The sequence below is a fragment of the Pinus tabuliformis genome, chromosome X (assembly GCF_031772625.1).
Source record: "Pinus tabuliformis cultivar Carrire ecotype Pingquan chromosome X, CPIR1, whole genome shotgun sequence".
NCBI classification, from domain to species: domain Eukaryota; kingdom Viridiplantae; phylum Streptophyta; class Pinopsida; order Pinales; family Pinaceae; genus Pinus; species Pinus tabuliformis.
This window is the reverse complement of record NC_142308.1, coordinates 339,159,155-339,231,243: the sequence shown is the minus strand read 5'-3', so window position 1 is coordinate 339,231,243 and position 72,089 is coordinate 339,159,155. Positions and strand designations below refer to the sequence as shown.

Below are 72,089 nucleotides of genomic sequence, written 5' to 3'. Positions count from 1 at the left end.
GTCATAAATTGATCAATAGTTTTTGATTCAGTCATCTTGAGGGTTTCAAATTGAGTTCTAAGGGTTTGTAATTTCACAATTTTCACCTTTTCATTACCTTGATAAGTCGTTTTAAGAATATCCCAAATTTCTTTAGTAGTCTTTGCACTAGTTATTTTAGGAAAAATAAAATCATCTAAAGAATTTAAAATGCAAGATTTATCTTTCCCTTCTTTTTGTTTGAGTTCTTCTAATTGTCTTCTTTGAGAAACATTTATAGCAGCAATAACATTTGCATCTGGTTCTGTGAACCTTGATTCAACAATTTCACAACAACCTAAACCTTGCAAACAAGCTTGCATCTTTAAACTCCAAAAATCATAATTGGTTCCACTGAACATTGGTGTTGGAGCTTAAAACTCACTTGAAGATGACATTATTCAAATAAAAATGAAATAAGGAAGTAAGAAAAAATTATTAAATTTAGCTCACAAATAAACAAACTACTCACTACAATGAATCATTGGCAAGACACAAGCTACTCGCTGCAACAAAGACTTGCAACTTCAAAATAGATACTAAATTACCTCTCTGCTCCAAGCTTCATGCAGTCACTTACTCATTGGTCTACAATTTCACTGCAATGTCTCTAAACAACAATTCGACTGAAATATCAAATAAGTGTGTTATAGGCCATTTTTTCATATCAACCAAAAAGACCTTCAAATCAAATCAATCAACATCCATGAACACTTTGTGATAATCCCTGTGCAAATCCCTAAGCATCATTTCTCCAAAAAATTTGAGTTTTTGGGTCTGTCTACTCAAAAACCATGTTTTTAGGGCCATCACACTCTATCTTCATGTCTAGAAGTGTTGGGTGCAAGTTTCACACTTGAGCATTTGCATTGACTAGCGTAGGTTGTTCCATTCTCTAGGTGCAATGATTCTATAAATTCAGGAAAAGTAAAAAATATTTTCGAATCATCTCCTTCCATAAGCTTCTGAGGTGGTTTTAACTATTTTCCATGGATAGAGATATCAAATTTCTATGTAATCCTACTCTAGTGATCTTATCTCTTATCCCTTGGGATTATCCTCCCTCATAAGTGGATCTCAACCTACTTATAGTAGGGGAATCCAAACTGTAGAAGCACAATGTCGTTCTATAGCTATATGGTAGGTCACTTTACTAATGGATACTAGTGAAGGGAGGATACATAAGTGTAGGGCTACGGACATAGATTGGTAAATCCTAAACTACCATGTTTACCATATAAATTCACTACCTCCCATGGAGTGTGGGTTGGATTTTGGATATTCATAGTTCCCTCATGCTACTGCTTTGAGCTTAAAGAGTCATCTTTCATTTTCATTAGGGTTAAGTGTAAAGGTTTTCTTTTTGACAAGGAAGGACAAGTCAAGTGAGGAGAAATATCTACAAAGTCAACTTCTATATATGGTTGTAACTCTCTCCTTTATTTATTAATACAAAAGGAATTATGTTCTCCTATACTTGTGTTAGAATTATGCTCTTGTATTTCAATGCCATGTTGACTCATTGAATGGAGATATTGGATTATGCTATGTGGATATAGTAGTTTATTTTCTTGTTTTAGTCATTGTTGTGGGTTCTATTTATAACACTTGGAGCTAGGATTAGAACTTACAAGTGAAAAAGAGAGAAGGACTTGCTACAAATTCCAGGTAGGTTCATTTTCCATATTCCAATGTCTTTAAGGAAAACATTGATTCTTTTTTTCCTCTATTTCTCTATATCAAACCACTAGATCTAGGGAATTTATTTTTGTCCGCAGAAGTGAAAATTCCATATAACAAATTGACAACCATACTAGGGATCGATATTTCCCTTAGTGGTTTCCTTGGTCTTAGCATCTTTTCACCCTCTAAGAGTGACATTAATAGACTTATTTAGATAGTGATTGACCTTAGGAAAACATTTTTTTACCTTGGTAGGGTTTCTTGTGTCATGTTTTAACCAAAATATCCCCAGGGCATTCCTTGTTCTGAGACAGATCACCATAACTCATATGTTTATTCTTTATACCTGTGTTGCAGTGCACTGGTTCTTGTTATGAACTTGCGCTAATATTGTAGGATGAAAAAATTTGCATTCCTTTGCCTTTCTCTTTGTTTTTCTTTGGTCCAAAAAGTTTCCTTTTAGTCTTTGAGTGTGTCTCTATCTCTGAAAAGCCGTCATTATGTTTGCTTTTGATTTTATTAGCCTTTGATGATAATTTCTTTAGATTTATCTTTGTTCTTATCCATTATGTCTTTGGTGAACATTTTTCTTGATCATTGATTGGTTTGAAGAAATTTGTATTGCAATCATATTCTGTGTCATTTCTCTTATCATTGATCTAGCTGCATCTTAGTTTTCATTGCATTTATAGATTAAGAGGAAAGAAAATAAAATAAAATCATTGTTTGCATCATATAGGGTTTTGAATTTAGATTGGCATAGTTGCATTAAAAATCTACTTAGGAAGTTTTGTTTGCTACATTATTCTTTTTTTCTTCCCTCCCTTTAGCCATATGTTGGTTATGTTGATGGCGCTAGCCGTAGTACTCAGAATACTTCTTTCGTAGCATGGGCTATTTATGCTCTGAATTGTGATTTAGTGAGTTTACAAGGGATTTTTATTAGTTGCTCTACCAATAACATCATTGAGTATAGCATAGTGATTAAAATGTTGCCTAAAATTATTTCACATGGCATTCACCATTTGATAGTCAAAATTGATTCATAACTTGTAGTACTACATCTGAAGAATGTTTATTCAGTACGAAGCCCAACTATCCTTCACATGCTTTTGAAGGTTCTACTTCTAGAAAGACACTTTGATTACATTCAATATCAACACATTCCTAGAAGTCTAAACACATTAACTAATGCATTGTCGAATTATGTTTTAGACAGACATTTGCAGCATATGTAAAAATTTCAATTCAAATCACACATTAAACAAGAAATAGAGAAAATAAGAAACATCGATAGATAATTATATATATATAAAGTTTGATTTTAAGAAAATTGTGTTCAAGACACATATGGCCACATGACCTATACTATCAAAATACATGGAGAAAAACTATGGCTCTATGGCTTCCTAGTAGTCTAGTCCCGGTGATGATCACGATAACAAACAACTGCCTGGGCAACCTTGGACAATATTCGACTGATTCGCTCTAGTACTCCTATAGTGTACCGTTGTAAGTGCATGGGGATCTCATTGGCCCTCATATCTGGTACATTATGGGTCAAACCCTAGACACGGTGCTCGAACTCGACAAGAGTCTTGACCACGTTGAGATCCTACATCTCCTCCTCTACCCCTGCAACAACTACAACTCCTATTGGTGCAAGTTGTGGCTCTCCTCATCGTTGAAGATATGAAGAGCCTAATGGTCATACTGGTCCAATATCTGCATGTGAAATCAATAGTTAGTCTTTGATACATGAAAAAAATCAAAAAAATTGTAAAATCTCAAAAATAAAAAATATTCAAAATGACATTGTTTTACCTATATTACCCCATTGCTCACCTTCAAGTAAAACCAACTCTGAATCTCCTCGGAATTAAGCTTTGGCATAAGGATAGTCCTCAATCATAATGATTTGTACTCGCAACCATCATAAGAAAGTAGGTGTGAAGCTCATCAAAGATGCACCTGCGTGATGAGACATGAGATCTACCCATTGCCTCATCTGTGGAACTCTAGGATCTGGAATCCCAAGCTTAATATGTTGAGGTCGAAGTAGTGGAATCCTCTTTAGAGAAAATGATATCAGAATGGAGCCATATCCAAATTTCTTCAGTCACCCATCCTTTTCCCTATTGAGTTGTTCCTTCATATTTTCCAACACTCCCTCACTCCAGTTAAATACAATAGGTTCTATGCATTCCAATGCATACTGCATGTGGGACTTGCTGGCCAAATTCAAAGTGGCACTTCAATCCAACTAAACAATTATAAAAAGGATCATACTGAGAGGTAGTAGAGTTATATCCTTCATCTATATTCTTTCGTACTTTATTAGCTGGGAACGAGGTCTCTAATGAGCAACTATATAATCCTTGATGGTTTCACCGCCTCTTCTCATCCCAAACAATGAGATAGGAGCTCCTCTCTGAGATAAGTCTGTCAGAAAATAAATGTCCTCAACCTCTATCCTGAGAGTATGTGCTCCAATTTTGAAGCATTTTCCTTGAATATCCCATGCCCTAACCAGATATTCTAGTAATTCAAGTTGATCTCTCATTCCTGGAAGCTAGAAAAACTTAAGGAGTCCACAATTCCTTAAGGCTTGTATTGTTTTTGGGTTATTGGAAGCTTCTAAATATTGGGACTCCTATTATCTTTATCTCAAAATTAAAACAATTTTTTTCTGATAGATACCAAAAATATCATGAGAGAGACAATTAGAAAGAATCTAATGCAAAAATTTGAGATAAATTCAAGTGAAAATCACAAATCCATTTTTTGAACTACACCCAACACACTTGATTTTATGAGGACATGGTGCCCCAACACACCTCCCCTTACTAGGAGGGTGCATTGAATCACTATTCCCAATGTTAAATGAGAAAGCCCAACACACTTTTCGATACAACTAGGGTGCGCTAGACCTAAGGTACAATTCTAAGACCTTAAAGCACTAAAAAGTCCCAAAAAAATGCATAAAACCAAAAATGGAAACCATGAAAATAAAGAGAAAGGATAGAGCTTCTACTTCGAACTAAGGAGACTCGAAATGGTCCACCAGTTTGGCTGCAATCGTTTGCTAAAGATCGAGGGTAAAAGCCACCCAGACCTCACTCACAAGAGGTAAAAATGAATTTACTTTTTGCCTATTTATGGTCAATTTCATTATTATTTTATTATATTTTATTATTTTGACCTAATTTTACCATATTACATGTATTTTTAATATTTTGATGATGTTTTGAGCAGATTTAAAGCTATTTGAAGGATATTTTTTACAATTTTAAATTCAATATAGGTCATTTTGATGAAAGAGCATACTTTTATCTCTTTTTCAGGCTTTGTAAACTCAAGAAAAAGGAACCCCGTGAATTCCTCTTTCAGCTCTTTCCAGACTCCCTAAACATGAAAAGATTGCCAAACACTTGCCTTTTCGAACTTGTTAAAGTAAATGAAAATACATCTACTCAATATAAGTTTAACCCTTTTCCACTGCGATAGACTATTTATGGAAAAGGAATGATTTAGTCAAACTTAACAAAAAGATTCTCCTGAGTAACATTTTCTGCCTTTTCAGACTCATGAGACTAAATTTACGAAAAGGAACCTTTGGACTTTTCCTTTTCGTCTCTTTGTCAAACTCTTTAAACATGAAAAAGAATTCGAGTTACGCCTTCACTAGACTCGTAAAAGCATAAAAAATTGTTGGACTCGTTGAACATGATGGGACCAAATCACTCCTTCTCAGGGTTCATTAAAAATACTCAGAAGGATTCTTCTGAAGGATGAACTTATAGATCAAGCATATGTTATCCTCCTCAAGCTTGTAAAAAATAAATAGGTATTGACTAGGAGTGGTTGGGGAAATATGGAAAACAGGGTACTTAATCTATTAATGGCAATGATTCTCTCTTGAACATGACACTCTTTCACTTCATCTCTGTGATTGTTGGGTTTGGAAATTTATCACACCATATTAAAATCCTCCATAATTGGTTTTGGGTCAATGTTGACAACTCCATAAAGTGTTGTCGATGTGTTCAAGATAAGTCCTTCAGTTGATATTTTCTACAATACTCTTAAGCCTTCTTTCATGTCTTCCACTCTTGAACCAACTCTACATTAGCATCATTTTGTCTCAAATATTGATACTCATTTCGTGCCATTGATGGGGGATACATCAAGGACCTCCTACAATGGGACGCTTCTTGTCGACATCAGCTCATTATCCAGGAAGTTTAATTAGAAACTTCCTTTGGTACCTTGTAGTTGCATACATCAATGGAAAGCTTCCTTGCTTTCAATGACAGGTCTTCATAATTGGCCTTTGACCAAAAGATTCTGTGTGATGTTCAAGTTCAGCTCATCCATTCACATCAAATAGACTGTACTAAAGTACATTGAGAGACATTAACATCATCAATGGTTTCTCTTGCATCTATTAACGACTTACATCATTGTTCAGTAATCATATGTTGTATACCATGTTCTACTTTAGCTCACTTATTCACTTAGTTAGACTCGTACATCAAGCGATCGAGTGAATGAGGTAGAAGAACCCAGAACTATTTCCATCCATCCTGGCTGCAATTTCAGGATTCATACAATATTACAAAGTATAATAGCTATGATCGTTCAGATAGTCATCCAAGCGTGGGTCTACTCTCTGCCATGAGTAAGCAGACTTCTTGATCATTGAACATGAAATATTGGCTTATATGTTGAGCATGGGTATGTATCCCTTAGAAAATATAACATGATGATATTGACCTATTTGTTCTTGACATAGACTTTTCACAAGGTAAAGCACTTTAGTCCTTAGCCATTGCTTCTGACTTTGTACTTTAGGGGGCAATCTGTTATAGGTCATTTTTTCACATCAACCCAAAATGTCTGCAAATCAAATCAATCAACATCCATGAACACTTTGTCATAATCCCTTTGCAAATCCCTAAGCATCATTTCTCCAAAAGTCTGCGTTTTTGGGTTTATCTGCTCAAAAACCATCTTTTAGGGCCACTGCACTATGTCTTCTTGTCTACTAGCGTTTGGTCAAGTTGCACACTTGAGCATTAGCACTGAACAACACAAGTTGCTTCATTTTGTAGGTGCATTGATTCTAGAAATTGGGAAAATTAAAAAATATTTTCTAATCTTCTCCTTCTATAATATTCTAAGGTGGTTTTAACTATTTACCATGGATAGAGATATCGAATTCCTATCTAATCCTACTCTAGTGATCTTATCTCTTATTCCCTGAGCTTATTCTCCCTAATAAGTGGATCTCAAGATTAGATTGGTAAATTCTAAATTACCATGTTTACCCTGTAAATTTACTGCCTCCCATCGAGTCTGGGTTGCCTTTCAGAGATTGCTAGTGCCCTCATATTGTTGCCTTGAGCTTAAGGAATCATCATTCATTTGCATTAGGGTTGAGTGTGAAGGTTTGGTTTGTGACAGGGAGGAAAAGTCAAGTGGGGAGACACATCTACAAATTCAACTTTTATATATGATTATAACTCTCTCCTTTATTTTTTAATACAAAAGGCATCATGATTTCATATACTTGTGTTATACTTATGCTCTTGTATTTCGATGCCTTGTTGACTCATTGAATGGAGATATTGGATTATGCTATGTTGATATAGTAGTTTCTTTGCTTGTTTTAGTCATTGTTGCAGGTTCTATTTATATCGCCTGGAGCTAGGATTAGAACTTACAAGCGAAGAAGAGAGAAGGACATGCTACGAATTCCACGTAGGTTCCTTTTCCATATTCCAATCTCTTTAAGCAAAGCATTAATTCTTTTTGTCCTCCGTTGTTCTAGATCATACCACTAAATCTAGGGAATTCATTTTTGTCCACATAATTGAAAATTCTAATAACAAGGAGGTATAGGAGGCATATTTTAGATTATTAAGGTGGTAGATGATAAAGGAATCAAAGGTTTCAACTTCAGATGATGTATCATCTAGTGGAATGGTCACATCAAGTGAACCTGTGTTTACTTTGGAATATTTAACATCAACTCATCAACAATCATCATCATTTACATGCACTAGTCAAGACATGTTCACACAATTTATGGATATAAAGAAAAAGAATCCAAGGTGAATCCATGAAAATGGTTTACACTTTTGGGCCAAATGTGGCGATGAAATTTAAAAATGTTACTCTTTTATTGAATTGAAGCCCTCAAAATTCGTATAAGCTATGTGAATTTTGATTTGGAGTAAAAATACAATTTGTGGAGAATTATGTTGTTGTCCTAATGATTGTTTTTTCAAAAGTGTTAGTGTCATATAATTTGTCAAATTCCCATTAAATTAAATGTTTTTTCTTGCAATTTTCCACACATCTTAATAGGTATGGGTGTGTTCAAGTGAAATAACATAGTCATATATATATATATATATAACGTGATCTACACAAAGATCACTAAATTATGCATATTGAAACTTTATTTTTTATGCAAAATTATATTTTTATTTTTATTTTTTAAAATTGATGAACTGATTATATTTGAATTAAAACTTCATTTTTACGCCAAATTTTATTTTTATTGTTTTTTGAAGTTGATGAACTAATATTTGAATTTCATTTTTCAAACAGATGTTCGTACATTATTTTTTTCTATGATCCAGGTGGATATTGGTGGCCACCTGCCAAGTCCACTTGGACCCCCACCATTACTTCTCTCAGCTTTTTCAGTTTCCTTAATTGTAGCACAACTCACTATTTTTAGTAGTTTTTCAGGGCATGAACTTGTGGAGCTGTTTTGAGGCCCTAAACGATGTTTTTTGGGAAAACTGGGAGCAACATCGGTCCATGAGATTGTTGGGTGTGGAGCCTAATTATCTTCTATATTAAAAGGTATCGCCGCATTGGACCCCAGTTCGAAATGGGGTGGCAACGTCGCCCGTAAAATATTCGCTATAGGGGGGGTCCAGGGGGGGCGGCAGCGACTTCTTAGGAGCCCCCCCCTGGCAGGGGATTGGGGGCAGCGCCCCCGAAACTTAGAATAGACGTAAAATTGCCTTGTAAAAGTATAGTAATTTCTAGTCAATCTAGGTCGTTCATTAGGAGGATGATCTGACGGTAGAAGTTATGTTTAATTTAGGTTTTTTTGCCCTAGAAGGCAACCCCTCGCTATATATGAGGGAATTGTATTGCATCTATGTATATCTGAATATTTGTATTCTGAGTGAGGAAGAGAGAGGAGATTGAGAGCGAAGAGGGAGTTACAGCGGATGTGTTGTAGGTTGTATCTCTTCAGTTTGTTGGATAATATAAAAACAAGGACTGGTTGTTTCTTTGTGGACGTAGCCCAAACTGGGTGAACCACGCATATCTGTGTCTCTCTTGTTTTATGCATTTTCTGTGTTTATATTTCTGCAATATTTCATGTGTTCCATTACTCTGTAATATATAATTTTCTAACATAGATATTGTTTCTCAACAATAAATAGGCCTTCCGGCCTCATTATAACACAGTTCAGAGGCATGTAGCCACCACATCTCTTCTCAGAGATAAGCTACCATCGCCCTAGCTGGTTTATTTCCATTTCTGTTTGTAAGCATATTTCAATATTTTACATTAATGAAATGAAGTATTATTTCTGCTACATCTTTGTGTTTATGGTTATCTCTGTGTTTATGGTTATTTCTTGGATAGATCTTTCTAATGAGATACTGTGTGCGTCAAACGGAGATCATATGCCAAAGTTACAACCCGGGGAAGTTGATGTACCAATTTACCCAAACGGGGCTCGCAGTTTGGCGTTTCATCTTCTAGGGTTAGGTTTTTGGATGTTTAGGGTTTTCCATTATTTCTCAACAATAAATAGGCCTTCGAGCCTCATTGTAACACAGTTCAGAGGCATGTAGCCGCCACATCTCTTCTCAGAGATAAGCTACCATCGCCCCAGATGGTTTATTACCATTTCTGTTTGTAAGCATATTTCAGTATTTTACATTAATGAAATGAAGTATTATTTCTGCTACATCTCTGTGTTTATGGTTATCTCTATAATTTGTTGCGTTCCTGTTTAAATCTGGATCAGTGGTATCAGAGATGTCTACTTTTTTTTCTCTGCTTTTCTTTGCATGTCCCCAACGAGGTCAGGATATAAGGAATTAGGGCTTTAATTGGTCGAACCTTTGCAAGACCAGCCTCGCAAACCCCGACAACCTCCCATGGCGGATGAAAATAAAGACGAGGGGGCAGGAGATCCTATCAAAATCTTGCTCGAAGAAGCCCTCGAGCGACAAAGGAACGCGATGATGGACAACTTTGCCCAGATCCTTCAGCGGCTACCCAGAGGCGATGCATCGGCTTCCAATAGCTCCTCTGGAAACGCCACGCCCTTTAAGGTACAAGTTAATTTGGAAATCCCCATCTTCGAGGGTCAAATAGACACAGATGCCATAGATAAATGGTTAAATCTGCTAGAGGGTTATTTTTCTGTTCATGATTTTTCCAGTCGGGAAAAGATTATTTTCGCTCTTCTCAAAGCAGCCCCCCACGTCAAGGACTGGTGGGAAACCTACTGCGAGCTGAAGGATGAAAGTACAGGCTCACTATTTTCAGTCGCACCCACTTGGGATTCATTCTGGGATGCCATCAAGGAGCAGTACTACCCTGTCGGAAGCTATGAGGATCAATACATAAAGTGGACCGTGCTACGGCAAGGGACCAAGACGTGCTAGAGTTTACCAATATTTTCCATACCCTTCACACAATGTTGGGTATCAAAGATTCAGAGCAGCATTTGGTACTCAAATACCGCGGTTGCCTGCACAAGTACATCTAGGAAGAAATAGAATTCCTGAACATCCCCTCACTCGGCACAACATACCGATATGCCATCAAGATCGAGAAAAAGTTTAAACAGAAGAAGCGAGACTTTGGATTTGTGAATTCGAAGCAAGGGAAAGGTGCCCCCAAACCACAAAACAAAGGACAAAGCCAAGGCGGGACGACCCAAGACAACCCGCCAAAGCTGCAAGCAAAGAACAGTGCCGTGAAGCCGAAAAAGGACACGGGAAAGTGGTGTGAGTTCCATAAGAGCTCCACTCACAACACAAGTGAGTGTCAGGCCAAGCAGTCACTGGTGGCCGAGCTAAAAGTTTTAGAATCAGATGCATGTTCTGACTCTGAGTTAGAACCCAACAAGGGAATGACAAAGGGAAGCAGATTATCGATGCGGAGCCCAACGCCACCATTGCCACCATGAAGGTACAGAAGGAGGAACCCGAAGATGCAGAGGAGGAGGAATGTCTCTTCCACTCCCAGATGTGAGTAAAGGGCTCCCCGCTACAGTTCATTTTCGACAGCAGAAGCCAAAAGAACCTCATTTCGACAGAGGTTGTGAAGCGATGTGAGCCTTAAGTTTCAATGCTTCCTTAGGTTAATTCAATAAATTTTAACGGTTGATCTTTAATTAGGTCTCAATTTCAAGGCCCTACCGATGTCATCTAAAAATTCCTATATGCAGCTACATGAGAAAAGAGATCTTTGTCTTCGATGAAGGTTGTCACTAATTGAGAGATATCGAACACAAAATTAATGCAACAATCAAAGAATGAAATCTTTCACTAATAAATCTCTTAAATGCACTTAATCTTCCTATAACAACATAAGAAGTTTCATTTCATTTTCAATGCTTATGATGATGCAATTCTAGCTTCTCAATAATGCTACTAATGCAATACTTTTACTTAAGTAAACTAGAATGATGTTCTTCTTTTCATAAAATGAAAAATGTATCTTTCACATAAAGCACTTTAATGAAAACTTTCACAATTCCAAACAAACAAGCGTCAATCAAATCGAAAGCATGATAAATGAAACTAAAAGCAACTTCTTCCCTGAATCAAACAAACCAAACACATAATGCTTCTTTCAAGAAACTGAGCAATGTAATCTATGTTTGTAAAGAGAAAAGAGACACTCGAAATAAGAGAACAAACGAGACTCTTTTACTCATTCAATTGAAAATAAAGCATCCTAGTCACTTCTAGGAGTAAGAAGGGAGTTTGAGGCTCAACACACACTGGCATTAGAATGGGAGAAATTTTGATTTTTTCTTACCCCTGAGATCGGAGAAACTTTTGGGCCAAAAGTAGCGTCGATCGGCATGACTGACCAATACTACAACTAGTGCTAATGGCTGATCATCGCAACTTTTTAGCCAAATATAGCTGATCGAGGGATTCAAAGAAAAAATAAAAAATAACTTCACACAGGGCCAGACTTAACACATCGGAGGGTGGGCTAAACCAAGCAAATCACACAAAGCGAGCTAAATGAAGCTTTCTAGTCAGGGAGAAAATGGTCTAAAAGGCTTATAGGGTCAAAATCACAAGAGTAAAACACACTAGCCAAGATTGGTGTCAAACCCTAATCCTCACTTACAGGCATTGGCACGACTCCCTAACAAGTGCCAGATGCTGCTCGGCATGACTGTTTCTTAGCAACTTGCGCTGGTCAGCGTGAATGTTAGCGGATTAAGAGCACTGATTGAGGTAGCCAAGGAAAAAAAAAAAAATTTGAAAACAGGGACCAGATATGCTACTATGAATTTTAGACTTAGACTAGTAAATAGGAGAAAAGAAATAGAACTAAAGGGAAAATGTGAAACTAGAAAAGTTCTCACAAAATCATGAAATCCAAGAAAAACAAAAGGATTAGATCCCTAGTGGAGTCACCAATTTGTGGTGAAGTAAAATTATAAGTGCGGACACGAATGAATTCCTCTAGCCTGATAATGGGTCTAGCCACAAAAGATACATTCTATGGAACATTTCCTTAGGTTAGAATCAATCAATAGGTCCTACCTCTCGGTCACTTATCCTGCTTGATGATGTCCTCGCTTGCTCGCTCCAGCAATCTCTCACTTCCTTCTTCAAGTTCCTGAAACAAGTGAACTACAACAACACACAAACATAATAATAGACAAATTGCAATTCAAACTAACTAAAGAGTCAAGAAGCATTAAGACATGGATATGTAATATTACAAAACATGTAGGAAATCAATTGATAGTTGCATATATTAATATCAATGAGAGATTACAACCATTTGTCTTGGCGTTGCAGTCCTCCTCTGACAAGACTAGGTTCCCACACACTTCCGCTAGCATTCGATGATGGCCTCAATCAACAATAGTTTTAAATCTCTTCCCTTTAGGCTTCACTCCAAACCAAATCACACTTCTCCCTCATACAACTAGATAGTTGCAACTAGTAACATCTTGCTTGTCTACTCCAAACCAAAATAACATCAACACTCAACCAAAAACTATGACTAGCTTGTGCTTGGGAAGAAGGGAGGTTTATATAGGAAATATGGATGGGAGACGGATCCTCTTCTCATGGGAGAAGGACTTATCCCTTTAGGTAGTTCCATCATTATAGGGGAAAGGAGCCCAAACTGTCATCCTCGACCCCATCCAGCCAAACCATTTACTAGATTCTTGTTACGAAGCTTCTAGAGCTGGAAGCTTCAGCTCTAATTTAAAAAACTTTCCATAATAGGACCGACATGACTGGAACACATCTCAGTTGCTCTGGTAGGCACGAGGAGTAGTGCTAATCTTGACACATCGGCACAGGGGAGACAAAGGTTATTAGTGTCGGTCTTGTAAACTAGGAAAAACAGAAGATTCAAGGGAATTGATCTGCTCATGAAGAGGGACACAATGGGAGTTTCTTCATGCAGGAAAAGCATGTGGAGTTCACTGTAGAGGTCCTCCAAGATCAAGGAATAGAGAGTACAGGGACAGTGACAAAATGCTATATAACACTTATCCCATTTTAGAACTAAGTCACCAACACCGAAATTCGCTTTCCCTGCAGACTTCTTATCAAACCATCTCTTGATACAGTTCTGGTGGAGTGTGATTTTTTCTTTTTATTTCATCCTTTCTTCCTGAATCTTATTGAGAGAATCCATCCTAAGCTGAAGTAGTTGGCAATGCTTGCCTTGGGATTCTTGGGAAAGCTTAAGTGCAGGCAAGTAGATATTGGTTGGAAGGATGGATTCTTTATCGTAAACCAGGAAATATGGTGAGGTATTCAGAGAGGGCTTGGGTGTTACACAGTCAGCCCATAATGCATTTGTCAAGGCGGTATGCCAGTTGCGCTGCTCAGAGAAAACGATATTATTGATTATGCGGATGAAGTTTTTATTCGTGGATTCTGCAAAACTGTTTCCTTGTGGGTAATATTTAGATGAATGTTTTAGAAAAATACAATTTTGTAATGAAAAATCATAGAGTTTCAAAGAGAAAAAGCACGTTGCATTATAAAAAATAAGTGATACCAGAATGCCAAAGTGTGAGACAATGTTCTGCTGGAGGAAGTTGATGACCTCTTGGTAATTCACTTGTTTGAGTGGAACTGCTTCTATCCCCCACGTGAAGTAATCATTCGTTGTTAGAATGTAGCAGTGTTGATTTGGTGAATGAGGGAAGATTTCCCCAATAATGTCCAGGCCCCATTGTTCTAATGGTTTCGTCACTGCAACAGGGTGTAGTGGGGCTGCTGGCAGACTAGGCACTTGTGGGCATAAGCATGTGCATCCTTGAATAATGTGGGCTAGTAAAAACCGGCTCGCATAACTTTGTGCATAGTGGTGTTTCCCGCAAAGTGACCCCCAACGGGTCCGTCATATAGATCTCGAAATACCTTCTCTAATTCATGTGCCTCCAAGCACCTGAGCAAGACTTTGTTACTGTGGTTTTTGTAAATCGCTTCATGCACTGACTGATATGCTAAGGCTTTGTGGTGCAATTCCCTCTTCTGTCTGATGGAAAAGTGAGAGGGTATGGTGTCATGCTCAAGGTACTAGCACATATCTGCATACCAATAGGTTTCGTCTTCAGTGTGTGTTGCTCACCTTATATCATACATTTCAATTTCCTACTCCCAACCGACGAGCTCTTCTTCACTCTCCGGTGCGTGTACTGCTTTGGCAGCAAGTCTGCAAAGCCCATGTCCTTTGATCGTGTGAACTAGCTTGATTGCAAGTCTATCATCCAGTTCTCACGTCGTTCATCCAGTTCTTGTTTTACAAGCAGTGTGTGGACTGCTAGGTGAGGGACGAAGACTATACAATAGTTCTTCAACAAGTAGGTCCTGAAGTGTTTCACCACCTTGTAAAATGCATAAGATTTCTTTTCAATGATGGGGTAGTTGAGTTCTGGTCCCTGCATGCTTATGCTCATGAAGGAGATGGGATGTTCATCATTCGTTTCATCCTTCTGAGTAAGTATTGCAGCTAGTGAATTATCGAAGGCGAAGGTGTATAGCAGGAACTCTTTCTTGAAGTCTGGGTTGTAGAGTGCAGGCACTTCTACAATGGCCTACTTTATTCGGGCGACTGCATACTTTTCCCTCTTGCCCCAGTTGTAGACTGTATCTTTCTTGATCATGTCCTGCATGGTCTTGACTATCTTTCCCGAGAAGGACTTCATGGATTTCTTTTTGGCTAGGTGAGGGATTTGTGTAATATTCTGGACCCGGTCCGGATCCACCTTGATCCTACTTTTGGCAACAATGTGTCTGAGAAGGTTCCCCTCAGACACTACAAATACGCTCCTTTTAGTATTCAAGGAAATCTTGTATCTCCGACATCGCTCAAATATTTTCTTTAAATGGTGTATGTGGTCCTCTTGTCTTCTTGAGAACACAATCACATCATCGAGGTATACCACTATGCTCTATCTGATCATTCTGTGAGAAGTGATGTCCATGGCACGATAAAAGGTTGCAACTGCATTTACAAGCCCAAATGGAATTCATCTATAAGCGAACGTACCCCACTGGTACGAAAGTAGTCTTAAGTCTATCAGGTTTTGCTACAAGAGCCTCATTGTATCCTGAGAAACCGTCGAGAAGAGAAAACATTTGTACCCTAGATACTATTTGCAGAATGTGGTCCATAGACAACACCGACAAGTTGTCTTTGTCTGAGGTGAGGTTTACGTTTCAGAAATCGACACACAAGAGGATTTTCCCAGACTTCATACATACAAGAACAAGATTTGAAACCCATGTGGAATGAAGAATTTTGTATATGATCCATGCATCCAACAGCTTGGTGAGCTCTTTCTGTATGAGGGGTTCAAGTGATGGATGTACTTTTCTTAGCTTCTGCTGATATGGATTGACCCCTTCCTTGATCGGGATGATGTGTTGGATGATCCATGTGTCATAATTTTTCAAATCATCATATGTCCACGTGAACACATCTCGATACTATTTGAACAAGAAGACAGAGGCTTGCCACTCTTGCTGCGTGCAGCATGTACCAAGATTAACAAACTTCAGATCTTGTTCTATTCTCATGTTTATCAATTCATGCATCATGGTGGAACAATGGGTCTTTCTGTTCCTTGACCCCTAAAAACGTTCTTGCAACTCATAAAGCTTTTCCAATGTGGCCACACATTTTGTGATAAGGTGGCCTTTCCTGTTACCAAATTCTACTTGCAGAGAGCACTTGTGCTTGCCATCATCTATTGCTACATCTTTGAAGACATCAACGTTGGCCATGAAATGCAGTATCTATTGATCATCATTAAACATGCGTAAATTAGTTATGTTATCTGGGATAGATGATTTGTACAAATTTTCAATAGTAAATCTATCCCTAATCGGTGACATCCTCAAAGCTGCATTTGCTATAGCATTGGCAGCTGCATTACGCGTACATGGTACATCAATGATGTTAAATGCTTGGAAGTTATAGATTAGTAGCCATATCTCTTGCTGGTAACTTTTGAGATGCGTGACAAACAGTGAATGGTATTACTTACCTGCTGTAACACTATCTCTGAATCACCTAGCACTTTGAGCGTGACGATGTTGAGGTTGATGGCTTTCTACAAACCTAACAAAAGTGCTTCATACTCAGCAACATTGTTTGTGCACTCAAACTCCAAGTGACTTGAAACCAGATGCTTCCTGTCGTAAGGGTCGATCAAGACACACCCGGCTCTTGAGCCATCCTTTGTCTTTGATCCGTCAAAGTAAATGGTCCACAACTTATATGTACACAAACCATTGGACGTGCTAGTACTGCTGCTACTACTGTTGCTACTGCTACAAATACTACTGGTACAATGTACTATACATGTTTCATTACCATTAGTTGGGCAAGGAAGGATTCCCAACTGCGTGTCTGGTGGGGTTGGAGTTGGCCGTGCCGGATAACACCCCAATGTTGTTTCAAGGAGGTAGTTGCCAAACATGAGTTCTGTGAAGGCCAATGGTTCATTCTCATTGTTAAGGGGAGTGACATTGTGCTTCATATACCTCTCAGATAACACCCAGATTCAATTGCATTTTCCCTTCTATGGAAGCAACATGAGAGACCTATCTGTAGCAAAGTATCTATCTAGCTTGATGGACTAGTCTCTGTTGAGTAGTAGACCATATGCTTCTAGTATATCCACAACAACTATGTTGATGCATTGGTGGACTTGACCATCATGAGATAGTCAAATGATCACGTCTCGCAGTTCGCCAATGGCTGGTACCGATGTTCGATCAAGCTAGATGATTCACACGAATGTCTCGCTCCATTGTGCATTGATATTTGTCGTAATGGAGAGTGGCATGACGTTGGCTGCCATGTCAGAATCAACCAAGTAGTTGTGAACATTGCAGTTAAAAAATTCTAATGATAGCAGGAATGGAGGGCAACCTTAGTTTACTTCTTCCATCCATAGTGCGTTGAGCATGGTAGAAAGTGATCCAGGAGGTGTTCTTTCTCCCTTGTTGGTAGAGGTTGAGTTGTCCATTCTTGTCTATCCCAATGCATGCAGCAGGACATCTCGTTGAGTTTGGATCTTAGCTAACTCGAATAAACTAATGTTTGCTAGAGTTTTCTTCATGCCATCTACAATGTTGTAGTCCAGAGGTGGTAGACTCACTGAGGTGTCCGGGGTAGAATGGATGTTCGTGTTGTCTGACAGAGCATTCTGCAACTTGCTGCTTATGGATATACTCTTGTCCGTCGTTGTCTTCCCAGACTTGTTTTGTGTTTTCTGCTTCGGGGAGGCTGGTGGATCAACCTTCCTCATCCGCAGTCTCATATTTTCTTATGCTTCCCCAAGTGTAAGGGGAGCCCCTTTACTCTTGAGATTGTAACAGTCATTTTGCTTTTGGGGCTACTTCTCGGTGTTCATCTCAACATTTCTTGCGAGAACTGACACGCATTCAACACATGCCCTGTCACGCCCCCAAGCCGGCGGTAGTCTTTCAACTGCTCTAGGTGAGGTGCGGCACCACCGAACACTTTCTTTTCACCAATACTTATGTTCGTGGACTATGCCTAACCACTTATTCCTACTTAGTTTGTGTTTCGAAACCAAGCGTTATTATGTTATCCTTTATACCAATGAACACCCATACACATTCATTAACATCAACAATTATACATGAAGAACACAACTGCACAGTATAAAGGGAGGGGCAACTCCCTTAACAATGAGTCTACCCGATAATATATTACACAATATTTTACAAGTTACAAGCTTTACAAGTATACTTGGAAACTCCAAGTTTCATACTTAGCCAAATTTACAATCTTCAGCAAACTCAGTTGCCCAGCTCGTCGGCACCTCTGCACGGTCGCTGCACGACTCACCAACCCTTCGTTCACCTTGTCACACGATTGTGTTGTTTGCCCAACTTGGGCGCGCCTCCAAGTCGCCACACACGGGCGCCTCCACTCGAGACACACCTTTGTCCAGAATCTAAACACTTCACCAAGTCATCGTGCACACTTGCATGACGGGCGGGCGCTCACCTGAGTCACCCAAGAACCCGTGCCAAGTCGTCGCACAAACCAGGCGCCACACACCCCTGCACACCTCACTCCAACCGGCGGGTGACCCTGCCCGTGCCCTTCACCCAAAACAAGATAGCGCGTTCCTTCGTGTAGCCTCGCCCAAGGTTGGGCGCATCACCGTTATGCGACCTCCTTTTACTTGCTGCGGCTACTCTTCATTCTGCGCACTTCTTCTACACGTTTGAGCGATGAGCGAGTGATTGATTGATGCCAAATGAATCCACCAAGCGTATAGTTTATACACTTCACAAGCGGTCGTGTTATCCTCCTTGGCCGACCTGTTCAATTCCTCAACCAACGCGTTTTGTCTATGCTTGTGGCTGGTCAGCCCGTCGACCAACACCCTCAAGCATTACTTCAACCGTCGGCTTCACTTCATGGGCACCCACGCTTAACCATCGTATAAACGTGGTCGCTCATCCCATCTACGCACTTCAACCTTATGTTTCCTCGCGCGTGCTGGTCGTAACTCGTCGCTCGGTGGTAGTAAGAACCGCAGGTCCTTACATCCTCCTCCACCTGAAGTCGTTGTCGTCCTCGACAACATACCATCCTGGTAGCCATCCACCAAGATCAAGATTTCCATATCCGAACAGCCTTATCCATGATATCAACTCCTCCACATACTGCAAACATCCCTGCAACATATGTAGAACTCCCATCTCCATCATGTGTCGTCCTCATCCTGTAGCCTTCCATCGGAACACACCTCTGCATGCTCTTCGTCAAGTGTAGAACCAACGCTGACACATCTCTGCCATGCATTGACCCATCTCAACTAATGCCAACATACCTCTGCACACTGGTACCCCTCATGACTCAAACTAGTTGGGTAGCTAATCCAACCATACACCCAAACCATAAGAATTCACATCCTTATGCCACCATAAGTCTTTCCCTGACTTCTGCTACATCTCAGACTCATCAAGTCTGCTCTCAATCCAATGCTCAGGTCCATGGAAACTCCATCCCATTTGCAACATGTTCGAACCATGGCCTTGTTGCACAAGAGTGTACAACCTCTCCACCAGCTCATACAAAACACCTTCATGTCACAACAGCATCTGCACAACATCCTTTGCTTTGGCACTCCCCATAGAATGTCCATGATTGACACCTCTACACATGCTCCTGCATAATGTCCCTACAGAACTGTCATGCTCCATATCTCCAACCTGATGTCCATGAATCTAGTTGCTCATGAGGTCCAACCCATGTAGACTTCATCCCAACATCTAGCCATATGCATCCAAGTCTGCAATCTGTCATAAATAAGCCTCCTCCCAAGGCCCCTTGCTAAGTTGGTGTAGCCCCTCCCAAACAAGGTCCCTACACCAACCCATCTCCAATGTTGTCTATAGAGAAAGGAGGGCCAGGAAGTTTCCTCCCTGACTCTCATCCACCCATGTATCAGATTGATGTTGTGTCCTCAAGTATCTGTGCACAGCCTCAATCTCTTCACATGTACACCCAAGCTCACCTAGCTTGTCCTTTGTCAACTGAAAGTCATATATGCCCATAGCATACCTGCAAAAGTCCACTATACCAGCCGGATCTCTACCTTCATAATCCTCATCAATCACTGCCTCTGAAGTAGTACTCAGACTCCCTTCATTCGCAACTCCATTGTGAAGATCATCAGTAGAAGATGTCTCTGTCAAGTGCTTCAAGGTTCGTGAGATTTCCCTCTCACTTACTTCATTCTTCCTCACTCTTGCAACGAAGTCAATCAGCTTCCCTTCCTTCGTTGTTTGAGTCATACTCCCAAGTCCTCTTTGCTCCACATCCTCATGCTTCACATTCGGATCTTTGGGATACAAGGTCATAGAATTCATCCTTGGTCTATACCCCAAGCAACTCCTTCTATTCATCGGAACCATCATGGTTCTTCCCTCAGCTGTGATCAAGAGAATGTGCTGGTCTACCATCGATATGGCTTGTGCAAGTCTCATGAAATCTTGCCCCAGCACCATAGAATGATTATCCATGTCCATGATCCTCAAGTCCAACTTTCCAAACCACGATCCCACTCGCACTTGAGTGTTCTCCATTACACCAATAACAGCTTTCATGGTAGAGTTGACTACTTTGAAAGCACTCCATTCCCTCTCCATTTCAGCTTTCTTCCCAAAAGACTTTGTTGCTTTCCTGCTTAAGAAGCTATGAGTAGCTCCCATATCCACCAAAGCTGCAAATCTCTTGCCATTCATGGTCACATGCACAAAACTCAACTTCAAGGCATCACCTCCTTCTATCGGCTTTGTCTTGTGTCTCACATCAGCAACCTTCTTCAAGAATTCGGCCTGAGAAGTGTCAATTGGCTTGTGCTCCAACTTGAAATTCCTCCTAAGGTACTTCACTTCCTTGCTTGGCTCTTCTAAGCAACTCGATCCTGGTCTAGCCTGTCTTCCATCAAGCTTGTCCTCCATCGACTTTTGCTCAAGTGCACCAACCAAGTGTCCATTGACTAATTCCATAGAACTAAGCTTCCGAACATCCTCTGGATTGTCTCGGTAGTGAGTCCCCAGCCTGTCAATGTAGTCAAGCTCTTCCTGCTCAATTACAACGATCTTCTTACCAAGAAGCTTCTTCTTTATCTCTTCCTCAACTTGCTTGATTTCGGCTTCCACCATGGCATTTTTCTTCCTCAACCGGGCTCTTTCATCAAAGAGCTCTTGAAGACCAAGACCACTTTGTCGGATCTCCTCATCAAGCTCCTTGAGTTCAACATCTGTCATACTTTCGCATTGGCTCTTGAGTTCTTCAAGTTCCCTTCTTAGTTCCGAACAGCGTTCCCAAATCTTCATGTTCTCATCCTTCATCGAAACCCAGTTAGAACTCCATCGACCCATCTGTTCCAAAACTTTGTACCAGAAGACTTCACCTGCATCATGGCTAGATTCACCTGCCATAGGTTCATCCACCATCTTTTCCTTTCAGTCTTCTCCAAGTTCCCTACAAGACATGAACCAGCTCTTGTCCCACTTGTATGTGAAATCAGCTTCCTTCACCTGCAAGTACCTGTCACGAGCAACCCTGCTCAAACACCACTGTCAAGTGTTTACACACCTGCTTCACCCAACTTCCTGCAAGACTCCTCCAAGTCTTCAGACTAGCTCTGATACCAACTGTCACGCCCCCAAGCTGGCGGTAGTCTTTCAACCGCTCTAGGCGAGGTGCGGCACCACCGAACACTTTCTTTTCACCAATACTTATGTTCGTGGACTACGCCTAACCACTTATTCCTACTTAGTTTGTGTTTCACAACCAAGTATTATTATGTTATCCTTTATACCAATGAACACCCATACACATTCATTAACGTCAGCAATTATACATGAAGAACACAATTGCACAGTATAAAGGGAGGGGCAACTCCCTGAACAATGAGTCTGCGCAATAATATATTATACAATCTTTTACAAGTTACAAGCTTTACAAGTATACTTGGAAACTCCAAGTTTCATACTTAGCCAAATTTACAATCTTCGGCAAACTCAGTTGCCTAGCTCGTCGACACCTCTGCATGGTCGTCGCACGACTCACCAACCCTTCGTTCACCTTATCGCACAATCGTGTTGTTTGCCCAACTTGGGTCCACCTCCAAGTCGCCACACACGGGCGCCTCCACTCGAGACACACCTTTATCCATAATCTCAACAATTCACCAAGTCACCGTGCACACTTGCATGATGGGCGGGCGCTCACTCGAGTCACCCAAGAACCCATGCCAAGTCATCACACAAACTGGGCGCCACACACCCGTGCACACCTCACTCCAACCGGCGGGCGACCCTGCCCGCGCCCTTCACCCAAAACCAAGATAGCGTGTTCCTTCGTGTAGCCTTGCCCAAGGTTGGGCGCATCACTGTTATGCGACCTCCTTTTACTTGTTGTGGCTACTCTTCATTCTACGCACTTCTTCTACACGTTTGAGCGATGAGCGAGTGATTGATTGATGCCAAATGAATCCACCAAGCGTATAGTTTATACACTTCACAAGCGGTCGTGTTATCCTCCTTGGCCAACCTATTCAATTCCTCAACCAACGCATTTTGTCTATGCTTGTGGCTGGTCGGCCCGTCGACCAACGCCCTCAAGCATTACTTCAACCGTCGACTTCACTTCATGGGCGCCCACGCTTAACCATCGTATAAACGTGGTCGCTCATCCCATCTACGCACTTCAACCTTATGTTTCCTCGTGCGTGCTGGTCGTAACTCGTTGCTCGTTGGTAGTAAGAACCGCAGGTCCTTACATGCCTAGCACTTGATGCTTCATCAGGTGCACCCTCTTCATCATTATCAGTGTCTTTCGACTGTTCCTGCATATTTTTTTTTGCATTGAAAGTATGACTACATACTGAATTTGTGACTCACTTCTAGTCCGAACAAGAGTTCTCGGGGTGATGTTCTTCGTGGAATGAAAAAAACTTAGGATCTGCGCACTATTTGACTTGGAACACAGACTTCTACACAGTTTTTGGAGTGAACCGATTGCTTCCTGATGAGCTGCTTCCCTGTCTCTGCCTGGGCAGATGGATGCTTGTAGATGTGTCTGTTTTCCATTGTTTGAGCTTGGACACTTCCGTAGCCAAGTTCTTAACAAGGCGAGTGATGGTTTCAATATCATTTGCTTCCTTTTCCCTACCCTTGCTCTCTATTGCTTGGGACTTCTTGCTTGCATCTTTGGAGTCCTTTGCTGATTCATCATCCTTGATGACTGTAATTGCGCGTAGGTCTTTCTCAACAACAATAACCTCTTTGTAGTTTTCCAAGAGTGTTGGTTTCGTAGCTCATTTGATGAACTGCGCAATGTTGGTCGGTAGTGCTAACATGTAGTAATCAACAGTGATGGAGTCATGAGGTTTGGTTTCTACTGCAAATTTGTTCAATATGTATGTAAACCTCTGATTGAAGTCTTTTACTTTTTCTTTTCCCTCCATATTTAGGGTTCCCAATTCTTTGAGTAGCATCACTGGGGTCTTGTCATTAGAATTTTTTTTAAAGAACATGTGTTTGAATGCACCGTAGTTTTGTATGGAGTTCGGTGGAAGGTTGTGATACCATGTAGTTGCGTGACCCTCCAAGGTACATGGAAACAATCTACATTCTATGTTGTCATATCATACCTCAAGGGTCTGCAGTTGTAGGTAGAAGTTGTCGAAATAGTCTTCTGCCTTCATTGTGTTGTAAGGGTTGAAATTGATATTCATTCTCTCTGCTCACTTCGGCATCTTATGAAAGACACCCGGGAGAGCCAATGGTCCCTGAGTCATCCATTCCAAACTTGGGTCAGCCATCTCTTCCTCCTCCTCTCCTTCAGAACTTGATGGTTTCGACTCTGAATCTATTGGTTCATCTCCGCATCCACCTCCTCCGCTACCTTCCCCTCCACCTCATATACTGGAGTTTGACCCCCAAATCATAAGGGTATCTCATTCGCCTTGCCAGAATACTGGAGGCTCCTCTCTGTCTTCAATAGTTTCTGGAAGACCTTGAAGTGTCGCAAGAATTGTTTCTTCCATGGATGATACAACAACCCCTATGGGAGTGGCTTTTGGATTCCTTGATGCATATGGAAGATGTTGTATGCTTGGGATCAGTCTGAATCCTTTCACGAACTAGCAAGTGATTGGATGGACAGAGCGAGGGTGATGATACAAAATCTTGTGTTTAGTCCTGGGAAGTGAGAAGTAACCAACTGCAGAGTCGCGCGTAGCTGAGAGGGAGTGCGAGTTACTGCCTTAACTAGATGGTTGATGAATGAGTGTGAAAGGACGTTCAACCATATACAACTGGCTTCCCTCCTTCTAGCACCAAAAATGTTGACGATGCTTGACCCCCCAACATTCATGGGATCACCCCGTTATGAAGTCCCAACTAGACCTCACACTGTTTGGTGTGGGAGTCCCATCCAGTATCATGGCCCAATTGCCATTATCTTAATGATTTCCCTCAACTCTTGCTTTTCAACACAGGAGAGTGGTCTACTTTTTCTTCGAGAAGTGAGGTTCGTGTGCCTAGTGATTGCTAGTGTTACTTGTGTTAATGGTTCTTTCACTGTAGAGGGAGCAGGTGGGAGTGAGTCCCAAGTTGGTTGGGAGGAAGCCCCAACTCTGTTAGGAACACACAACACAACAGGACGTGCATAACTTCTAGAAGAATAGTCCACACGGATGCAGAAGTCAAAACACACAAGGAAGGATAACACATACAACATTCAGTGGATGAGTCTGCACGAGTGCAACAGTTGTTATAGCAAGTTTTATGTGAAAGGTATATCTGATGTCTGGGGAGGTAGCCACCACAAGAGGACAATGTTAACAACATATACAACACATTTTCATTAGTAGATATGTATTACAACAAGTGAATGAGTTCAAGTGTTAAACACGGGTTAAAAAACATGCATTACAAGTGTTCAAGATTAGACTTACAACAGTTACAATACATGTGTGAAAACATGATGGCCTGTTAGCACACTTCTAAATTAAGTGAAATTTCTAAGACACATCCTTACACCATACATCACTAACCCCATGGGTGGGTCGTTGGAGCCACTACTTACTCCTCAAAGAAAGGATTACAGACTCTCGAGGCTATGTGGGAGGAGTTGAGGTGAAAAATTCTTCCATGTACAAATGAGGGGGTATTTATAGCCAAGGGTGAAACTGACCCTTGTGGTTGTTCGACTACCCTCATGATTGTTTGACTTCCATGACTTTTCGACTTTACATGACTCTTCATACAACAAGTCGGTCTCTTGGACTTCCACGCTACTCTATAGTGATTGATAGTGTGGCCCAAAATAGATATGTGGACGACATGACTCGACATGACAGTGTTGGTACATTCGTGCTGCTGCTGGTGTGCATGTCGAGCTGCAGTGCTACTGGGTGATGGATGTCCTCATGCTGTGTCACAGCTTCACCTCCGCATGGCAAAGTGCGCGGAGTCTTCGATGATCATTGGTTCGCTTGATGTTTCTTTTGCACATTGATCCTTGCTTGCATGTTGGAAGGCTTGACAGGTTCATTTGTTCACGAAAGGTGCATGTATGTCCGTCCATGAGCACATCTTACATGTTTTCTCATCCGTACATCTGCAGACACATCTTTGCATGATCATCTGTTCACGAGCATATCTCTTCACATGCATCGTTTGTTCGTCCATTGTTGAACCTATCCTTATGCATGTGCTCCCTTCGTTCATCCCATTCGTCATCACAACATGTTTATTTGTGTACTTGTACCTGTAGTCACTCATGACGAGATGACATCAAATCCAAAACCTCCTAGTCTACAATGATTCATGATCATTTCGGATGTAGGTGACTGGGAGAGGTAACAAGGTTGTGAGGTGGGATGGAAGCTCCGCGAACTATGGAAGAGTCACTGGGTGATGAAGATCGACAATCTGAATCGAGAGTGTCTATCCAAGGGGTCTGTCTCAGCTGAAGGACAAAATGGTACAGTTTTTGAGAGGAACAGTCTAGGCTGCAGGAAGGCTAGGCAGGCCAAATCTGTGAAATTTCCGAAGCAAGTGAGCAGTGGGAGCTTGGCAGCCAAAACTGCACAATTCCTGGAGGGAACTGGCAGCTGGCTATCGAGACACTGGCAACAAAAACTGCGCAATTCCTAGAGGTAACTAGTAGTCAGCTACTGGGTCACTGGTAGCAAAATCTGCGCAATTCTTGAGGGGAACTAGTAGTCAGTTACTGGAGCTTGGTAGCAAAAATTGCACAATTCCTGGAGGGAACAAACAATCAGCTGCCGAGAAAAAACTGCGCTGGTGCTGGGAGGCTTGCCTACTGATCACCTCTACACAGTTTCTGAGCTGAGTGGACTACTGGGTAGTAGAGGCCTTGCTCATGAAAACTGTGCAATTTTCTTGTTGAGCAGTTGGTCGACTATCGGGAAGTCTGGCTGGAAAAACTGGGCAATTTTCTGAGGGAGACAAGGATGGGCACTGGGTGTCTGTCTGACTTGTCTACGCAATTTTCCTAGTCAGCAGAGCAGGCAAGGTCTGCATCCTCTGCGCAATTTTTAAGGGGAGTTAGTCCCGTGGGTGGCTTCTAGGTCAAACTCTCTGGTTGACCAGCATGAAGGTTGATTGATTTGCTTGCGGGCAATGAAGCTTGAAATGGCTTGCTTGGTGCTTTTGCATTGTTCTGGGGACAGTCAATTGAGTCGATAGTGGGGTGATGCTTTGGCTATCAGAGGGAAGTCTGGTCGTCAAAACTTTAGAAAAATGACTAAGTGTGTGAATGAGTGAAAGTTGCATGTGTGATCTTGAAAACACACACTTACATGTCTTGGCGACGAGACGACTCAAACCATCCAAACACACATGATCAGCATGACTGACCGACGGTGTAAGCGACAAGCGTGACACTTGTGATTGATCGTTGGTTGACAGTGATGACGCTTATGTGACTCCGTGTGTGAGTGCGACAAATGTTTACATAGCGAACACAACATGTACACTCGAAGAGAAGACTTTGAGCATGACCAGAACATGGTTGCAAGCATGACATTGACCTCAACATGGAAAAACTTGGGTGAAATTATCAAGCAAGGTGGGATTGAAAACTCACACGAGGTCACGAAGTGAACCCGAGTGTGTGCACTCATCAAGTGAAACTCTCAAGGGAGGCTCCAAAGTCGGGTGCAGGCCAAAATTTTGGAGGGTGGTTGTAGCCCCTACAACAAGAGTATATGGAAAAGAGACATAATATTTATCTCTATTCCAAAAGGAATTTGGTGCTTATGAAGTGCATTCTTTCATGGTTTTCTCATAAATTACAGCTAGCATTTCTTTGTCATGAATTTCATCATAACAAATAGTACCCTCCATCTTATTCAAATCATTAGAGGTTATTTAAGAACTAGTCCCATGGGACTTCTATTGTTTTTTTATACTCTTAATTTTCCTTTACATAAATAATGGGGCCTATATTTTCATTGTACCAGTGTGGAATTCAAAAAAATTTCCTTCTTTATTATTTTTACTAGATCAACTAGTTCTAGGAATTCCAACCCTAATATAAAATCATCATTTTTTTTTTCTGAATATGATTAATTCTATTATCGTACAAATCAAAAATACAAAATAGAGTACATTGGGCAAGGCTGAGAAAATTTGCCTGTCAGCCCTTGCCTTGCCCTGTTATCAGATCCAAAATTGAAAGGATTCAAAATTGGAATTGTAGCCGACACAGTTACATAACATAAAATGACTGGAACAACACCAAGACACCAGGACCATGAACTGGCCCGGACAAAGACAAACAGACATCTGGACAAAGACCAATGACACCTGAACCATTACAGTTGACACCTGAACATTACATTCGACACATTGACAGAGATAATGCCGCCACATAGCCGAGATACACATCGAGATCCCAACAAAAATAACAGAGATTACCGGGGCGAGTTCAATCCTCATCAGTAGTCTGGGGCGCCTCTGCAATTCGACACCCAAAACGGAGCGCGTCCTCTGAATCTGAAAGCTGGATGACCGCATCTGGGCTTCCCTCTCGGGCTGGCCTGCTCGGACCAGCATAATCAGCATGCGTAGAAGGGCCAGCATCCGGGTCATAGTTGGTGGCAGGGCGCTCAAGATCCAGCCCGCGTTCACAACCAGGCGCAAACCAACTCGGCCCAGGTTCACGTCCATGTGCCGACCAGCCCGTTCCAGCTCCAACCGGAAGGCACGCAATAGGGGAATTCTCCCTGCTGGAGCGCTGCCCTTCCGGCAGAGGCTCGACCTCTACATTCTGAGTGACTCCAGGCTCGACCGCGATCGAAATAACCAAAGTGGAATTGACTTGAGGGCAGGGGAGCCGATACCTGAGCATGGGGGGCTCCCGCTGCCCTTCTTCAGAATTCGGGCCTATGCCATGATGCCCCCCCTCCTCCTCATTGCTGCCCTGAAATCTCTGAGGCAGCGAAGTGACCTCGAGGGAGGAAGAGGGCGAATAGTAATCGTTCTGCGGGAGGGCCCTGCCCTGAATTCCCCCTCTTCGGCTGCCCATACGCGGTCTTGCTCTCGGCATTTCTGCGCCCCTTCCTACACAGGCACTCTGAACTTCAACAGCGACCAGAATTAATACCAGCACCAAGAACCAACACCAGCGCCAAGAACCGACCCCAGCGCCCAGAACCAACACCAGCGGCAAGAACCAACACCAGCGCCAAGAATCAACACCAGGCTTGCAAACCGGCGGCACACCTCTCAGATCCTCATTCCCATTTCCGTCTGAGCGGAGCAGGGTCTCATTACTATGCTCACTCATACTCTCCTGCCGAGCCAGCTTGCTCAGTTTAAACCTCATCACAGCGTCGAAGTCCAGCGTTCTCCCTCGAGCCGAGTAGACAGGCATTAATGCCTTCCTTCCCCTGCATTCAAGCGGGTTAATGCCCCGCTGCGCGTGGTACCGACGGACGCCATGGGCATGCCACCTGCCCACGTGATGGCGCGTGCCATTCCCATAGCCTTTATGCACCCGCATCCGGGAAATATAAAATCATCATTGATATGGTTCACACAATGGAATTAAATATTAAAGTTATGATCTCATACCTTTATTGGGAAATTTTGTGTCAGCCCTTGGATTGGTACATTTCCCCAATCTACATATTTTCCCATTACTGTAGGGTTTTCCCAACAAAATTTTGGGATCACCTTTCTTCTTAGTACATTAAGTTGGCATCTAGAATCAATAAGAAAATCTATCTCATATCACTTTACTTTTGGTGGAACAATAACTTAATATATATTTTTCTCCTCCAAAAGTTAATAGTGATGGTTGTATTTCTTTTGGGGAGTGTGAATATTCAAAATCATAGCTTTCTAATCTACGAGATTCTTATATCTTTTCTCCATTTGGGCACTTCCTTCTATATGATTTATGAGTCTATAATAATTCTTCGTAGATTCATGTCAACTCATATTCTAATGAATTATTATTTTCTACTCTTACTCCTTTGATCTTCTTGAGTAATTGTTGTTCTTTGATCTATATCTTTAAAATCCTTTCTCTATCATTTATGAAAATTTTCCTATCTTGATGGATAGACCTATAATCAATATACAATTTAGTTCGATCATACTTATCGGATGACGCCTTCCAAGGAGTTCCTTTTGCAAACTGCTTCTTTTGTGAAGAAGAAATTTGTCTTCATAATTGATATTTTTCGCTTCTCAGATTTTCTCTTTCTACATATTTCCATGTAGGAGTATTTTTCAATTCTTGTTCAATTTCTTCTTTTCTTTGCTTTGGATTTCTTAAATATTGGGTTCTAAACATGCAAAATTCAAACTTTGGTTGGAACAAACAATCTTTTTTAGCCCCCCAATTTAATCCATCGTGGTCACTAAATTGTTCCTTGGCCCTCATAATAGGGATGGGGGGGAATAATATGCATATCATAATATTAATATGATTTTCATATTATCTCCTCCGAAACCCACTCTCATATTGAGGTTGTGGGAGATAACATGTAAATAATAATATTAATGTGATATGCATATTATCTCCCCCCACTCTCATGCCCATTATAAGGGCGGGGATGAGGAAGTTAACATGCATATCATATTAATATTATGATTTACATATTATCTCTTGTCACCACCACCCTCGTTAAAGAGAGTGGTGGTCATGGTGGGGGGAAATAATATGGAAATCATAATATTAATATTATTTTATGATTTACACATTATCTCCGTCCACCGCCACCCCCATTAATGAGGACAGGGTGAGGGTGAGGGTGGGGGTGAGGAGAAGATAATATGCATATCATATTAATATTACAATTTACATATTATCTCCACCTAACCCCACCCCCATTAATGAGGGTGGGGGTTAGGGGAAGATAGTATGTAAATCATAATATTAATATGATTTGCATATTGTCTTCCTCCATCCCAACCCTTATTAATGATGATAATGGAGGTAGTGGTGGGGGAATATTAATATGCATATCATATTAATATTATGATTTACATATTATCTCCACCTAACCCCACCCCCATTAATGAAGGTGGGGGTTAGGGAAGATAGTATGTAAATCATAATATTAATATGATTTGCATATTGTCTTCCTCCATCCCCACCCTTATTAATGATGATAATGGAGGTAGTGGTGGGGGAATATTAATATGCATATCATATTAATATTATGATTTGCATACTATCTCCTTTCATCCCCACCCTAATTAAGGAGGGCCATGCTGGGGGTTGAGGAAGATAATCATATTAATATTATGATTCACATATTTTTTCCCCTCATCCTAACCCCATTCTTACCCCCATTAATGTGGGTGATGATGGGGGTGAGGGGACGTAATATACAAATCATAATATTAATATGATCTGTATATTAGATAATATGGGGAAAGACAATATGCAACTCATAAGATAATATTATGATTTACATATTATCTCCCCTCAACCCCATCCCGACAAAATGATTTGCATATTATCCCCCCTCAACCTCGTCCTATTAAAATGATTTTCATGTTATCTCCCTCTACCCTCACACTCATAATAAGGGTGGGGGTGCAGGGAGATAATATGAAAATCGTATATTAGCTTACATGCATATATAAAAATAAAGTTATATATTTCTACAAACATATTTAGGAATAACATTATTGTATCACCATAGGCAAGTACCATTTTTCTTGAGGGTGGAGGTGGGTGGAAGACAATATGCAAATCATATTGATCATATTAATAATATGATTTTCATATATTTCCCACCACCCCACCTTATAATTAATGAGTGTGGGGGTAGGGGGAGATAATATGCAAATCATAATATTAGGGTGGGGTACTGGAGATAATATGCATACCATATTAATATTATGATTTACAAAATATCTCCCTCCACCCCACCCTAATCATTAGTGAGGGTGGGGTTCAGGGAAGATAATTTGTAAATCATAATATTAATGTGATATGCATATTGTCTCCCATCACTCACACCTTAATAATTAATGAGGGTGAGGGTGGGGTGTGGGGTGTAGGTGAGATAAAATGCAAATCATAATATTAATATGATATGTATATTATCTCCCCCTACCCACACCATAATAGGTCAGGAGAGGCAATATGCATATAAATGTCATATCAATATGTATCATACTAGGCATGTGGGTCTACGATATTGTAACAAAATTTATTTATAAGTTAAGAATTTCCATGATAAAATGTGGATCAATCTTTATGGTTAATAATATTATTACATGTTTTTTAAAATATATATATATATATGTTTTAACCCATATATATTTTTTTATAATAATAATAATAATAATAATAATTTAAATTAAAGTTATACTTTAATTATTTTTCATTAGGGGAACTTTGAAGTCAAAATGAACTTCAAAACAAAAAATTAATAACAAAATTAAATTTAAAAGAACCAATTAGATTCAGGATGATAATGTCTATATTTTGGAGGGAAATAAAGAAAACTATTTTTTTTAATTGTATTTTCGGCTTATCTTATTGTAGGTTTACTCAAATGTCATGTGTAAACCTACAAGGAGATAAGCCAAAAGTACAATAAGTTTCATTTTTTTAGTTAAAAATTCATCTCTTATTTTGTTATTTCCCTTAGGAGCCAAATTCCCTTAATGTGTGATTTTTTAAAATATAGACAATGCTAGATGCATCATAGAGTAGGTGTTTTGATGTTTAACATGGATTGCTAGTAATTTAATTTATATGATTACACTAGTATTATAATTTTATATTATCTCTTGAGTCCCATAAAAATGATGGTGGAAGTGAAAAGACATAATATGCACATCATATAGTAATATAGATATGCATATTAGATATAATATATCTAATCTGCATATCATAATAATATTGTGATTTGTATATTATATGCCTACTCTCATCCACCCTCATTTTTATTAATAAAAATGATATATAAACACATAATATGCGAATCATAATAAAATTATGCTATGCATATAATGTCATTGTGCCTACCCAATCATTCATTTTTTCAATTTTTGTTTCCACCCTCATTCTCATTAATGAAAATGAAGTATGGACACACAATATGCCAATCAAATTATACTATGTATATAATGTGGTTGTGCCCCACCCAACCATTCAATTTTTGTTTCTATGTATACCATGTTAGTTAACGACCTTAATTTTTCCATATATTTTATCTTAAAAGATTTTTTAATCTCAAGCATAGGGCAACAATAATTATCTATTTGGTTTTGAAATTCTATTTAAACTTTTCATGCGATGTAAAATTGTTATAAGTAATTTTTTTTCTTATAAATTAATATAAAAATTGAATAAATTTATATAAAATATAAGCATATAATTTATACAAAATATTTTCTTGAAAAATCACAACAATTTTAATGTAAACAAGTTTCAAATCACAACAATTTTAATGTAAACAAGTTTCAAATCATTTATCGTGATTTATTATCAAGATGTAGAATTTAATATTTTATTTATTTATTTTTATAATAAACTTTTAAATAAATATTATATTATTAAATTTATTAAATATTTTATTTTTATTTTATTAAAAAACTTAATTTTCCTTTTTATTATGATACCATTTCCGAAAAAACATTTACTCGTTCAGAATCTGGATGTATATACGCATATTTGAATTCTTGATTATCTTAACAACTTCTTTAAGTTCTCGTACGAGATTCTGCCACGTTGATGTGGTCATTAATCCCGATTGAAATGGACTGTCATCGAGGTTAAATCAGAGTATGGTTAATTGTAGATTATAAACACTATTAGGATTAAATCAAAGTAGGGTTAGATTTAAATTAGAGTATGTAAACTATGAAATTGGAGTAGGGTTAGGGTTAAATCAGAGTATGGTTAATTGTAGATTATTTGGAGTAGGGTTAGGGTTAAATCAGAGTATGGTTAATTGTAGATTATAAACACTATTAGGATTAAATCAAAGTAGGGTTAGATTTAAATTAGAGTATGTAAACTAAAAATTATATTTATTGTGTGATTGATTAATTTAGATATATTTATTGTGAGATTAATTAATCTAGATGTATTTTTTAATATATTAAAATAAATTTAAATTAATAAATTTTATTTTATTATTTTTATATTTAATTTTTATTATTTTTATATTAAATTTTGAATTAAATATATTGTATAAAAGAAAAGTGTGATACTTATTAATATTGTGTTTTTAATAGTGTATATGTAATCATGATGGTCTAATAATAATTTTTTTTCCCGTGGAAAAAATCGTAACTTTTTATTAAAAAAAAAAGTTACACTAGCAGATGCATTGAAGCATTTCCATAATCTGCCCATTGGGCTCGAGTGCTTCCGCACCCCACGCAACGTTAAGGAACTAACGTGCAGATAGAAGAAAAAAAGAGAGGGCAAGAAAAACTGAGTTTCGGTTTTACACATCAGGTTTTTCTTCCCTTTTTCTTTTCGACCTTACGCCACTCTCCTTGGGTGGGCTCGATCGAAGCTATGACTAACTGTGTTTCTGCTTTCTGAGAACCTGCTTCCTTATCTGAATCTGAAGTATCTGACTGGTGATGTCATTTGATTCCTCCCATGCTATGATCCTCGTTTCCCTTTTCTACCTGATTTGGGTGAAGCTGTGAGACCTTGTTGTCTAATGTGGTCTGGGTCTCCATTTCTTGGGATGATTCAATATTCTCTGCAGGAGTATCTTCTTCTTCTGCTTCTGATTCTTCATCTTCTGCATTAGGGGGAGAAAATTGCCATCCTTTCCTCTGCTTCCCTTTCTGCTTTCTTTTGCCATTTGCTTTCTTGGCTTCTGGACATGTGCTTTGCAGATGTCCTATTTGCCTGCAGAGCCTACATCTGAAAGTTGTGTTTTCATAATCTAGTGCTTGCAACCAATTTTGTTGTTTGTAGATCAGCCTTATATTGTCTGGAAGCCCTTTGCTTAAATCTACTTCCACACAAATGCGTGCGAAAGTGTAGACCATTTCCTACATCTGAAAGTTGTGTTTTCATAATCTAGTGCTTGCAACCAATTTTGTTGTTTGTAGATCAGCCTTATATTGTCTGGAAGCCCTTTGCTTAAATCTACTTCCACACAAATGCGTGCGAAAGTGTAGACCCTTTCATCAATCCTCTCCAGATCTGTTTTGATATATTTCCCTATGCTGTTCCCAATTCCTTTCAAAACTTGTTCACTCCAGAAGTGTGGTCTAATAATAATTTATTTATAAGAATGTAATCATTTATTTATAATAATTAGTAATACTTTTATTTTATAAAAAGTTTAATATTAATCCTATTCACATTATTTTAATTTTCTAACTTCCTAATGGTGCGATCTCGGCCTGTGAGGGTCCATCTCATCGACTTCTCCATTTCTGGGTACGATTATATAAGGTCACCTTTCCTCCTATACCGAGGAGGAAAAATAAAAGTATTAATTTTATTATAAATAAAACTAGAGCAAAGGTGACATTTATAGTGTTGTCGTCATTAATTTTTTAGTTGAGATGAGTGATATTAATGGACTGTCATAAAGGTATTCGTCTACATTCTAAAAGGATGTGGTCATTAATTTTTTAGTTGAGGTATTGTCGTCATTAATTTTTTTAGTTGAGATGAGTGATATGAAAGATAGTTGTCTATAACGTGATTTTTTGAAAGTTTTTTCGGCGGGTTTTTCTGGTCGAAATCTGGCAGGAATTTATTGGAATCGCAAGTTTGATAGCTAGTTTCTGCACAATGAAAGTGTCCCAGGGGTTTTCAGGGTGCTGAATCCAAATATGCAGTTAAAAACCATTTTAACTGCAACAAATCAAGATTTAACCTCAATTTCTTCCGCCGGATTCCATCACCGGAATCTCCAAATCACATTATAGACAACTCCATATGAAAGCGTCTAAATAGACTGTCATAAAGATATTCGTTTACATTCTATTAAGCTTGTGGTCATTAATTTTTTAGTTGACATTCTATAAGGATGTGGTCATTAAATTTTTAGTTGAGGTGAGTAATATGAAAAGGTTTATGGGTACTTAAATATGGAGATGTTGTATTTATCAGATGCAAATTAATTGGTTTTTATGTGATATTTACGGAAAGATTTTTTAATTTATTTTTTATCAAATAAAAAATATTATTTAAAAAATATAAATTAATTTTTTATTTTCAAAATTCAGTTATTATTTATGGTGATCATATTTATTTTAAAAACTATAGCAGAAGTAAAATAAATAAAAAAAATAATAATAATCATTAATTTACTACACTGTTTATTATTTATCTTAAATACCACCAGTAATTATGACATGGGCCTGTCCAATCTGTTTTGCAATTTCTGACACAGGACATTTTATATCGTCGTTAGCTTTGCACGGATGCAGCGCTGTCAGCTCAAGCTTTTCTTGGATAGATGTCTCCGCACCATTTCGAAACACTTGGCAGCATCTTCAATACAGCCTAGAGATGCTGTGAGTCTTTGGGTGTTGTTTACCCGGGCCATAATTTTTCTCATAAAGGTTTTTTTGTTTTTTTTGAAATTGGTTTTTTAATTCACAATCATTAAAAATTTTCGGTATTCAAAATCCTCAATTCTAAAAATTTCTGTTACCGAAATTTTGACACAATTTTTTTTTAGGATTTATTTCAAAACTAATTAAGTCATTTTTACCATTTTAATTGATTAAAAAATATTATATGAACATTTGTTGTGTAAATGAATTATGATTTTTGAGTATGTGGTATTTGAGAAGTAATAATATTCTCACAAAGTCTATTTTAAATTAACAATCTCTATGGTAAAGTTGAAATGAATTTCCATAATTAAGAAACTTGTTATATATATTTTTAAATGTATATATGTTTAACTCTTATATTAATTATTTTTATAAGGAGCATAGAGTGATCAGATCTTTTTTCACTCTATGCTTAGTAGATCTACAATAAAGCTGGATCTTTGGATCTATGATGGTTTAATTCTAGGTTAATACCATGGGTCAATACCATTGGTTCTCAAAACCATGTGCCAACTTTATTTTTGTAATAATGCTTTTTGCATTGTACTAATAATAAATTGGCCCATAGGCTTCACCTAAATAAAAAATCATTTTTGAGTGTTTGTAAATATAAAGTGAATTATGGACTAAATATAAAAAAATGTTTTATATTGTGTTTATACACTACTACATCAAGGGTACTTTTAAGACATTTTTTTAACACAAAAGAAATCTTTTGTCTTAAAAAGTCATTTTTTATTTTAGTTATTTTACATTAAAATTTAATATCACAAAAACAGTTTGAGACAAAAGTATTTTAAGACAAAACTTTATATTTAAGACAAAAACACTTTAAGACAAAACTTTAAATTTAAGCCAAAAAACGAGTTTGAGACAAATATATTTTAAGACAAAAATATTTTAAGGCAACTTTATATTTAAGACAAAAATAATTTGAGATAAAAATATTTTAAGACAAAACTTTATATTTAAGACAAAAACAATTTGAGACAAATATATTTTAAGACAACTTTATATTTAAGACAATGACCACTTAAAGGAAACTCTTTTAAGACAATTATCAATTAAGACAAAAACATATCAATTTAAGACAATATTAACTAACAATTACAAAATTGACTCTCGCAGTGCACCCTAAGTCACTAGCTTCAAGGCTACTACTGTCTCGCACCTATACCAAGGTTGTTTTTTCACTTACCATTCACGTTATCTTATATAAAGACAACCATTTGTTGGGCTCTTCGTTTTGTGGGGGTAACCGACTCCAAAGAACACGACAACTTTTCCTTGCAAGATTTCGTGGACATCAATTCCACTTTTGTCCCTTCGATCTTTGTTGAAATGATTAGAGGCAATTTATTTGTCATTGCATTCGGCTAGTAAGTCACTTTGGTGCTTACTATTGCAAAGTAGTTGATAAACTATATAAATTGTAGACTCCTTCTCATGGTTATGTTATTAAGCCCCGAGTTTAAATTTTCCTTAATATGCATCCCCTTAGACTTTGGATCTATCTCAGGATAATCAGCTGCAAGAAAGATTGCAATGTGGTCAGCTTACAATTAGGTGGGGAGTTGAAGTCCTTCATTTTTCAGTCATCATTAAACACACAAATCGATAAGTGTACATTGCTTATGTGTATTGCCTTATGGAGTGTGATGAATCTTGTTACATTGTGAATGGTGCAATATCTTGCGTGTTTGTAAATGTAAATGAATGTTTGAGTTTTGATGCTCACTGTGTGTTTGTGATTAGAACAGTGTCATGTATGCATATGAATTTTAAGGTGTGCCTAGAATATGCTATTCATTATTATGTGCATGGTGAATGCGCAATTATGTGTACTTCATATTCAATCAATTGATTTCAAAATTTATGGGTATACTTAGTTTAGCCAATCCCCACGCTAGTTCCTCTGTCAAAACTAAGAATTTAGGTATCAGGAATTGGGCCATGAGTCTCCTTGAAACTACAGGAGGGTGGGCGCACAACAGTTGTAGTTCTTCTTTATGGACCTAGCCTAGGTTTATTTTTAGTTCATATATGCTATGTTTTCGAGGTCGAGAGGAAGTAGGAGAACATAACTTTGTTGGCGTGTTAGCAAGTCCAACACCTAGTGGGCACTGGTGAAACCACACTCTAGTGGAACCATGTTGTTTGTATAGATATCAACCATAATCCATTGACTCCAGTGATCAAATCTGAGGTAAGGGTAGGGTCTATACACTTGGCCAAATGTTTTTATTTCTTTATTTTAGGTGAGAATCCTAAAGGCCAAGAGTGTGGTCCTAGCAAAACTAGGAGTGTTGGGAACATTTTTAGCTGCCCATCGCTTAGATATTTGTAGCCTACAACACCCTAAGAGTGTAAAAATTAATATGAATTTTCTACTACTGATATATTCGAACTAAAAACAAGAGATTAGATTTTTCCTCTATTATTTTGTGAAATGAAAATCACAATTTAGAAACACATGCAACCATAAAAAAACACAAGAACACAATTATTTATAGGGAAACCCAATAGGGAAAAACCCTTCCACTGCTTTTCATTAATCATATGAGAATGAGAAACTATTACAATGTCTTGCTTCAATCCTGAAGCACACCCTGCACTATAAACCTGTTCTCCTATTGATTGTCCTGCTCTAGCCAACCCTTAGTCAATTCAAGGCCCCATCTTTCTCTTATTTCCTTGCACAATCCCGAGGAAATTAGCTCCTAAATAATATGGGAATTCGCTATTCCCTTATGCAAATCCCAAGTAATTGATTGCCTGCCTCAATGCCCAGCATTTACACTCAACTAGTATACATCTAATAATGATAATGTGTCGTTCCATCCACTTTAGTTTGGCAATTCAAATTCCATGCATGTTTGGGTTATTTTTAGTTGATTGACTAGTTTAACCGAGAAATCATTGAGTTAACAACAATTCTACTACTCAACTGACCTTCAACTGACTCAACTAGTTGCTTGAGCTCAGTTAACTGAGTCAAACTGAAAATAATTGAATTAGATTGCTAAATTTTAGCAACACTACATGCACAACTCTACTTCTAGCCTATAACTAGAATTTACTGAGTAAACAAGTAGACAAGGCCATGTCACACAAGTTAACTTCCATTCAAGTCATATTGTTGATTTAGAAAATCGAATTACTAAATTTGACTAAGGAACAAGTCAAATTTAGCCTTTCTTGCTACATTTTCTAACACTCTCTCTTAGCAAGAAACGGATTTTTTACCACCCATATCATGCACCTATGGAATTTGAATTTTCCTCTTGACAATTCCTTTTTCAATATATCTTCATCCTACTTCTCACTTGGAATGTACTGTAACATCATAATTCTCCTCTGCACACAATTCTGCAAGTGATGATACCTGATATCAATGTGCTTGGACCTGTCATGAAATATTGGATTCTCAAAGAGTTTGATACAACTCTGATTATCACAATAAATCATTGTCAAATCCATATGTTGACTAAAAATACCCACAAGTATTTTCCTCATCCATATGGCCTCACATGCTTCTTGACTTGTAGCCATGTGTTCAGCCTTTGTTGAGTTGAATGCCACATACCTTTATTTCCTACTATACCAGGAAATAGTTGCAGACCCAACACTAAAGATAGCACCCAAAGTACTTTTCTTGTCTGATGGACTCCCTGCCTAATCTGCATCAGTGAAGCATTGGAACTTCACTCCCTTTTTCCTCCTCTACCATACCCCATTCTTAATTATACCTCTCAAGTACCTCAACACATGATTTTTCACCTTCCAATAAAGCTTGGTGGGCTTAACAATGGCTTGACTCAAGTAAATAGCTGCATAACATATGTTAGGCCTTGTGTTCACCAGATACATCAAGGATCCCACAAGTTGTTTGTAGATGGTAGCATCTACTACCTCTCCTAAAGAAGAACTCTCCTTCCTCCAGTTTGTAGCTAGAGGCGTGTCCATAGGCTTGCAGTTATCCATGTAAAATCTCTAAAGTATTTGGAGGCGCACTTACCTCGACTCACAAGCATCTCACCATCACCCTGACATACTTCCACCCCAAGGAAGTAATGTATAAATCCCATATCCTTCATCTCTGAATCACTACTTATCTCCTCTAAGTATCAAGTCATCAACATACAATACCAAGATAAGCAATTTGACATATACCACAATGTGATAGAGGTTGGCATCTACTTCACTTTTGGTGAATCCCAATCAACTGATATATGTATAAATTCGAGCGTACCATGCTCTTGGTGCTTGTTTGACACCATACAGGTATCTTTTTAGTCTGCACACGTCTCCAGTCATATGTCTCAAATCCCTCTGCCTGCTCTATGTAAATTTCTTCCTCAACAACACCATCGAGAAAGGTGGTATTCACATCCATCTGGTGGATATTCCACCCCATTTGTGTAGCTAATGCTAGAATGGTTATGATCGAGGAATGTCTTTCCACTGATGCAAATGTTTCCTCATAGTCCACTCCCTCTACCTCAGAGGAACCTTTGGCCACAAATCTAGCCTTGTACTTCTCGATGCTCCCATGAGCTACATGCTTCACTTTGTAGATCCATATGGAACCAACTACTGACTTGTTCTCTGGCCTCGGCACCGCCTCCCATACATTGTTCTTCATGAGGGATTCATTGTTCTTCATGAGGGATGCATTGTTCTTCATGACGTATTCATAAGAATTAATACATAATAAATAATTAAACAAATTTAATTATTTAATCAAAGTCTAAGAGTCATGAGAGGACCAAAATTAATTTATAATCTTATACTTAAAAGCATAATCAAACTTAATCAAACTTAACTCTAATCACAAGATTAATCATTTAGCATAATATACCATAGAATACTATCGTATCGATGTGAGTTATAGGTATTTAGATAGCATACACATACCTTGTATATATACTAATAACACCAACAAGAAATTATCAAGCAATCAACCTTTTAGTAGTTAGGATAATAACTAATCATAACATAAAATATTTGGGGAGTGGGTGTTACAAATGGGGCCACTAATTTTATCATATATATCTTATATTATTAATATTTGGATATTACTTAGTAAATGAACTATTGTTCATTTCATTTTTCAAAAAACGTTTTCCCTCACTCATCAATGTATTAAAAGTGTTAAGGGAGGCCGGTGATACATTGTCAATCCCCATAGATTTACCCCCTTTCTTGGTCTTCAAATGGAGCACAATAGTAACTGGAAACTAAAATACCAACTAGTAACCTTAAGGGAATTAATAAGATTTTGTATCGGGAGCTCTATGAATACTTTTGTAAGGGAATTACCAATTTAAATAATCCTTATTTCTACTAGCTCTTAACTAAACCTTTGAAACTTTATTATTAAAAACATTGAAATAAAAAACATGTAAAATTAATGGTCGATATATTCCAATTTATCAAATAACATAATAATCACAATACCAATTAGTTAATAAGGGAAAAAAATTTCAATGGCATGAGGACAAATATTATTGAAGTAGCTTAGTTCTATGGTGTGCATGGAAAAGTCCAAGAGGTTCCTTTCTTGAGAAACATATCAAGCACTAACATTTATTAATGACCTCTAAATATATAAATCTCCATAGTGGAATGATAATGATATTTGTTCATATTGGAATTGTAGTCCACTAGTTCTACCTATTAGGAACAATGAAGACACTTCAATAAATTTAATATATCAATTCAAATTACACAAGTGACACCATATAAATAAAAATAAATAAATTGAGGTTGGTTATTATCATATTTGCAATGAAATTATACATTTATTTTTTCGTTAAGTCGAGCTAGTTTAGAGAAAGAAATATACTTTCACTACAGAAAATGGGCAAACAAGAAGTTAATTTTTTTTGCAAGGAAAATACAAATACATTATCACATTATTTTAGTGGTTGCCATTTATTAATATGATCATGGTGGGTCATACTTTCAAAGCTAAATGCTATGCCTCTTCATAGGATATTAGTAGAGATACTTGAGGAGAGACCTCTTTGGCTGAAGGGTTAAGGAAGGATTTTGGCTTCAATATCGAACCATCAACCATATCCTCAACATTTGTGCCATCATGGAGGAGGGGAGACATTTCTCTTCAAAAGGCTTCTTCTATTTTGTAGTTTTTTCAAAGTTGTTTGGTGTTATATTGAGGGAGGCATTGTTCCATGAATGACATTGGCATTTCAAACATTTTTTTTACTAATATTATATGTCTATTACTTTGTTCTTGGTTGCCTCCAAATAATGAATGTAATGTCTAGTTTTATCAAGAATAACATTGGGGTGAATCACATGCATCCTCTCTCGTCCGTGTTGTTTAGGATATATATCAATGAGCATGATTTTTTTTTGTAGGATCACATTCAACCCTTGATTCTTTAAACATGTCTTGTTCTCTATTATCCTCTAATTAACAATGTGGTCCTATTGGCATCTACCTTGAAGGGTCTTTAAAGGATCAACCTTGGGAAAATTAGGGTTTATGATCTTTAATGGCTTGAAGAATGTAGTGGGTCAAGATCTTTGAGAGGGATTTTCTTGCATATATATATATATATATATATATATATATATATATATATATATATAGTGTGGTCAAGATGGTGAAAACATTAAGGAATGTTTCTCTATAGTTTCTGTGTAATCTTGTGCTCTTCATTCCACCTTTAACATCATTCATGTACCTTAAGGTTCCCACCAAATGTTACTCTACACTATTGATAATTTTGGCTTTGATAATTGTGGCTTACACTGTGACGTCTCTCATTCATTTCTAAGCATCCCCTATTTGTCTGGTTAGGAACTGGTGATACTATCATGCCTTGCCACAAGTCTAAGCAATCCTCACTGCCACAACTAAGGAGTGTTTAAGACATTTATTGAAATAAAATGAAATGATGTCTTAAAGTATATAATACTAAAAATAATCTATAAGACCAAGAAAAGAAGGAAAATAAAGTCTACGGAACCAAAATATAAAACAAAATTATAATTTCAGCTTAAAATTACATTTTGTTTCGAAAACTTATTTTATATTAAATTATTATTTTGATGGCTAAGTTATTATCCAGGAAAGAGCAAAAGTAGCTAGCTACTTGTTATGTCTTTGGGGAAGAAGAGCACAAGTAGTTGGATACCTGTTATGTTTGGGGAAGAAGAACACAAATAATTGGCATGTCTCGAAGCCTGGAAAGATCACATCCCTTGTGAAAAGGGATTCGTGGTCCCTGGGAATGGAATCATTTTGGTCGATTTGACCCGTAACTTATCCTCCAGGGAAATAGAAGACTAAGGTAAATCTACAAATCGATGGATGCGTCTATGTTGAGTGCAGACAAAGGGGCTAAGGACACTTTGGCTATCTTGGTGGAGGAGCATGTCAAGATTGTGGCCAACTTGGACTTCTTGTTTAGGGCTATGGGATCTGTGAATTTGTGGACATGCCAATGTCTTGCGGGGAAAAATGGGATAAGGGAAACACTTTGGCTATTTTGGTGGAGGGTCGTGCAAAGATTGTGGTGAACCTAGTATTAGTGTTAGTGTCTTCACACTTCCATCAGTGATCAAATTGCTCTTTTGCACGCACATTAGGTGTCTCATTCGACCAACTGCATTCCATTAGGTCATGGATCAACTGATGGTAGTGGTTTCATTTCAGTTTCCCTCATGTCATATACCTACTGGCCCGTTCAAAACCTATTTTCAATCATTTATAGCCATTTCAGTTCATTTCATTTAGTTTTAGGGTTTAGTTTCATTAGGTCTAGGGTTTGTCATCATGGTCATCCAAAATTGAATAAAAAGGTTAGCAGGCACATGAGGAGGATAGATAAGTTCATAAAATCATAAATTTACTTTTGATATGCTCAATAAATCTTTTTTACCTCAAAACTCTGTTTTGAGGTGAAAACAGAGTTTTTCCATGTTTTGTAAGAAAATTTATGTAATTTAAGTGTTTCTATATGTAATAAGCTCAACAGTTGTTCCTGGTCACCTTGCCAACTCCTGCCACTGCAAAAAACAAAAGCACCAAGGCACTAGTCCGTCAAATGGTCAAGAGAAAGTCAAACTTCAAATGAAAAACATAGTTTTGAGAAAAAGTGACTAAGACTTTATAAAACTGGGTTTGTAATGAGGAAAGGTTTAAGTGCATCATTTATAAAGTAAATTCATGCTATCTATCCATTTCATTGTGCAAAACATCAAGTGGAGATCCAAAATCGTGATTTGAAGGGAAATTGAGCAAAGGAGGAAGAAAACCCAAAATTTGCAGCAAATTTGCTTGGTGCTGCGCATGAGAGGGTTGGTGCTGCGCATCAGATCGACGCTACGCATTAGATAGTTTTTCCTAGTGTAAAAATACATAGGCACTACGCATTAGGCCCAGTGCGCTGCGCATTGGCTAGGGAGGTTCCAAAATCACTTAAGTTCATCCCCAATTCTCTCAAATGTTGCATTTCACTCCTACAAGTAAGTGTTCGTCCATCTTGAGCTGAAATTAGTCTTCTTCATGTTTTGTTCATGAGTTTTGTTTCTTAAAATCAAAACCCTAGCTTGCCTTCATGCATTTTCACCTCATTGCAAAATTTTCACCTCATTACAAAACCAGCATCCTTTTTCCCTTTTCCCAAACTTCATTGCCCTAAAACTACCCATTGATTCCATTTTCCCTTTCCCTTTTCCCCTAAGAAACTAATTCCCTTTATTAAACCCTAAGTCCCTCATAAGTCAAAACCCTAATTTCCTAAATCTTTCCCTTCATTCCCCTACTCCACTTCACATTTGCAAAATCTCTTCATACTCATCTTCTTTGTCCTCACCCATTGTCATTGTTCACCATACCATCATCACATTACATCATTAAGACAAGCATCATGGAAAGAAGCAGTGAATCAGATTTTGAAGAGGACACACTTAGTGATAGCTCGAGGGAAAGAAATGTGCAGTCTAGGAAGCCTCACAAAGGTGGAAAAATCATTAGGGAGGAACCTATCAGCATGAGTGAACTCCTTGCTTGCCCACTAGCCACCACATGTTTTAGATATCAGTCCTATTTTGAGTTTTGTGAAATGGTTGAGAGGGTCAAATATCACCATGAGTTAGCAAGGCAGTTTGTGATAAACATGGATAATAATATGGTGCATCTTGCTGGGGTAAATTTCACTCTTTCACCAACTATCATTGCAGAGGCCACAAGAATGCCAGATGTAGGGGAAAAGTGGAACAAAAGGCAAAATATCAGTAAGAAGCATTATGAACCTTATATCAAGGCCAAGTACCATGGTAAACTTAGCAAGGTGTTTCCTTTCAAATTATTGGAGGACAAGTATGTTCCACTTATGAAGCTTATAATCAAATACTTTACATGTGAGGGTAGGTTCTCTAGACTTTATGCCTACCACATCAAATTGCTTATTCACTTCACCAGGGTCACAATGATGAGCATTCCTTTTTTCATATGTAAAAACATAGAGAGGATGACAGTGATTGCAAAACGAAAACCATATCCACAGTAGCTCAATAGTATTTATCATTTTTTTGTCATCAAAATTGTTGTTTTGCATCAGCTCACTCAGTGGGGAGTGTCATGGGAAACTTTCATTGCCCATGAATGCTTCAAGGGGCCACAAATATTTCCAGATCCTCAAGAGGAAGGTGAACCTTCTGGGCAACAAAAAGAGCCTGAAAGTAAAACAGAGGAGGCTCATGTTCCTGTGTTTGTCACTTATGGAAGAGGCACTAGGATGCTTTTTGCAGCTTCCAAGCGAGTACTATCTCCACCAGGGGTGGAAGGGGTCTCGTTTTCTTCACTAGACCATAGGAAAATGCTATCTTCACCAGGGGTGAAAGGTTCTTTGCCTTCTTCTCCAGCTATACAGGTTGACCAACAGTCAAAGCGTAGAGATAAAGGAAACAAAAGATGCATGAGGAGGGCCCTACTTAAGGGCAAGACAGGGATTTTGTTTTGATTGAGGAGGATGTCACTGATTTGTGCTCTCAAAGCTCAAGACTCAAGGACATGATTATCAAAGAGAAGGAGGCTGAAATACAAGCCTTATCACTTGACCTTGAGAGGGCCAAATGAATCATCAACCTTCTTGAGCAGGAAAACAAGCAACTGACAAATAAGCAAGCTATTATGGAGTTGCAAATGATTAGAGCAAATAGGCAAGAGGCAAAGAGAAGAAAAATCAAGATGACATCCCTTGAGCAAGAAATTGAGGCTGACCGAGAATCATGGTTGGAGAGGGTGAACATTCACCTTGAGAAGATGCTTGAAAAAGCTAACAAAGAAAAGAAAATGCTGCGCCATATGGCCTATCATTACTTAGCTCGGAATAAGATTTGCAAAACAAGGGTAAATAGGCTAAAAGCTAAGTTAAAGAGAGCCTTGAGGGCCAAGAAAGAACAAGATAAGCTCAAGATATTGGCTAAAGCTTCATTAGCTTATAAAAGAACTTAATGAGGTTGCCTCTTGCCAAATTTGAAGAAATTTTGGGAAATTTTTGTCATTTTGCAATTTTGTAAATAAAAACACAGGAAACTTTAGCGGCGCTGCGCATTGCATTGGCTTACTCTTTTGCCAAATGGCTTGTATTTTTGGATTCCTCATGAAAAAACAATGAAACCCAGAAAGTTTCATAAATTTTGGAGGAGATATGGGTCACTTAAAGGGCAAAAAACACCTAAAAAATGCCCTCTTTGCCACTTTTTGGACCCACAGGAAGCAGTCTTGGGAGAAATGATTTTTGAAGGGGAAAATCAACTCCAAATCAGAAAATTCAAAGTGTTTTAGAAACTAGACATGCAGAGCTTTCCAACAAGCTATCTTGTGCCTGATTTGGTGAAGCGCAAGGCCTCCAAAAGCAGCCTTGAAGCGGAACTATGCATTAGGCTCAGGGCATTGCGCATTAGGGAAATTTTTGCCAATTTTGCCTAAAACTCAGAATTTCGCCCAGTTTGACTACTAGTTGACTTTTTCTCTTCTCCTTGGTAAATTTGTAATGGTAAATGATGTAATATGATTTAAATTTGATGAAAAATGACTTGAGGGGGTAGATACATCAGTTAGAGGTGCTTTGAGGTTGAATGAATCAGTTTCCATGGTTTTAGGGGCAAGATGTTCCACTGCCTATATTCCTGTTCTTAGTTTAGATATGGTTGAAGCCACCCCTCTTCTCATGGATTCGACCCCTGATGGCTAGCATAGGTGGTTTGATTCCTATATTATGTACTTTCTTAGTCGTTTGTAAAGGTTGGACTCTTGTGGATGCTTTGAGCTTCATTGTAAATCACTTTTGTAGTTTGGCAAGGAAATGAACTAGGGTTTTGCAACATTTTGTGGGATTCTTGTGGTAATGTGTCTTGGCATTGTTTCTTCCTTTGTTATTTAGTTTCTCTTATGTGTTATATGTGCCAACATCTATTTCTTTCTTCATAACTAAATGAATCAAGATAGATAGGTGGAATCCATTGATATTCAGTGCTCTGCCTTGGGAATACATTTAGTTTTTAATGTTTTTTGTTGCTTGAGGAGGACTCATGAACTTTGCATGTCCTCCCTAACTCCTCACTGGTCTTAGAATTATCATCACACTCAATTCAAAATGCCAAAACACCTACCTACCTCGCCCCACAGAACATCATGGAAATCTAAGTTGATTTCTCAGACCCAAGCTGCCTTCTTCATTTGATCCAGCAACCAACCATCAAAATCAAACAAAATCCTCTAACCTAATATTCCTATCCTAAAATCAACATTCATTTCAATCATCTCAAGCCCTAATTGCCAATATTCTAATTGAGATTGGCAAGGAGAGAGCCCTCTCCCGACCTGGTAGGGCTAGCTACCAGGTTAAGCGTGGCTTGATGTTACCCTAGACATGCCTTCCTTCAGCGTGAGGCAGATTTAGGCCCTAACACCTAGAATCCCTATTTCAGGCTATGGGATGACCGAGTTACAGGCTGTGAATCCATGGATGCGTCAATGTTGAAGGGGGCAAAGGGGCTAAGGTCAACACTGGCTATCGTGGTGGGGAGCCATGCCAAGACTGTGGTGAAGTTGGACTCCTTGTTCATGGCTATGGGATTATCGACTTATCTAGGGCGTTCAGGCTCAGGCCAGAGCTGCAAAATAGTGAATCAAATTATGGTTGTGGTGAACCTGGGAGGTCTGAGCGAGGGCCTTGTATTTGATGACAAAGTTGGGCTAGACGTGTCTAAGTACTTGTCTCTTTCCTAGGGAGCAACAGGGTCGAAGGTCATGGAACATTTGTTTGGAGAGAGGCTTAACGAACGAGATTTTTCACCTGGGGTTTTTGCATATTATATGCTTAACGATATGGGTACATGGTATGGCATTGCAGGGCACTAAGAAAATGGAGATTTCTCTTTCTGGGACTGCACTGCGTCACGAGCTTTATCTATCTATAAAGGCTAATGGAGATGGGCGATTGTATTTTCATGCATTTATTACTACCACTGAGAGGCTTGGAAACCATTATTTACCAGTCGCACCACTCTCAATCTGACATTGTGACTATCATGCCATGCACTGCAAAATGGAGGGTTCTCATAGCCCTTGCTCCATCCAATGTCTCCATGATTTTCAACAACCACAACAAGGGTAATATTTTCACAATATGGCCAGAACAGAAATTATGACTATTTGTTGCATGTTGAGGTATGGTCAAATGTCTTAATTATACTTCTTGCTCGAACCTTATTGATTTTTTGTTCTTTGCTAAAACCCTAGAGATGACATTGACAAAAATTTCCCTTTGTGACAAATCTCTCTATTTTTGGTTTATTTTAGGGAATTCTGAACTGCCTTTCTTATATCATGATTAACATACATTGTATATAAATTAGAAGGATATAGAGCTCATTTAGTTGTGTATTTTCTATGAATATTCACCTCTATTTTTCATGTCACGAGCATAGTTGCAAATTAGAGACCTCAAGATGCATGCTTTCTCTTAGAATTCTTTGTGGTGTTATATTTGTGTGAAATCAAAGATCCCTCATTCCTTTTTGAAATGTCATACTGGTTGAGCACACCATAGTGAGAATTGGAGAATTGGGGCCAGAGGAGCTCACGATTTAGCCAAGGTTTCATTGGAATTTTGGGAATAAATGTGGTTTCCATTGAAACTGAGCATATCTTCCTATGTTTTCTTTCATCTAGTGAGTGTAGAAATGTATCCCTAACATACATTGTCAATTGTTAGGATTTTGTAATCAACAACTAAATAGAGTGGTAGTACAGGGTGTGGTCTACTCCTACTAGTTTTTGTCTCAACAATTCTTTCTGAGAGTGCTTTAAGAAATTTTCCCTAAAAGCTGCATTGCATAGGGAAAAGTATGCAGAAACAAGTTGCTTGAATTCATTGCTTACCCTGGATAATAATACTTTCAACTATTGATAATGTCAGCAAAGGTGGCTCTCACATCAACCAATCAATGAAATGAAATGTAATCCCTAGTTTCTTATATTCAAGACAAAACAGGAAACATCCAAATGGCAATAGGAATACAACAAACTGATGAAAGAAATTCCCTTAGAATGAACTATTATTGATCAGAAGTAATTTTCAAAATTAGGAGGCATATGTAATACAATGGGCTAGGGAATGTCTTTATATACACAATGGGTAGGATTGGATATGTTCCTTGAATTCGTAATTTATGCAATAAAAGGTGTCTATGTTTGTTCCACACATGTTCATATTGCTATTGATGTAATAATCAAACAAATATTCTAGTAATATAGAATAGAGTTGACCAGTTCAAGGCCTCCAACGAATCATTCCTAAATCCTCTATCTTAGGAGAAAGTTACCTTGTCACAAATATATTGTCATCTATGGGCACCAGTCGTATTTCTTTGCTTCCCTCACCTCTATAAACCATAGACAATGCATTACCTTAGGTTATTAGGGACAATTTATTACTATGCTAACATCGTAAAGATAATGAAAGCTCAAGACTAACCGGGTATGATCTACCAACAAGTCTAGTAAATCTTTTTTTTAATTTAAAATAGTCTTGTTGTTCACCATGGGATGATATATTTGTTGTATCTAAGGATGCTTGTCGAAGAGTGTTTTACTTTGGATTTTGTTATATGTTCTATTTGTTTGTGTGAAATGTTTTGTTATATGTTGATCGGTTTTGCATAATCACTTTTTAAATGATACCAAAAAGAATTTGTTTTAGACTTGTCATGTGGTGAACAAAATACAACCAAATTTTAGTAATGCTAAATTTCATACCCAAAAGCATGTGAGTTTTTCGAAGCAACATTTTATGATTCAGATGTCATATACTTTTTGTAGGGTCTCCTGGGAATGCGAGGAGGTCATATAAAAGGCAAACATGTTTCTATATGAAGACTTCAGGTGAGTGGATTGTCATATGAAAGGAAACCATGTTTCTTCCATATACAAATTAGATGTTCTTTGCTAGAGTTTGAAATCCTTGTCACCTTATGATGGGTAAATGTAGTTTTCTTCCTTTATGATAAGGTATTTTTTATTCATTTGATAATTTTTTTTATCATTACCTTATTATTGTTAATAACATGTAAATTATTCTCATTTTGTGTAGTAGAAAAAAAGGTGTAATCAGGGAATTATTTTTAGCCAAAACCCTTTGCTACATAGCTTACTTTGTTTCTATCAAGTATTTTGAATGCCTTTTAGATAACACCATTTTTCTTTAATGGGTTTCTTTTCTAATGCTAGCTTTATGAAGGTTTCACATTCAAGTTTCATAGATTACTTTCATTGTAGTCTTCCCTTGACTTCTCCATAACCCTCTATCCCATATTCTTATTGAAGGTTAGCTATAAAATCATACTTCATAATAAGATATGGCTTACCTATTTTTTCTCTCCCTTGTCTCTTATATAAAGGGTCTCATCTAACTACCATAATAAGTATTTTGATACCATTTTGGTTTTTTCATATCTTCTTCAATTAAAAATTGTCTACTTGATTTGGGCTATTTCCCACCTCTTTATTTATGCTCATGTGTAGAGTTTTTTATTTTGTCATACATATTTAGTGGATGAAAATAAAGACATAATATATCTAGATCTCCACCTCATTTCCTATATTCTCATATCGTAATCACATGCCAAACTTCTTATCCCCTTATACTATCTCCTAACATACATAATTAACACTAAATAGACTCTCTAAAAATCCATATATGAGGACTTAAAAAAGATGAGATGCACCCAAAATTATGTACCCTAGAACATATACATTCATATTCTTGATCTTTCTAGTCTCTCGCGTCTCATGGGCTCTTGCTAACAGTCCTCACAACTCCGCAAAATTAATCCCTCCTTAATTCTCTCTTGTACAGAGGGCCTTCTCATTCAACCTCTTATAATCCCCTTCCTTCCTACCCAAGGAATTCCTTCGGGATGTGAAAACACGGAGCAACTTCCCGCCCTTCATCTCTTCCTACTCTTCATGTATTCAATCAAGGAGCTCACTCATCCAATAGAAGATTGGTTCGACCATCAGAAGAAGAGCTCAGATGGGTTTCGCCCTCCTATTTACATTATCAACGATTTCTTCCTTGGATGGACTCATAACACAGCTGCCAAGCTCGGCATACCCAGGATAGTATTTACCCCATCGCTGCTTTTTTTTCTTCTGTCATTCATGCTCTCTAGAAATACATGCCGCATGAACAAGTATCAGCAGATAATGATGCAGTCCATATTCTTGATCTACCTCACCCTATTAGTTTTCTCCGATATCAAATCTCCCCCTTTTCCGTAGGTACAAGAATTCAGATAGTGTCATTAAATTCGTGAGATATAACATGGATTTGAATGTGGAAAGTTGGGGTACCCTTATCAATACTTTTTATGATCTAGAACTCGTTTATATAGATCATCTGCACATGGTTTTTTTTGGTAGGTCTGTTTGGTATGTAGGTCCTTTGCTTCCTCCTAATGTTTTCGGGTTGAAGCAAGGAACAAACATGATTGAGAGAGGGAAACCTACTTTAATCAAGGAATCGGTATGTCTGCAATGTGTGGATTATCAGAAGGAGAAGTCTGTTATCTATATTTTCTTTGACAGCCAGACCTTTGTCTCAAATAAAAAAATAAAGGAGATGGCAGCAAGGCTAGAGGCAAGTGAAGATTCCTTCATCTGGGTCATTAGGGATCCACCTTTTAGTATGCCTACTGATGAATATGGCATGCTTCCTCAAGGTTTTGAAGAGAGAACAAATGGCAGAGGCTTGGTAATTAGAGGTTTGGCAACCCATCTCTTGGTCCTCTCACACCCCTCTATTGGAGGATTCCTTAACCATTGTTGGTGGAATTCTACCCTGGAGAGCATCACAATGGGAGTCACACTGATAACATGGCCCATGAATGCAGATAAATACTATATTGATGCATTATTAGTTGATTATCTCAAGGTGGGAATTAGGTTTTTTGAAGGTGACACCACAATGCTCAATAGAGATGACTTGATAACTGCAATGAAACAATTTATGTGAAGCGAAGGAGATGAGATGAAAAGGACAGAGGAGCTGAGAAAGGAAGTGAAACTAGCAGTGCAAGAAGGGGGATCCATATCTAATTCCAAGTAGATAGAGCTTGTTTTAATATTGTCTTGGGATTATGCTAATTTCATCTTTTTGGATAGGGACTTTTTCTACCCATATTTGCAATAAAGTCCATATTTATTTAATTGTTGTTTTATAGAAAGGAAGATCTCAAAATGTAGGATGGATGGCTCAGAAATGTATGAAGAACTTATAACTAATTTAGTATTTTGTGATTTTAAATATGAATGATTACGACCAATCATTCTAGTTTTAAAAAAATGGAGTCAAAAACAGTTGTTCAAAAAATATCATTTTGTTTTTAGAAAAGGTAGAGGATTCATTTTGATTTTATGAAAAACATTCAAAAGTTATTAAAATAATATGTTATGTTTAAAAAACAAATGAAGGATTCTACAATTTTGAATATGCTTAGAAAAATTATTTCAATCACTTCAAAAGTTGAGGCTATACAAAAATTTCTCATAGGCATGTAGAAGACATGTCGCGTTTCAACTAATTTACAAGTTGAACTCATGGAAAAGTAGGATACATGGCCCTATGTGATAGAACTTGATCATAGTCCTTGAAGAGGTTAAGTTTTAAAATTGATGCCTTGCACTTTTGAGATTTTCTTGTGTGAAGCCCTTCTTACGCAACACCAATTGCTTCATAAAGTTGCTTATCTCCAAGAAAGCCAAACTGCTCTCGAGAAATGGCATTTATGATAATAAAAAATTATTCTAGAGGCTAGAATATTTGAAACAATTTTGTACACATAGTTACACAAAGAGATGAGTCTGAATTCTACAAAGGATTCTAGCCTATCTTTCTTTGGAATCAAGGCACAATGAACGTTGAATTTAGGGAGCTTGCCAAAATACTGGGATGACATTAATACTGATTTGACCAATGTCAACTGTTCTCCAAGTGACAACTATTTATTACTCCAATGTGTAATTTGAGCTTACAGCTTTTCCAATAGCCATCCCGATCTTTCTTCTTGTAGTCATTGGGCTTCAAGTTTTAAACCCATGTATTTGACCCCACATTGAAAATAAATAACATATATGGAAATAGAGAAGGCCCCTTTGTTCTTATTCTTCATTCAAACCATTAAAACAAGTGGTTGATTTGGAAGTTTATTTCCATCTCTGAACCCATATTGCAACTGTCCAAAATCTCTCTCAGTTTACTTGCTTTCCAAACAGATCCATTTATAAACAACAAGACATTGTTCACAAATAAAACATGATTCACAGTAAAAGAGATCCCTATTTTAATTCCATTTAAACCATTTGATCTCTTGGCTTCTCTTATAGATCTACTTAAGCCCTTAGCTACCAAGAGAAAGTGTAGAGACAAAAAATGACTAAAAAGGGAAGATGTTGAATGATTGATCGAAAGAGAAAAAGATGATACGCTAGATTTCAAAATGTAGGAGGTTTGGCTCAGATATGTTTGAAGAACTTATAACTGATTTAGTATTTTATAATTTGAAATATGAATGATTACACAATCATAGCCCTATCATTATAGTTTCAAAAAAAGTAGAGACAAAAGCAGTTGCTCAAAAAATATCATTTTGTTTTTAGAAAAAGCAGAGGATTCATTTTGATTTTACAAAAGATGAAATATGGGTTCCTGTCATAGATCTTAAAAATATTTTCAGGTTGGACCAAAGCCTTGGAGAGACATACTCATGTCCAACAAGTAGAAGGCCATTTTTAACAGGTACCTTCAAGAGACCTGCAAATTCCACTATTGGGCATCAAATGGTCGAAGGTGAAAAGCTGGTCAGACATATAAATGCAGAAGCTAATGAAGTGTCTCGAAATCAGAAAATATCTTATCTGCGGGCCCATTTACTACTCAATGATGGAATTTGGCTGGCATGGGCATGTTGAGGTTTGTGCTCTTTTATCTTTCAAATTGAACTCCTTTTATCTTGGTTTAATTTGGGTAGCTTGTTATGTTTGAAATCAACATTTTTGACTATTAACATAGCCCATTCTAATTTCATTTCATATTGCTTCAATGGTCATTTCTATTATTTTTTATTCTAGAAAAGCTCCAATTGGCTATGTTATGTAAAGTGATCGACACATACTAGAGAAGTGTTAATTTTAGGTATGTTCTATGCTGAGAGAAAATTTACTTCAATTTTCCATATTATCTCAATATCAATTCCAGATTAGCAATCACATTTAGCATGATAGTAAAATGTAGATAGAACATAAGCATAAATCGTAGAAAACAAGCCAAGACAAAAGGACACAAGATGTGGTGCTAAAAGGGGACAAACCCCAATGTGGGGAAACCCTTGATAAATTCTTCTTATGTATTCTTCAATAGTTTAGCAGAGAGAGAGATAGTACATATACATCAGAAGTCAAGACTTTTACCTGAAAAGATAAGAGCATAGATCTTCACCATGAAGATAACAAAATGAGGTCACTAATATGATCTCAGGTGAAGGCATACTGCTTCAACTGAACCTCCAAGGTGACTCCATCACCATGTTGCACCCATCATTTTTTTACACCTCATCATCATGTTGCACCTGACATTGTGCTGCACCCAATCACTGAGCGGCTTTCATCACTATGTTGCTCCCATCACTGAGAAGTACCACATCATCATGTTGTACTCATCATCAACTAGTTGTTGTAATGCATTGAGCTGTTGCTATATTTACATGCCCATCATCACCATGATGTACCATTGTGTTGCACTGTACTGCATCCATGCTACCCACGATAGTCATTGCATTCATCATGCAATATCCATCCAAATATGATACATCTAAACATATTGTCAATACAACCATGCTGATGTTGAAAATACAACCATGTTGCATCTTATTACATCATGTGCTGCACCATACTGTCCATTCCGATGCACTATACTTTCATTGTGTTGAGTCCTCCATGCTGCTGACTATGGCCTACGGCCTAGCCCAACAACAAGTAAGGTTGAGCTATCTTTACCCTTGAACAACAGTGTCTTCCTCTTATTGCTGAAGAGTCATGAGGGCTAAGACAGGCCTCTCCATGGACTACATTATGCCCCTTCTTTCTCTGCTATTATGACACCACTAGGGCAGTGTTTAGGCAGCGTCTAGTTACACTCTTTGAAAACTAGAGATCCCCTAGGACTGCAACCAAATATTCTCATTATCTTCAGCTAGGTAAAGACTATGGTCCTCCCAATAAGACTGTAGCTAGGGATTGCACTCATAGTAGTTATGGCACATGAAAAACCCCCTTCAAACTGCAGCCTAGAACAATGTATGAAGGATCTATTTTAGGGCCTAGATAAGATAGCGTGTAGATATTTTATGGACATCATTTAGGTCTTCACCATGACTTTGTTTAGGTATTCACCATGACTATGTTTTAAAATAGCTTCACCATGACTGCATTTTAGGGCAACTTCACCATGACTGCGTTTTAGGGTAGCTTCACCATGACTGTGTTTTAGGGCAGCTTCACCATGATTGCATTTTAGAACAGCTTCACCATGACTGTGTTTTAGGGCAGCTTCACCAAGACTACATTTTAGGGAAGCTTCACCATGACTGCATTTTAGGGCAGCTTCACCATGATAGCATTTTAGGGCAGCCTCACCATGATTGCATTTTAGGGCAGCTTCACCATGACCAATATAGTGAGGCTCAACCATATATGAGCTCAACATGCTAACTGCAAAACATATATCCGAACAGGAGTTCATCAAGAACATCAATGCTAGAATGAGTTTATGAAACTCAGAGGAATTTCCCAAATTAGGTCCGGCATCACTACCACATAACTTCTTAAAGTTAAGCTCCATCGAGGTATTCACGGGCTTGTAGTTTACCATTCCAAATCCTAAATCCAACTCCCTCTTACTTTTGCAAATGAGAGGGTCTGCACCTGTTAGAAAGAGGTCATCCTCATAAGGTGTTAGTATGAGAGGTCTATCATCCACAACCTTCAAGCAATGGTTTGGATCGACTTCACTCCTAGTGAATCTAAACTTCATTAGACAACTATCAATCCTCTCATATCAATCTTGGGGTGTTGGCTCTAAATCATAGAGAGCTTTCTTCAACCTGCATACATGAGATTCCTGATCATGAATCTCAAGCCCCTCGGGTTGTTCCAAACCTTTGGACTTTCTACATGAGGGGAATGGTCCCCTAGTAATATTTTTCCTTCCGTACATCTCAGACATGTACCTTCATGTTCTTCTTGAATTCAGGCATCCCTGTCACCATCTGACTCATATCAGGTAGGGCCCCATAATAAGCAGACCTTCGATGCTATAAAAGAAATGTGTCAATTGACATGGTTCCCAATGGACTTCCTACAACTTGAGACAAATTTCCAACCCTGAATCCAAGAATTAAATCATCTTGAAAAATTCCCTTCTCAAACGCGTACCTTTCCATTGATGAATGCCACCTTGAAACCTTTGATTTCCATTGCTGAAATGGACACCAGGTTCTTCTTGAGATCAAGTACATAAAGAACTTCTTGTTAATGAATCATCCTAGCCTTATTCAATTGAAGGGTAGCATTCCCTACACCCTTTCTAGGATAGGCGACATTGACTCCAAGTATAATCTCTAGGATTGTTTCCATCTCTACCAAATTAGAGAGAACTTCCTTCTATTTGATGATGTGCCTTGAAGCACTTCAATCAATAAGCCAAATTCCCAAAGATTCTGGAGGAGAAATAGTGGAGAGGGCCAATATAAGATAATACTTCTTTAGCTTGTCATAAACAACATTTGATTCTTCATACCTGGAGTTCCTTGCTTTCTTTGAAGAGTCAGCCATTTCCTTGATGACCTGCATTACTTGTCATTCCTCTGATCATTGAATATGTCCCTGGAATTATTGTTATCATCATCAAGTTATGTGTCCCTACCATTCAGACACTCCTTCACATAATGGCCGAACTTATTACAAGCAAGGCATTTGCCGTTCCTTCCACCCTTAGATCTGGACTTCCCATTGAAGTGATCTTTAGGTAGGCCATCAGATGCTTATGTTGCGCCACTCAGATAATATTCTCTTCTTCGACTTCACCCTTGGCGAATTTGAAGTGGGATTAGGAAACCATTGAGTCTTTTGTCCTTTCCAAATGTCTTCGGTGATTTCCCTTTCACTCATGCTTGGGCTTTGTCTTCACCTCGTCTCTGATACCATGTTAATTTTATCTATGTTCTATGCTGAGAGTAAATTTACTTCAATTTTCCATATTAGCTCAATATCAATTCCAGATTAGCAATCACATTTAGCATGATAGTAAAATGCAGACAGAACATAAACATAAATCGCAGAAAACAAGCCAAGACAAGAGGACACAAGATGTGGCACTAGCCAGGGACAAACCCCAATGTGGAGAAACCCTTGATCAATTCTTCTTATGTATTCTTCAATAGTTTAGCAGAGAGAGAGATAGTATATATACATCAGAAGCCAACACTTTGACTTGACAAGATAAGAGAAGATATCTTCACCATGAAGATAACATAATGAGGTAGTTGATATAATCTCATGTTAAGGCATACTACTTCAACTGAACCTCCAAGGTGACTCCATCACCTATGTTATTTTGTACCACCTAATATAAAGACTAGAATCCCATCTTGTAAGTCATAATTGGAATAGTTGCAATAAATAATGTTGAAGAAAACAAATATTTCTTGAAGTTCTTCATTAGTGTCATAATTGTATTCACTTATAACTACCGTATTACAAGTTACATGAACAATATGAAGTGATTTCTTATCTATAAGATACAAGCTCTATTCTAGTAAAAGTGTTAATAACAATAATACCAACCATGATCAATAGTGTCACCTTATATGGGCTTAATAGAAAGGCTTATACTAATAGATAGTGTGATTGCCTAATATAGCTTATCCATATTGTCAAGGTTACAACTATGTTAACTATGTACAAACTTGTGAATACGGGTTGTGGGTTGTGAAGATCATTGATTATGGAAACTAGTGTACTCAATGCTTATAGTGGTAAAGCAATAGGGCATGATTGAGCTAAGTGTATTGAGCTTGAACTATACTATCATTCATAAGGGTACTAATCCCATGACTATGACTACTCTAATATGCTACCATAATTGTGTCACAACCTTATTGTGATTGACCGATGATAGATACCCATATAGAATAAGGGAAAGCATAGGATGGCTTGTACACAATGTAATAAGTATTAGTACTATTCAACAAGGTCATGATTATTCCATAAGATTAAGTGCATAGATTGGTATCATTACAGTTGTTAACACATAGTCTAATATGCATAAGCCACCATCTTGATCATATATAAGATATCCTATAGGTATTGATGATCAAAGTGTATTCTATTCTTCTTATATTTTCATATGCCTTCTTGCCACATGAATTCTTATATTCATGGCAAGGTAGTGGAGAAATTGGTATCAGAGTAGTATAGAAAAATGAAAAAAATGTAAAATTCAGAAGTACCCCTTATCCTCAATGGTTGAAAGAGGGTGCTAGGTATGTTATAGATGTAATTTTAAGAGGCAACAATGAAGCATACATTTCTCTTGATTGTTAGCCCCTTGCCCAATAACATGTTTGAAAGAACTAAAATGCTTTCCATTAAAGAATGGGATGTACCCTACTTCACACATACGTGAGGATCCTTGACACCATCAAAATATCCCCATGCCATATACAAATCTATTTCTGGAATTTTCAGAGTTCTAGGAAGCTCTATGTTAATGAGTTTCTAGATTCCTCCATAGGAAAATCTAACTTGATGACACACTTGGATTGGAAGAATTTCGTTGCTTTGAAAGGCCATTTCATTATACTTCTCCCTAAGTTGATGGTATCAATGGGAATAGATATTTTTCAATCTATGTATGTCTTATTTGTTCTTTACTGCTAGTCATTATCACTAGTGGTATTTCTTGATAGTTATTTTGATTGACATAATCTCTTATTGGTATACCAAGCATGGAATTTAAAGCAGGAAATTTAGTCCATATAAGCTGGGTGTATGCGTGATCAACATGGGGAAGGGAACTGTTTGTGAATCTTTAAATATGGGTTGCTAGGCTAGAACTCAAGACTACTTGCAATGAGACAATCCACAAGATGGAATCTTTGGAGAAAATGAGTTTGGATTCTCGAGAGATTATTATAGACATGTAGTGTGAAGGAGAAAAGCTACAGGATAACAAGAGGATGTGGTTGTTTATTACCTATTCTTTTGTTTGGATATGTTTTGAATGCTTCAAGAACATGGTTGGAAGGGTAGAGAATCAATATGTTTTGGGAATTTCTTTGTTATTAATGTAGATTTTAATTAGATCATTTGAACATATCAATTGAAAGACATCTCAACCTCTAGTTATTTGTCTTGCATGCAATTCCTCCTATAATTAGAAGTGTTGTCAGGTGTGACATGTGGGTGTTTGTATTATGTAAGAAGATTAAGGATTGTTGGTACCAGGTAGGTTATAACAATAGGACCAGATCGTTGTAGTTCAACAACATAGTTCTAGAATATGTTATTCCACGTTGAATACAATTAATTTTTTAAATGTGTTGTGACTGAAGTAGCTTATTTACTTTCATATATAGGTAGATGAAGGGAAATTTCCAATTATTGCAGTCCGTGGGTGAGTGTTTAAGCCTCAAATATTATTGTTACTGTATGGATTTTATTTGTCTATGATCATAGGCTTCCCTTCTTATGTAGAGAGGAGAACATAGCATACAAGGAACTTGATCGTGGTTCCCGGGTGTTGATTTTGAAAGCACTATGTGAGATTCTCGTTGAGGTATAAAACATATTTGCATTTCTATTTTGGTGGTATCATCAAAATGCAATTATTCCATTCATCACACATTGTGACCAAGTTTAAAGAAAGGCATGAATTTGTTATGATTTTACCTTTAATGTAATTTTGGTGATAATATATATTTTTAAATAAAATTGCATTTTTCATAAGTAAAATTGTTCTTGGTTGCCTCATGATCAACATCGTAGTTCTGTTGTAGTGCTGCCAAAATAGTTCATAGATAACAAGATCTCTGTTTTTGTAGTCAAAAAAATCATTGTGTGCCTATTTGGTGGTGCCAATACTTGCAAACCATTACATCTATATCTGTGTTTTTTCAGATTCTCTTTAGTTGCATATTTTTCTTACATTTAATATTTATGAGAACAACTAGTGACGATTATCTTTTGGCCTTTCATACATGACAGCAAGAGGAAATTCAACCCCATATCTATAGTTCTCTTAAGCATGGGGTTTAGATCTCAGCATTTCGTAATGAGCAGATCGAGGTGGATTCACATGGAACTTCCTACTAGTAAAGATGTAGATATTATGGAGTCTTTGATGTTGCATTCTTGTTTATAGACTGTTGCGATTCTCATGATTTGAAGGCCATCTTAGCCTTATTATGAGTTCACTTGTTACAATTTTAGAACTTATACCCTAAGCCTTAATTGTTATAAGTTGGAGATTCTAGAAATAGATTGCACAAAAGAAACAATATTTTAAGTATGTGGGTGCCTGCTTTTTTGAGTTGGACCATAGGTAGGATCATGACAAGTGGTATTAAAGAGCCAAAACTCTAGGGCTTGTTGTACCAAACCTATCTTTTTGCTTGTTTTTGGTTCATTCCAGGGCTTTTTATTCGAGTATTTGCTATTGTTATAATTAATGTGTTCATCATGTTGTATTATTTATTTGATTATTTTAGGAAGTTGTGATAAATTGATTCTAATACTTATATGCTGGATTGATTTTAAGGTATGAGGATGATTCCATTATTTTTTACCGTTTATACAGGGAGATCCAGAAGATTGATGTAAAAAATAAGACTAGGGTAAATGTCATTTGTCCTTGCCAGTGGGAAACCATAGCAACCAATTTTGATGAATTTCAAGATGTAGTGGTAAGTAATTTAGTATATAGACATCTTATCCTGTTCACAATTTTTATGATATCCATTGCAATCATAAGTTTAAAGGTATATATTGTGAATAATTGTTGTGTTATATAATATATTTCATCACATGAATAACAAACATAAAATGATAAATAAACAAGTCGCTTCATAATGTTGGCGTTACAAATACTGCATGCAAGTTTTGCAGCTGAGGTGCATCTCCAGCTAAGCATGTCTAGTGGAGATTCATGTCCACCCATAATTTTTTAGCATGATTTCAGGCAAAATCTAATTGTTTTCTCTGTCTTGCTTCCTTGGAAAGACCCTCTCATTAGGGACACTCAGATAATTATAGACATCTGCAATGTTTTATGGCACATAGTTTAGTTGGGGGATAATGGCTTTGTAGAAATTCAGGTGTATGACTTCTTTTCATGATGAACCTTCCTCTTGTAGCTGTTAGGGGAATTGAGGCTTTTTGAGTAGGAATTGGCCTTTCTTGTAAATGCCAAATTCGAAGTTTTTCATAAAGATGTTGAACACCTTCCTTACATATCAGTGATCTGATTTAAAAAGATTTAAAAGGAAATATATTAGAGCTTTCAAAGCAGGCTCTAAAAGTTGTCTTCTTATCAAAAAACCTGTGAACTTTATCAACAAACAAAGAATGTTCATGGCTTTATAAAACAAAAATACATCATTGGAGAAGTCTGTAGAGAATTTTGTAGCTAAGGTTCATGAAAGAAATCATTTGTATGTCATGCTGAGAAATGGAAATGGTCCAAATACCCCACCCCATCCCCAATGCCTCTTTTGAAAGGTCGCCAGCTACATTGTTACTATCCCTGTATTGTGAGACAATAGGGTCTCTCTCTCTCTCTCTCTCTCTATATATATATATATATATATATATATATATATAGATATACTTTCAAGTACTTTTCCATGATCCATGGATGGTAAATTGGTTAATGTAGTGGCCCTAATTAGAGAGATTAACTACTAGGGGATCACGAGAGTCGAATCTATAACCTCCCCAACTTTTGGTGAGATATCTCACATTTGTCTCATGACAACTTTTCATACATGCCTTACATATCAATGAACTAATTTAAAAAAAAAAAATGGACATATATTAGAGCTTTCAAAGTAGGCTCTAAAAGTTGTGTGCTTATTACAAAACCTGTGAACTGTATCAACAAACAAAGACTATTCATGGCTTTATAAAACAAAAATACATCATTGGAGAAGTCTGTAGAGAATTGTTTTGCTAAGGTTCATGAAATAAATCATTTGTATGCCATGCTGAGAAATGGAAATGGTCCAAATAACCTGCCCCATCCCCAATGCCTCTTTTGAAAGGTCGTCAACTACATTGTTACTGTCCTTGTATTGTGAGACAATAGGGTCTCTCTCTCTCTCTCTCACTATATATATATATATATATATATATATATATATAGTGAGTGAGAGAGAGAGAGAGACAGAGAGAGAGAGAGAATTGTTTCCTTTTTTCCAAGGAAAACTTCATGAGGAAACCCACAAGATACTTCTCCACATTATCATTGAAATCTTCAAAGAAATCTATCTGGAGCCTGTCAGAGATAGAGAGAGAGAGAGAGAGATAATTTTTTCCTTTTTTCCAAGGAAAACTTCATGAGGAAACCCACAAGATACTTCTCCACATTATCATTGAAATCTTCAAAGAAATCTATCTAGAGGTCATGTGGCTTAACCTTTTGCCAGATCTGATGCTTTATCTTTGTCTTCTTACTGATCCTGTTTGATTTTGATCTTCTCCCATGGGATTTTGCATGTCTTTGTCTATGCCCTTTTTTTCCATAGAAAACACAATGAAGAACATGATTGTGCTTATCCTCCTTGCCTCTAAAATGCTTTCAAGTTTTCTCTCACTACCTCCACACTCTCCACGAAAGGCAATTTGTCTAAGTCTCAGGCTACTAGATGATGGAGTTGTTGATTGATTTCCAAAATCCAAACTTTGACCAAAGGAATATGGAGTTCTTCCAAATGAAGTGCTTTTCCCAAAGAATTTATCTTCCATTTTGTGCAAACACTATAAAATATATAGACTTATTAGAAATGACAAGATGTTGTATTATAAATGTGTTTTACACTTCTTCTCTAGTGTTTTATTCAAAACTCTATTACACAATATATATTCTAGAGTTTAAGCACAATATATGTTCCAGGGTTTACACACACTATGCTTTGCAGCCATAGTAGTGACAATTGTACTAGAATATTCCCCATCAAAATATCTTCCCATGGAATGCACAAGAATTGGCCTAGTAAACCTTTTGGATCCAATGAATAATGACATAAATTATGTTGAACATTTGCATCCTTATTTTCTATTCAACTATAACTCAAAAATACATTGGATTCTGTAAAAAAATTCATTGAGACAATGACCATTTCAGTTCCTTCCTATTTGTAGTGAATGAAAAAATCATGGAATGTTTTGAGGTTAGTGTGTATGAAATCCATGTCATCTAAATCATTTGGAGACAAACCTGCTAACTTTGTCCTACCCAACAACTGTTTATATACATGCCTGAATTATTCTGAATTTCCTTCTAAGAATATGGTACGGTAATACTCAAAATTGAGTTCACAACCTTCTGTTCTCTTAGGGAGAAATTGCGTGCATAGGAGTTGTGAAAATGTAATGAGAAAGGTCATGGGAGGAAGAAGCAATGCCAAATATGTCTTTCAAAAACTGGAACGAATAGTGGGTAGGAGATGCCTCATATTTGACATTGTACGAGGGGTGTTTTTGCATGCGTAAGAGAATCATAGAGTTAAAATAGTCAACTTTGATACCACTACCAGCTAGGATGAATAACTCCACACTTGAATGAATTTATTCAACTCATAGTATGCATATATACAATAGGAATTGACCTTTGGTTTCATCTTCTAAGAGCTCCAAATGACTCTTCTTATTCACCTATGACCCTTCATATTTCTCTTATATTAATACTTACAAAGTTATTTACAATGTACCTCAATCCCTAAGGATTAGGTATCTAACATTTCCTCCTTAATTCAAAGGGGTTTTTCGTGATTCCAAGCATCGTTCTCAACATTTCAAAATTTTCTCTTCCAAGTGCTTTGGTGAAGATGTTTGCAATGTGCTCATTTTACGATCAATGTCTCAAACGAATAGTTTTGGATTCTGCATGATATTGAATCAGATGGTACTTGGTGTTGATGTGCTTGGTTCAATCATGGAATCTAGGATTCTTTGCCAACTTTACTACATAAGTATTGTCAACCAAAAGAGTATAATGTACCTGTTTCTCCTGAAAGTTTTATAGGTATTTTCCTGAGCCACACAATATTTTTGAAACTTGCACTTATTTCTTCCCTCCTTTCTCTTAGAAGCTTTTTGAATATTTCACTTCTCACTTCCACTTCCTACTCTCAACAGCCTTGAGCTAGATCCTATAAGGTCTAGGGTTAAAACTTGAGAAAGATCATGGCAAATAAAACTACCAATGGGTGTGAAAATACACTCAAGGAATGGTAAGAATTGCTTGGGAAATTCAGGGAACTCCATGCAAACAAGATAAGAGAGTTGAGAAATTCAACATATTAAGAGACAAAAATATTTTTCCTTGAGGATCTAGTTGTTATCTCATGTGAAAACTTGAGGATGAACTTATGAGGTGCCTTGAGCTGAACCGTTGTGCTCGTCACTATGAGATAGAGGACTTTTAGTTTCTAGCTCCTCCAAAAGATGGATTAAAAGGTCTAAAATCAGGCCTAGAATTCATCATTAATGACACCTTAGGCCTTATGATAGTGTTGGCAGGCTAGTCAGGGCCAGCTTAGGGCAGTGAGTGTTGTGGGACATAAAGGACAAGGGAGATGGCTTGAATAAATGTATTCACTATTAAATTCAACCCAAGCAGAGATCCGCGATCCTAGTTGTTAGAAGTATCCATTACCAAGTGTCTTACAAATAGTTACAACAAAGCATTAACATCTGAGGTTACATATGGCATGCCAAAAATGGCTTGAACCACAAGGTTGAGAAATTATAGGTAAATCTTTCGAGAGATTGTGGACATGAGTCTTGGTGCCATTTTAGCCAAATCACATGCATACAATTGTCTTCTATTCTAAAGTTCCCCTTTAGGAAGAAACTCTAGCTTTTGGCTTATGTCTGTGTGATGTGGATTCTAATCCACAAATTTCACCCCTAAGAGAACTAGTCCAAGGAATGAGAAAAACTTTGCAAAACCTTAAACTGTGAATAGAGAAGCCTGTTGCTTCAGTTGACACTTCTATTTATTTACAAAAAAATCCATGAATGACCTTGCTGAAGCATCCATGCAAAATTTCTGACAATGTCACATACTGCAAGCCTTCTTTTACATTAATCTCTTTTCTTGGAAATATTTCAATTAGAAATTAGTTCCATTATATGATTCAAGGTACATGCAATCTCTTTTCTTCTCATTGTGGTTTTAATTTTTCATAAATATTCCAGGATGTTTTAGTATGGCTAGTCCAAGAATTTTCTTTGTCCACCAGAAAGAGCTCCTAAATTTGCCCACTTTTACTATGTACAAAACATGCATTGACATATAGACCATTTCAGTGGCTAGAATGAGTGATGAACGCCAGTTTAAATGTAACTTGCAATCTCCACCTCATTGTTTGAGTATTAGATATTCTTTGGAAAAAATATCGAAGTATTTTTACCTCTAATACAGGTGTTGGAGAATTGACATTCAGCCATGGAAATTTCACTTGTAAAATATTTTAATTATTTCTCTTATATAAGATATTCATATGGTATCAAATTTGAGGAAATGTATTGTAATATACCCAAATTTCCACTATGCAAATGCCGCAAATTTAACACATTTGTTGATTCAATAGTTTATTGAGGGTACTAATTTTTGCTCTGACACTTTTGCAAAAGGAGCATGAGTAGTTGTTAGAGGGGAAAAACAAGGTTTCGTTTTGGCCAAGATGAATCACCTACTTGGCTGAATCATAAATGAAAGCTTATGAATCTCGGGGAGACTATTCCTTATTTGGGTAGGTCCTTCGATAAATAGTTTTATCAGCTATTGATTATTGGAGATGGATAATAGCAAAATTAAAAAAAAGAAAAATTAAAGCTTGGTGTAATATTGACCTACTGCCTTCCAAGAAGATTGCAATTGTTGATACATTTCTAGTAGTGGATCACATTGGTTTCTGTCTTTTTTCTTCTCAAGTAGCCTTTAAAATGTTGGAACAGGTACTCCAAAATATTTATTGGGTAAGAAAGGTGGGGTACAAAATCTTGATATCGTGTCTCTGATATGGGTAGAAAGTGATCAAGGGGGATTGGACATCCCCAACATTAGTAAACACGTGATTTCCATTGTCCTTTTGATTTGTGTAACATCTCTACAAAATTTCCACTTTTTGGGGATTCTGTTAGACGTTGATATACTTTGTGCCTGTAAGGATTTCCAATGTCTTGGGACATTTATGTTAGTGTAACTCTCTTCTTAAAGTTAACCTCCTTGCTACATGCTTTAGAAGAGATATAGAAACTCAAATTTCGATTTTATTTCACTTTCCATATTTTTCACTTGCTCATTTGTTTCCACACTCCCTCTTCTATCGGTGTTCCCTTGCACCTCTCGATGCAATAGCCAGTTTTAAAATCAATGCCTATATATGCAATTTCAAGGACTACCAAAACTTGTAGAAGTTCTGCAAATTCTCTCCAAATATCTCTCTAAGACCATGTAGAAAATATAACTGTAGATTAACCCAATAATGCAATATAACCAAATAAAAATACTATAATCTACTTCTACTGTCAAATTTTGCTTTGCAGAAGCTTAAAATTGAGCAAGACAAAGCTGAACACATATAACCAGAAGAAGAAGAATCAATGCACAATACACATGAAAATACTCAGGGGAAAGCCTCAACTAAAAACCCCACTATATGTATTATCATACAAGGTGGAAATACATTAGAATTATACAAAGCCTTAGCTCTCACGGATAGCCAGCTCTCAGTACAATCCTCCTGGATGCTCACAGACAATCAAAGCTTCTCACAAGCCTTCCTCTTTGCCCTCCAAGATCCTATTTACTTGCGCTATTCCTAGTGGATGATTCTCACCTCACCAAGTGGATGATATCGTCGTCTCGCCTGCTGTCAGAAATGCGCAATCCTCAAGGAACCTTACCTTGACTGCATGCATTAGTTTACTTTATAGGACAACACATGCAACTAATAGTACACTGTCCTTGTCTTTACTCTCAACTGGGTATTTTTTTTTCTAGTTAAGACTAACCTAAGAACCCACGGGGGATTTGAACCAGTGACCTATCGAAAGGAGTGCCTTAACAACACACCCATTCACTGTCAATCCAAAGCCCCATGGGCCTCTCAACTGGGTCTTTATCAGAATAGACATGCATGAGTTTCTGATGAGGGAATCTTTAGTTATTCGGAGTACACTGGTTGAGTGCATGCATGCATCAACCGACTGATAACTCACAATTAGTTCCTCAAATAGTTTGGAACTAATCTAACTAGACTTAACTCAGTAAACTGATCTAACTAATTACAACTCAAATATATCTCAATCTTATCTCCTTAATTAAGGGATAATCTCCTTAATTTAAGGGATAATTGTTGCATGACTTCAGAAAGACTTCTAACTTGAATTTCTATAACTAATTAATCCATAATGAATTAATTAATTATTTCCAAGCGATTGGTGAGACTAAATTCAATTTTAATTCAAGGACAAATTAAAATTGGAATTTCTGGATTCTATTTGTATCATTTCTTGTTGCTATTTTCAACACTCCCTCTCAACAAGAAAGGAATTCAACTCAATCCCAATCGTGAACCTTTGGAATGTTATTCAAGCAACAATTCTCTCTAGTGTTGTTGCTCCAACAACTCTAGAAACAAAAAAAACATCCAACTTGAATCAGTATGATGCATCTGTCATCAAAGTCTCTGACTGTTATTGCCTCTGTCAACTGAAAACTTTGCACTTCGCCTGACTCTGCCTTTCTACATTGTTGTCAATCCTTCTCTACGTTCTTCAGTATTTGACTGCTCTAGCCTCTGTCACTTTGATCTATAACTGCATCAATCCCACTGATTCCTCCCACTACTATCTACTTTGAGCTCGTGTAGCAAGGTACGATCCATGAGATAAAAACTCTCAATGGACCTTGCTCAATTTCAGCCTTCATGGGACTATCACTTCACATCGCCCCACCTCACACCTGGAGGTATGGCTACATGTGATTCCTCAACCCACTTGGATCGAAATTCCCCCCCTATGGAGGTATTTACATGAGTGGATCTCTTCACTCGGTCTCCTCTATTCTTCTCCAATTGTGGCTCCTCCACAATTGTCTGAGACTTCTTCTAGGGCTGCATGTTGAGAGGTAATTTACTCTCCCTCTCAAACACTAAGTCTCTAACATTTTCCTTGCTCCTTAAGGCTTTGCATGCATCTTGAACCTCAAGAGGATACAGGTTCTTAACTTGTGAACCGATATGTTTCACCTGTCTCGTGGTGACGTGTCTAAGGAAAACCTTTCCCTTACTGAAGACAACATCGTAGCCTTTGTCCTCCAACATTGCAACTGATACCAAGTTCTTCTTTAGTCTAGGCATATACTTCACATCTGTCAAGGTGATAATAGCTCCATGCTCCCTCTGAAACGCAATCGTGCCCACTCCTGAAACATTATACCTTTCGTCGTCACTCATCTCTATGCGCATCTTGAGGTCTTTCTCCTCCAAGGCACTAAATAAACTTTTATTGCCGGTCATGTGGAATGAGGGTCCACTGTCAAGATACCAGACACAACCCATCATCGATGATGCCATGCATGCGATGAGGGTAAAGTCCATTTCAAACTAAGAGGCTAATTCCTCACCTTCCGATCCTTCTGAGGATCCCTTCTTGGACTTCTTCGATGGGAAATTAGTCACATAATGTCCCATCTCATGACAATTAATGCATCTTATTTTAGACTTTTCACCCTTATTCCCTCCATGAGAATAATTCAATTTGGAATGGGAAGCCTTCTCATTCCATTTCCTTGCCTTACCTGCTAAGGCCAATTTTTCTTCATCATCATCCTTTGATGAAGAACCATCTTGTGTGCTCCTCCTGATCTCCTCCTGCATCAGATCCGACCACGGTCATTCCCAATCTGACAGTTTCTCCCTTCCATTCACAGAGTCCTGTTAGCTATTCCAACTCTTTGGAAGGCCAAGGAGCGTGAGGCTCACCATATCATCATCGGTAGTAGTTATTCTCACCTGCTAAGCTCATCTCTATAAGTGGTGAGCTTGTTTAGATATGTGGAAATGGTATCACCCTTTTCCATCTTCATTCTTCAAAGCTTATCCTTGAGCGCCAATTTCCTCTAGTCACTTCTGTTCTGCTAAAGGTCCTTCAATTTCTACCACATTGAAAATGGAGTATTCTTCCCATGGAGACTCGAGACAATATGGTCTCGAACTACCTCAAGGATGATCCGTCTCGCCTTGGCCAAAAACTTCTTCCACTCAGCCAACTCTTGTGCATTAGTTGAAGTTGGCTTTGGGATTTCGTTATCAATGAAATCCTTCAAGCCATTGTCTTCTAATATGACCTCCATTCGATCTTTCCATGCTATGTAATTCAAGCTACCTTCCATGTCATACTCGAGTCTCAAGCCATAGAATGCCATTGGCCAACCTTGAAGTATGATAAGAATTCGATTTTCACTTGTAACCCCGAACTTCAAAATTCAAATTATATTCTCTGTATACTGTTCACAGCTCCAATAAACTTGGCTCCTTTACCATGTAGAAATTCTGCAAATTCTCTACAAATCTTACTCTAAGACCATGTAGAAAATATGACTGTATATTAACCCGATAATGCAATATAACCAAATCAAAATACTATAATATACTTCTACTATCAAAGTTTTCTTTGCGGAAGCTTAAAATTGAGCAAGATTGAGCTAAACACATATAACTAGAAGAAGAAGAATCAATGCACAATATACATGAAAATACTCAGGGGAAAGCCTCAGCTAAAAACCCCACTATCTATATTATCATACAAGGTGGAAATACATTAGAATTATACAAAGCCTTAGCTCTCACAGCTAGCCAGCTCTCAGTACAATCCTCCTGGATGCTCATAGGAAATCAAAGCTTCTCACAAGCCTTCCTCTCTACCCTCCAAGCTCCTATTTCCTTGCGCTGTTCCTAGTGGATGATTCTCACCTCACCAAGTGGATGATCTCCTAGTCTCACCTGCTGTCAAAGCTGTGTAATCCTCAAGGAACCTTGCCTTGACTGCATGCATTAGTTTCCTTTATAGGAAAACACATGCATTTGATAGTACACTGTCCTTGTCTTTACTCTCAACTGGGTCTTTCTCAGAATAGACACACATGAGTTTTGGATGAGGGAATATTCAGTTATCTAGAGTACACTGGCTGGTTGAGTGCATGCATGCATCAACTGACTGATAACTCACAATTAGTTCCTCAAACAGTTTGGAACTAATTTAACTGGACTTAACTCAGTAAATTGAGCTAACTAATTACAACTCAAATATAACTCAATCTTATCTCCTTAATTAAGGGATAACCTCCTTAATTTAAGGGATAATTGTTGCATGACTTCAGAAAGACTTCTAACTTGAATTTCTCCAGCTAATTAATCCATAATGAATTAATTAATTATTTCCAAGCAGCTGGTGAGACTAAATTCAATTTTAATTCACAATTTTAATTCAAGGACAAATTAAAATTGGAATTTCTAGATTCTATTTTCATCATTTCTTGTTTCTATTTTCAACATAACTCTCACATAATTCTTTAAAGCATGCTAGCTCAATGGAAGAGTGTCTGCTTTATAAGCAGGAGGTTGGTGGTTTGATTCCACTATGTCCTAATATGAATTAATCAATGATATTGTAGTTTATTTTTAATTAAATATTTTTAATATTGGTTTATTTCAATGGTGAGATATTTTCTAGATTCATTATTTTAATGTCTCTAATGAGACAAAATTGATGTTGTATTATCTTTGAATGTAATAGTTTATTATCTCTAGAGAGACAATAGTTAGGATCAAAGGTATTCTCTCTTTAAAGACAATATGTTTTTAATCCCAACTATTGTCCCTAGAGAGACAAAAATGAAATTGTCTCTGGAGAGACAAAAATGCTTGTGTTATATATTGTCTTTATAAAGACAATATTTTAAGACAATTTAATTTGAGACACCAATATTTTAAGGCAATTTAATTTGAGACACCCGCTTAAAGAAAATATTTAAGACAATACACAAGTTTTCTTTTGTCTCAAGTTAAGAAAATTTACCGAAAAATTGTCTTAA

General features: G+C 37.6%; 1 pseudogene; it reads left to right on the top strand.

Annotated features, from left to right (window-relative positions):
* The first annotated feature begins 35,890 nt into the window (after nt 1-35,890).
* LOC149139849 (putative 3-hydroxyisobutyrate dehydrogenase-like 1, mitochondrial) lies at nt 35,891-48,665 on the top strand (annotated as a pseudogene).
* Nucleotides 48,666-72,089: the final 23,424 nt, after the last annotated feature.